The 72,089-nt window shown below is 40.0% G+C and overlaps 1 long non-coding RNA gene across 6 annotated transcripts; it reads left to right on the top strand.

Moving 5' to 3' along the window:
- The first annotated feature begins 5,027 nt into the window (after positions 1-5,027).
- On the top strand, positions 5,028-31,072 carry LOC114293203 (uncharacterized). Of its 6 annotated transcripts, XR_014357419.1 has the most exons (10): positions 5,041-5,184; positions 5,296-5,319; positions 5,416-5,515; positions 5,904-6,019; positions 6,266-6,294; positions 6,401-6,503; positions 6,581-6,683; positions 27,454-27,558; positions 29,054-29,139; positions 30,638-30,834. It is a non-coding gene; the product is annotated as an uncharacterized LOC114293203 (long non-coding RNA). The 6 variants fall into 6 exon arrangements; XR_014357420.1 differs by lacking the exon at positions 29,054-29,139 and having other exon boundaries at positions 5,028-5,184; positions 30,575-31,072; XR_014357418.1 differs by lacking the exon at positions 29,054-29,139 and having other exon boundaries at positions 30,638-31,072.
- Positions 31,073-72,089: the final 41,017 nt, after the last annotated feature.

Below are 72,089 nucleotides of genomic sequence, written 5' to 3' on the forward strand. Positions count from 1 at the left end.
TCCTTGCGGATCCAAGTAATATTGCATGGCTTTGTTTTGCAGCTTGTGCGCTTCTTTCTTGTCCTCTGGGAGTTGTTCGGAAGATAGGAATGCAACAATGGGTTCCATCCAACTTGGTGCAGATTCTATAACGTTGACCTGGACTTCCTCCGAAGGGCCAATGCTTGGCTCCGGGATTAAACCTACTTCGATGGTTCATTTAATCTCTGAGTTGATTGCGGAGGCTGGGCAAGCCAAGGCATCTACATGGGTGTTCTGATCACGTGTTATTTGGTTCAACTCATGATGGTCAAATTTTGCCAACAAGAATTGGTCATTTTCATGTAGGCCGCCATACGGTCGTTTCTTGCTGCGTACTCCCCCTTTAGCTGATTGATCACCAGTTTTGAGTCGCAAAACACAAGCAAATGCCGAGCACACAGGATATGCGCATTCCACAAACCGGCCAAAAGGGCTTCGTATTCGGCTTCGTTATTTGATGCTTTGAAGCTAAGCTTGACGGCCTGCTCAATTATTGCGCCGTCGGGGGCCATGATTACAACTCTGGCTCCACTACCTTGCTGGTTGGACGATCCATCATAATACAACTGCCAAATGTTCCCAACATAAATCCTCCAGTTCAGCTTTGGTCGAATTTCATCAGACTTGAAGTCAGCAAGGCCCCTAGTGAATTCAACGACAAAGTCGGAAAACACTTGTCCCTTGATTGAGGTTCTGGGTAGAAACTGAATATCATACTGGCTGAGTTTCAGAGCCCACTTTGAAACATGTCTAGATGCTTCCGCACTGCGTAGTATTGATCGGAGGGAATAATCTGTTAGCACCCCAATGCTATGCCCCTAGAAGTAATGCATCAGTTTTCTTGCCGCAATGACTAGGGCTAAGATGAGCTTTTCCAGTGGAAGGTAGCGTGTTTCGGCGTCAACCATTGTCTTGCTCACATAATACACTGGCCGCTGCTCCCCCAGCTCTTCCTTTATCAGTACGGCGCTGACGGCTCGGTCAGAAACTGCCAGATACAAAATGAGCGGGTCGCCAACGGAGGGTGTTGTCAGGAGTGGTACGGAGCGGAGGTAGGTCTTCAGGCCGTTGAAAGCGGCTTCGCATTCGGCGGACCATTCAAAAGCCTTGCCTTGCCGTAGTGTATGAAAGAATTACCAACAGCGATCTGTGGACCGGCTGATGAACCTGTTGAGTGCAGCGGCCATCCCCATCAACTTTTGAACCTCTTTTACTGAACGAGGGGAGCCGAGCTCCAGGATTGCTGTGATTTGCCTTGGGTTGGCTTCGATTCCTCTGTGGTTGACAATGTAACCCAAGAATTTGCCAGAGCCGATACCAAACGCACATTTGGAAGCGTTTAACTTCATTCCATATTTACGTAGGATGCCGAATGTCTCTTCCAGATCGGCTATAAGATTCTGCTCTTCCTTGGACTTGACCACCATATCGTCAATGTACACTTCCATAGTCTTGCCGAGTTGCTCCTTGAACATGGTGGTGACTGGTCTCTGGTAGGTTGCCCCTGCATTCTTCAGCCCAAAAGGCACAACCTTATAGCAATAGGTACCTTTTGGGGTGAGGAATGCAGTTTTCTCTTGATCCTCCGGATGCATAGTGATTTGATGATAACCTCTGTAGGCATCAAGGAAGCTCATACGCTGATGACGCGTCGTAGTATCTATAAGTTGGTCTATCCTGGGAAGAGGAAAACAGTCTTTGGGCAGGCTTTGTTTAGATCTGTAAAATCGACGCAGACTCGCCAACTCCTATTTTTCTTCTTCACAACCACAGTATTAGAGAGCCATGTGGGGTAAGTCACTTCCCTGATTGCTCCGGCATCAAGCAGCCGGTCTACCTCTTCAACGACGGCGGTAGTGTGCTCTGCGGCTGATCGTCGGCTTTTTCTGAATGATCGGCTTGCACTTAGGGTCAACATTTAAAAGGTGCTCCGAAACAAATGGGTCTACGCCCGACATTTCATATGGAGTCCACGCGAATACATCAAGATTGCCGAGCATGAAGGATACTAGCTGCTGTCAGTCGGCTTGACTCAGGGAGGTGCGGACCATGAAGAACCTCTCTGGATTGCCGTCAATCTCAACTCGGTCTAGGTCTTCCGTGGCTATCTCATTTGGGAGTCGCTTGACATCGTCGAGGCTGTCTCGATCCGGTACCTCAATGGAATTAACTTGCAACTCCTTTGGCGTTTTTCCGGAAAGGAGATAACATGCCTGTGCCAATTGCTAGGAACCACGGATTTGCTCAATGCCATATTCGGTCGGGAAGCGCAGCAGCTGATAATAGGTGCTTGGAACGGCGCGCATTGTATGCAACCAAGTTCGCCCTATGATGAGATTATACGGCGAAGGAAGCTTGACGACTAAGAATTCCACATCCACTGTTCGGGAGCCTGCTCGAACGGGTAGTGTGATTTTCCCCAACGGATACTCTGGATTTGCGTTGAAGCCGAATAGTGGATAAGAAGCCGAAAACAGGTCTGATTCGTTTAAGCCGAGTTTGATGAAGGTCTTGTAATACATAACCTCCGAAGTACTCCCTTGGTCTATGAGAACGCGCTCAACGGTAAAATGGTTTACGCGTAGTTCAATGACCAGTGGATCAATGCGGGGGACTATTATGTCAATAAGATCAGAATCATCGAAGGTAATACTCGGAGCTTCTCGTGGCCTTTTTGCTGGCGTTAGTTGCTTTTGGGGTACTCGGTGTGACTGAATTGCATGCACGGTTGGAGGCGTCGACAAGCTGTATATCACATGAATGACGCCAGGCGGGGGTGAATCCTGCTGTAATGCAACTGTTTTGGTTGCGCTCTTTCGGACACGTTGCTGGAGCCGACCATCTTGCACCAACTCCTCAAGGTGGTCTTTCAAAGCATAGCAGCTGTCAATGTCTTGTTTCCGAGCTTGAGGTCGTCGACCGCCTGCTTTCAGAGGTCGTTCCGGATCTTGGGGCACGACTTGTTTGGACTTTGCCACCTCCAAGGCCAAATCCTGACGGAGACGCTCGTTCTCAGCGATCGTGTTCTCCAACCTTTGCTCGTTTTGCTTTGCCTGTTCCATGATCGCTTGCATTGCCTCATGCTCTAGAGTCGAAGGTGAGGCGAAGTTCAAAGCGCGTCTTGCTGGGATAATCTCCAGTCCATGCATGTTTGTTGGAGTGAAATTGTCTATCTGCGTGGTTTCATCGGTGACTATTGGAGGGTCCTCCACACGCCCAACATGGATATGCTTGAATATTCCCACAGACGGCGCCAATTGTGGAGAAGTGGTTTGGAAATACTCTTCTGATCTTGGGGGATGCTCGTGATCTGCTGATAGTCACCTAAAAAGAAATAAACACTCCGGTCGGGGGTGCCGGAATTAGCACTTCGATGGACAAGTCAGTCTCAACTCTCAAGATTACTTATATTCTAAGTTAAGCACAATAATTCTCACATACATTTCTTAGTGTGTTGTTCCTCTATTTATACTCATTTCCTGGGCCTCGGGGCCAGGTCCACTTTTCACTCATTATTCTTTTATTTACTCGGCTCTATAGTTCGATATCTACTCGGCTCATCTGTTTTATTCGGCTTTCCTGATCGTGTAGAAAAGAGCCGAGTAATATCTGTCTTCTAGAGTACGTAGACCTATCCATAGTTTAAATACACACACAAACAACACCTACATAAAAATTATCATACATAAATCTACACGTTTTATGTTATTCATACTAGTCATTCACATGCACAATTTGTGTAATTTAAATAAAAATATATATTTATTATTTATATTGTGTAACAATATTAATTTCATTTGTAAAATGTTTTATTTAAACATTACCTAAAAGTATATAAATATATCAACGATAAAAATATTTAAATATTTAAACATTTTAACTGGTTAGACTTTTAGACATAAATATTAAGAGGGTTGTTTGGGGTATCCTAAATAAGTGCACTTTTTATTTTTTTGGACTAAAAAGTTGAGGAAAAAATATGGATGTTTGAGTTAACTTTTTGACTTTTTATAGAAAAATGTGTATTAAAAAATTGTAGAAAGAAGTGTGTAAGAGAAGATTAGAGAGGTGTGTTGTACAGCCATACAATCTGCGCAGCCGAATTGATGGTAAGAATTCTTGGCTACTTTTCGGGCATTGAACTGGACGGTTATGTTTGGCCCATGGGGGCCATCACGAGTCCCATTTTGATAATATGAACCGTTCAAAGTGTAAAACTCGTTGAGCACTATATGGTTATAAAAAATTACGTTGATCGGATATCGATAGCTATCTGATCAGATTTGTTTTTTTTCAATCGTTAATTATAACACCATCCATTTTTTTTATACAAAATTGATTTGATCATGTAGTTATCGATATCCGATCAATATGTTTTTTTACATATATATAGTATTCGACGAGTTCTACACATTGACGATTTAGATTATCAAAACGGGACCCGTGATGGGCCCCCACGGGCCGAACAACACTGTGTGAAAATTACACCAAAACTGTGCAATTTTTCTTAACAAACGCTGCACAACGCTAAACATACATGATTGCTGAGTTGTATGGATGTGTGAAAAATTAATTTTTTAATATTTTTTTTATGAATAGTGGTAACTTTTTAATTTTTTGAGTAATTTTTTGACTTTTTGAAGAGATGCCAAACTTAACCTAAATATTAAAAAAAAAAATCAAATAATTATAACAAAAAAAAAACTATTACAAAACCTAAAATTCAAAAATTATATATATACAAAAAGTACATATTTTTATAAAATCATAAACAATAATTTGATCTTGATTTCATTCCAAAACGATCTAAATCAGACCGTGCTCAGCCTATCGCTTCGTCAATCGAACGGTACAGATAATGTTCTCCTCGTCACCGCATCTGGAAATCATCGAATCGGACGCCGGACATGGAGGTAGCACGATACGTTACCATGCACCTGCATTCGTAATAGTCGACCCATCATTTACCTACGCACCAACCGTTCCTTCCGGTCTCCCACTCCTCCACTACAGCTTTTGTTTGTCTGTATACTAAACCCTACAAGTTTCATACTAAACCCTACAAGTTTCATTTTCTCCGCTCCGCAGCTCTCTCTCTCTCCCTTCATCGCTCACTCTCTCTCTGCAGTCTGTTCCCTCTCCTCTCCTCCCTTCAGATCATGGGTGAGCACTTCTTTCTTCAATTTTATTGTGGCAATCATTTTAATCAGTTTTTGACTGTCGTATTCTAATTGTCTCTCTTTTTTAATTATTTTTTGGGGGATTTGTGGACAGGCAAGATCAAGATCGGAATCAATGGTACTAGATCTAAACTTGGATCCTTTTGTTTATGTTCCTATTATTATTATTATTATTATAGGAGTTTTGTCGTAATCATGAAATGGTGAAAATTAGGCTTTGGAAGGATTGGCCGGTGGTGGCCAGAGGGGCTCTGAAAAGAGACGATGTTGAGCTCGTCGCTGTCAACGATCCCTTCATCGCCACTGACTACATGGTTCTACTTAAAACTCCTTCTTTAATCTCATAATCATGGGTTTCATATCTATGTATTATTTTTAGTACTACTTTGTATTGTAATTAGTCTGTATGTGCTCTGGGTTTAATTTGTACTCAAGTTAATAAGTGGATCTGAAGTTTAAACTGTCCGATCGGAATACAAAACATGATCCTGTTAGGTTATGTTTCCGATCTGTTGAATTTTGGAGTTATTTGCATTTGGGTTAATGCTTTTTGATGCTTTTAATGCTTTTTGATGCTTTCTGTCTCTGTTAAGCTACTAGTAGTAGTAGTAAGGTGTTTGTTTATATTTATTTGTTTTGTTGTTGCAGACTTACATGTTCAAGTAGGGTGTTTGTTTATATTTATTGGTTTTGTTGTTGCAGACTTACATGTTCAAGTATGATAGTGTTCACGGTCAATGGAAGCATCATGAACTCAAGGTGAAGGATTCCAAGACCCTTCTCTTTGGTGAGAAAGCAGTAGCTGTTTTTGGCCTCAGGTATAAATTCCCAACTCTCTTTCCATTCAGATGATAGATCCATTCCCAGGTATGAGACTCACACAAATTGCATGTGTATAAATCCCACATGGATTTGATAAAATATTTAATAATTCATTTAGGTCGTATAGTATTTTCCTTATTATTATTCTCGCAGTCACATTCTTTTATTCTCTCCACTTTCTCTATGTTGTCTCTCCTAATTCTCACTCTCTTGTTCATCGCGTCTCTCTGTATCGCCATTAGAGCATCACTGCCATCACCATCTCGCACAGGTATTGTTTATTTTCCCCGAACTGTTCATCCTCTCTCTCTCTCTCTCTCTCCTTTGCCCCCAATTTATTAGGGTTTATTTTCGTACGTAACTTCTCAATTGTTCAGTGGAAGAATAATCGATTGGGCAAAGTCACCGTTTCTCTCTGTCTCGCCGTTGAAGCAACTTTGTCTTCCTCTGTGTCTGCATCGCCATCACCATCTCTTTCAAGTATTTCCTCTCTCTCTCTCTCATTTGCCCCCAATTTATTAGGGTTTATTTTCGTACGTAACTTCTCAATTGTTCAGTGGAAGAATAATAGATTGGGCAAAGTCACCGCCTCTCTTTGTCTTGCTGTTGAAGCAACATTGTCTTCCTTTGTGTCTGCATTGCCATCACCATCTCTTTCAAGTATTTCCCCTCTCTCTCTCTCACCCTCTTCCTTTAATTCACCATTGAAATGATTGTAGCACCATTTGAATTATCTAATTTTGATTCTAGATTTGTAATTTGAACCAATTTGAAAATGGACTCTATGTTGAAGGTAGCAAGCATCGATTTGGATCATATAGATTGATTTTGTTTGTCTCATATGTTGGAATTCCTTTTTTGTTCGAAAGTTTTTATGTGTTTCGATTCATTTAACTTATCTAGTTTTCATCTATTTGTTCATTTTAAAAGTAGTTTTTAGCTCCTTGGATCCAATTTGTGTGTTTTGCACACCAGATGTTTGTTATTATATCAATTTGAATTAGAGTTGGAACTTGTCTATTGATTACTATTGATGATTGAACTTGTCTATTCATGACTGCTTGGGTGTTTTTTCATTTGTTTCCTTATCTTGTATCCATGATTGGGGGCTGTTAGGCTTTTGTGTCTATGAGTTTTAAGTAAAAAGTTCTATATATAATTCTACAAAAATTGTAATATTTTGCATGAAATATATATATATATATATATATATTCTCTCTCTCTCTCTCTCTCGGTTTTTTCTTTTGAAAATGGAAAAATTCAGGCGTCTGGAAGAGTATAATGGAGTTAGAATGCAAGGAATTCAATGTCAAAGATATTGGAAGGAATAATAATTTGTTTTAATAGTGGGAAATGGGCATATATTGCTTGGGAACGGTCACTAAACTTCATATATCCAAGGCTATATACGATCTCAAACGTGAAGGATGAGTTCAGGTTTTAAGGTTTAGGGTTTAGGATTTTAAGGTTGGGAGTTGGGGGTTTAGGAGTTTAGGGGTTTAGAGGTTGGGATTTAGGGTTATTTAGGGTTTGGGGTTATGGGTTTTGGTGTTTAGGGGTTTGGGGTTGTTTAGGGTTTAGGGGTAGGTGTTTTAGGGTTCGAGCGTTTTGGGTTTTTGGGTTTTGGGTTTGTTGTTTGGGTTGAGGTTTGGGGATTTGGGATTTGGGATTAAGGTTTAGGGTTTAGGATTTGGGATTCGGGGTTTGGGGGTTTAGTGGGTGTTTGGGAAATGTGTTTTTATATAATTTTTTTTAGTTGAAGGATATTATTGGATAAATTTTTTTTGGTGTTTGGGAAGATAGTTGGGTTTTTTTGTGGTTGGATGTGATGTTTGTGAGAGAAAAAGTGAAATGATTATGGGGTTAGATGCGATATTTTGTTTGGATTTGTTTTTTTTAGTTTTGCAAAAGTTGATCTTTTAGTGTAAAAAATCAAAAAAAAACCCAACATACAAAGGTCCCGTTTGTTATCCTCTATCACAGTCCACTCCGGACTGTGATAGATGAATAGTGAACAAAGCTTCCGTTTGTTTTGATTTTGGAACTCTAGATTAGTAGTTCGAAGGGACTATGAGGGGCCTTGCTAAAGGGTATTAGTAATCTGGAGTGAGAGATGGTATTAGCAACTAGTCCGTTCGGATTGGGTGTTACGGGACGTCTGCCCGGAAGTCCGGCCGGTCAACCAGTCAACGCAATTTATTTTTTATTTTTTATTTTTTATTTTTTACTTCATAGGCATTTTTTTTAAAAACATTAATGTTTAATGTTTTTGTATTTTTTGTTAAGTAAAAATCATAATTTTATTTGTTTTATTATTTTATATAAAAAATAATTTAACAATCCCCTCACTAACAAAACAAACACAATTTTGCTAATCCCCTCACTATGAAAACACACAATTTTACTAATCCATTCACTATCAATTCTCTCACTAACAATCCCTTCAATAGTAATCCCCTCACTATCAATCCATTCCATTTTATATCTGAAAACAAACGGGGCCAAACTTTCCAAACACCACCTTAGGATTAGGGTTTGAGGATTGGGGTTTATAGTTTATGGTTTGGGGTTTTGGATTTTGGGTTTAAGGGTTTTGAAACCCTAAACACCAAACTCCAAACCATAACCCCTAAACCATAACCGCTAACCCCTAAAGCCCTAAACCCTAAAACCCTAATCCCTAATCCCTAATCCCCAACTTTTAGCTCCTAATCCCTAACCCTAAATCTTAATCCCCAACCTCTAGCTCCTAATCCCTAACCTTAAATCCTAACTCCTAAACCTTAAACCCCCGACCCAAAACCCCTGAACCTCGACCCTAGACCCCCGACCCTAGACCCTAGACTTTAGACCTTAAACCCTAATAGACCTTAAATTCTAATAGACCCTAGACTCTAAACCCTAATAGACCATTAACCCTATCCTAGACCCCAGACCCAAAACCCCAAACCCCAACCTTGAGCCCCAAACCCTAATAGACCTTAGACCCTAAGCCCTAATAGTTCCTAGACCCTAAACTCTAACAGACCCTAGCATACCCTAGGCCCGAGACCCCAACCCCCAAAACCCAACCCTAACCCCAACCCCAACACCAAAATAGTGATCCCTCTAAAAACCTTTTAAACCCCCTAAAAACTTCTAAACCCAAAACCCAAAACCCCAAAACCCAAAACCCTAAATTCTAAGCCCAAATACCCTAAAACCTTTAAAACCCCAAAATCTAAGCCTCAAAACCTCAAACCTCAAACCCCAAACCTCAAACCCTAAATCCAAACCCAAACCCAAACCCGACACTCGAAACCAAATCCAATAAAACCCTAAAACCCCAACTCCTAAACGCCTAAACCCTAACCTCTAAACTCTAATCCCTGAATCTTGAACCCTAAACCCTAACCTCTAAAATCCTAACCCCTAACCGCCAACCCCTAACCCCTAACCTTAACCCATAACCCTAACCCGTAACCCTAACCGCTAAACCATAAACCCTAAAAAACTCTAAACCCTCAACCCAAAAACCAAAAACCCCAAATCCCAAACCCTAAAACCCCGAACCCCGAAATCCCGAAACCCTTAAACCCTAAACCCCAAATCCCAAAACCCTAAGCCTTAAACCCCAAACACCAAACCCCAAACCCAAAACCCTCACCAAGGATCCTCTAGAGTGAAATTTTCTTAAAGTTTCCTAAAGTGCTACAGTGTATGGTTGAGATTTATTGGCAAGTCACATCAGAAAAATTGATGTGACTTGCCAGTAAATCTCAACCATACACTGTAGCACTTTAGGAAACTTTAGGGAAAAATCACTCTAGAGGATCCTTGCTCCAAAACCCTACCCTAACCCCCAACCCCCAACCTCTAACCCCTACCCCCAACCCCTAACCCTATATCCTACACCTTAACCTCTAACTCCAAATTCTAAACCCTAAATCCTAAATCCTAACAAACCTTAAACCCAAAACCCAAAAACCCCAATACCCCAAAGCCCAAAGCCCGAACCCTAAATCTCAAACCCTAAACCCTAAAAGCTAAACCCCGAACCACGAACCCCGAAATCCCGAAAGTCAAAAACCCCAAATCCTAAATCTTAAACCCCTAACTCCAAAACCTAACCCCAAATCCTAAACCCTACCCTAACGCCCTAAACCCTACCCTAAATCCTAAACCCTAACCCCCAAACCCCAAACCTTCAAACTCCCAACCCCAACCTCCAAACCCTAAACCCCAACCCTCGACCTTAGACCCTAAACCCTAGACCCTAAACCCTAAACCCAAAACCTAAAACCCCAAAACCCAACCCCTCAACCCCTAACCTCCATCCCTAAACCGAACACCTGAATCCCAAAACCCCAAAACCCCAAACCCCTAAAACCCTAAACTAAACCCCTAATACCCTAAACTAAACCCATAAACCCCCTAGCCCCAACCCCAAACCCTAAACCCTAAACCTTTAGGGTTTAGGGTTTGATGATAATGATGATGTGCGGATGCTCCTGAGTAAGATGCTAAGTACGGCAACTGCGTCAAGAGTGAACACGATATTCATATCATTGGGTTGCAAAAGTCGGAAGAAATTATTGGGATTAGCATCGGCTCGCAGCAATGCAGCAAAGAGGTCTTCCTAGCCACGTACTAGTACCAACATCTAATCAGCGGGTGGCGAAGAACTGCTGCTGCCGAATATGACAGCGAGAAGGTCAGGGATATGAGTGAATGTAATCGATTCGCAGATCATTTGAATCACGATGATCAGTGACCTTATGCGATCTGTGTAGGAGATCGTGGAGGTAGCCAGATCATTTACGACATTAGTGAGTGTGGTCCGACCAAGGGCTATTTTATTCATACCTTGTCTGGAAACACGTTCTAGGGCATTTTAGCCGCCATCGTAATCCAAGAAAGTGGATCTGGGAATTAGATGTGGAGAAGTAGGAGAAGTACGCCCAAACTCCAACCATTGCTTAGAATTCTCCAATTGGTAGGCGTCCAAGTAGAGGTTGTCCCATCGAATCCTAAGCCTGATCCAGTGATTGTTGGTTCGCACTATGATGTTGAACCATCGAGTGGGTGGATTTTGCTGAGCAGGAAGTACAGAAATATTGTGTGAAAAGGTCTCTGCCAATTTAACGCACAAGTCCTTAATGAAGTCCCTGTAAGCTCCACTACCTCTTTCAACGTTGAACTCCTTGGTGCATTCCGCCATTAACAATAATAATAAATCAATAACTAAAATAACAATAATAATTAAAAACTAAATTAATAATAATTAAATAATATTAATAAATAATTTTCATTTTTCTCATCTCAGGTATTATTGTCAAATCTTGAATCGAATCGTGAATCGTTTTGCTAAAATAATGAATTGTGAATCGTATGATTCACTTTATTTACGCTCGACAGCTAGTGTTAAATAAAGTGAATCATATTATTCACTATACATTATTTTAGCAAAACGATTCACGATTCAATTCAAGATTTGACAATAATACCTGAGATGAGAAAAATGAAAATTATTTATTAATAGTATTTAATTATTATTATTTTAGGTTTTAATTATTATTATTTTGCTATTGATTTATTATTATTGTCAATGGCAGAATTCAATTGAGTTAATGGTAGAATTCAACGTTGAAAATAATAACTACAAGCACTCCATTGAGTTATTATTTTTATGTTTTTCTACTGATTGATTATTAATGTCAATAGCATAATTGAATTCAGTTGTTGGCGGAATTCACAAAGGAGTTCAACGTTGAAAGGGGTAGTGGAGCGTATAGGGATTTCATTGAGGGCTAGCGTATTGAATTGGGAGAGACCTTTTCACACACTATTCTTGTACTTTCCATTCAGGAGAATCCACCTACTCAATGGTTCAACATCATACTGCAAACCAACAATCATTGGATCAGGCTGAGAATTCGATGTGACAACTTTTACTTGGACGCCTACCAAATGGAGTTCTTGAGGAGTGGTTGGAGTTTTGGCGTACGTCTCCTACTTCTCCACATCTAATTTTCGGATCAACTTTCTTGGGTTACGATGGCGGCTACAATGCCCTAGAACGTGTTTCTGGATAAGAAATGAATAATATAGCCCTTGGCCCGGCCACACTCGCTAATGTCGTAAATGATCTGGCTACCTCCACGATCTCCTTTGCAGATCGCGCGAGGTCACTAATCATCGTGATTCAAACGATCGGCGAATCGATTAGATTCACTCGTATCTCCGATCTTCTCGCTACCATATTCAGCAGTAGTAGTTCTTCGCCACCCCCTGATTGGATGCTGGCATTAGTGCGTGGCTGGGGAGACCTCTCTGCGACATTTTTGCAAGCTGATGCTAATCCTAATAATTTCTTCTGACTTTCGCAACCCAATGATATGAATATCGTGTCCGCTCTGGACGCGATTGCCGTACTTGACATCTTGCTTAAGAGCGTTCGCGCATCATAATTCTCAAACCTTAAACCCCAAACCCTAAACCCTAAGGATTTAGAGTTTAGGAGTTGGGGTTTGAGGTTTAGGTTAGGAGTTTGGGTATTGGGGTTTGGCTTTAGGGTTGGGGGTCGGGGGTCGGGGTTTAGGATTTGGGGGTTGTGGGATCGGGGTTCGGGGTTCGGGGTTTGGGGTTTGGGTTTAGGGGTTTGGGTTTAGGGTTTAGGGTTGGGTTTAGAGGGTTAAAGTATGGTGTAGGGTTTGGGGTTTAGGATTTAGGGTTTCGGGTTTATGATTTAGGGTTGGGGTTTTAGGAGTTTAGGGTTTGGGATTTTCGGGTTTAGGGTTTAGGGTTTGGGGGTTGGGGTTTGAATTTTGGGGTTGGGGGTTCGGGTTTAGGGCTAGGATTTAGGTTCGAGGTTGGGGATTTCGGGTACGGGTTTCAGGGTCGGGGTTTCAAGTTTGGTGTTTAGGGTGTAGGGGTTAGGGTTTTAGGGGTTGAGGGTTAGGGTTGAGGGTTTTGGTTTTTGGGTTTTGGGTTTTTAGGGGGTTAGGGTTCTTAGGGGTTTAGGGTTTTTAGGGGGTTTGGGTTGAGGGTTGAAGGTTTAGGGTTTTATGTTTTTATAAGGTTTAGGGTTCTTAACGGGTTAGGATTTAGGGTTTAGAGATTTTAGGAGGTTTAGGAGATTTTGGGATAAGAATTTAGGGTTTGGTGTTCGGTGTTGGGGTTTGGAGTTTAGGGTTATGGCTTGGGGTTTTGGGGATTGGGTTTTGGGGTTTTGGCTTTCGGGTTTAAGGGTTCTGTCCCAAACCCTAACCCCTAAAACCCTAACCCGTAAACCCCTAACCCCAACTCTAACTCCAACCCCTAACTCCTAATCCTTAAGACTAACTCCTAACCCCTAAACCCTACACCTTAAACCCTCGACCCAAAACCCTTGACCCCTGACCCTAGACCCCAAACCCTAATAGACTTTAAATCCTAATAGACCCTAAACCCTAATAGTTCCTAGACCCTAAACTCTGAAAGACTCGAGACCCTAATAGGCCCTAGACCCCAAGCCCCAGACCCTAGAACCCAGACCGCAACCCCCAAATCCCAACCCCAACCCCAACCCCAACCCCAACCCCAACTCCAAATCCCAAACCCTAAACAGTGAACCCCCTAAAAACCCTCTAAACCCCCCTAAAAACCATCTAAACCCCAAATGCAAAACCCAAAACCCAAAGCCCAAAACCCCAAAACCATAAACCCCTAAAACCCCTCAAACCTCAAGACCTAAACCTCAAACCCCAAACCCCTATCCCAAACCCAAACCCAAACCAGAAACTCGAAACCCAAACCCCTAAAACCCTAATCCTTAGCCCTTAAAGCCCTAAATCCCAGACCCCAAACCCTAACAACTAAACTCTAATCCCTAAATTCTAAACCCTAAACCTTAACCCCTAACCATAAATCCTAAACACTAAGCCCTAAAAAACGCAAAACCCAAAAATTGAAAAACCCGAAAACCCTAAACCCCAAAATGAAATTCCAAACCCTAAACCCTATACCCCTAATCCCTAAAAGCTAAACTCTGAACACCGAAACCCCGAAATCCCAAACCCAAAACCCCCAACCCCAAAACCCAAACCCCAAACCCCTAACCCCTAAACCGCAAACCCCAAACCCCAACACTTAACCCCATTCCCCAAACCCCAAACCCTAAACCATAAACCCTACCTTAACCCCTATCCCTTAAACCCCTAACCCTTAACCCTAAACCCTACACCCTAACTCGTAACCCCTAACCCCAAATCCTAAACCTTAAAATCCTAAAAAATCCTAAGCACTAAACCCAAAACCTAAAAACCGAAAGCCCCAAATCCTAAACTCTAAACCCCCAAACCCTTAAAGCTAAACCATGAACCCCGAAACCCAAAAACCCCTTACCCTAACCGCTAAATCCTAAACCCTAAATCTTGAATCCTAAACCCCAAACTCCAAAACCTAACCCCAAATCCCAAACCCAAACCCGAAACCTTAAACCATAAACCATAAACCCTACCCTAACCCCTTAAACCCTACCGTAAACTCTAAATCCTAAACCTTAACCCGCTAACCCTCTAATCCCAAACCTTCAAACCGCTAATCCCAAACTATAAACCCTAAACCCCAACCCCCGACCCTAGACCCTCAACCCTCAATCTTAAATCCTAAACCCCAAACCCTAACCCGCAACACTCAAACCCCTAACCCCCAACCCTAAACCGAATACCTGAACCCCAAACCCCAACACCCAAACCCCTAACCTTCAAACCCCAAACCCTAACCCCTAAACCCCTAACCCCCAACCCCCCAACCCTAAACCCTAAGATGATGATGTTGTGCGGACGCTCCTGAGCAAGATGTCAAGTACGACAACTGCGTCCAAAGTGGACAAGACATTCATATCATTGGGTTGCGGAAGTCGGAAGAAATTGTTGAGATCAGCATCGGCTCGTAGCAATGTGATAAAGAGGTCTCGCCAGCCACGCACTAGTGTCAGTATCCAATCAGGGGGTGGCGAAGAATTGCTGCGGTTGAATGTGGCAGCGAGAAGGTCGGAGATACGAGTGAATGTAATCGATTCGTAGATCATTTGAATCATGATGATCAGTGACCTATGCGATCTGCGTAGGAGATCGTGGAGGTAGCCAGATCATTTACGTCATTAGTGAATGCGGTCGGGCCAAGGACTATGTTATTCATACCTTTTTCGGAAACACGTTCCAAGACATTGTAGCTGCCATCGTAACCCAAGAAAGTGGATTCGAAAATTAGATGTGGAGAAGTAGGAGAAGTACGCCCGAACTCCAACCACTCCTTAGAATTATCCAATTGGTAGGTGTTCAAGTAGAGGTTGTCCCGTTAAATCCTCAGCCTGATCCAATGATTGGTGGTTCGTAGTATGATGTTGAACCATCGAGTGGGTGGATTCTGCTAAGCGGGAAGTACGGGAATATTGTGTGAAAAGCTCTCTCCCAATTCAACGCGCAAGACTTCAATAAGGTCTGTGTAAGCTCCACTACCCCTTTCAACGTCGAACTCCTTTGTGAATTTTGCTATTGTCTAAATTCAATTTTGTTATTGACAATAATAATCAATCAATATAAAACATAAAAATAATAACTCAATGAAGTGCTTGTAATTATTTTTTTCAACGTTGAATTTTGCTGTTAACTCAATTGAATTCTGTCATTGACAATAATAATAAATTAATAGCTAAAATAATTATAATTAAAAACTAAAATAATAATAAATTAATAGCTAAAATAATTATAATTAAAAACTAAAATAATAATAATTAAATAGTATTAAAAAATAAAGTGAATAATACGATTCACTATTCATTATTTTAACAAAACGATTCACGATTTGATTCAAGATTTGACAATAATGTCTGAGATGAGAAAAAAAAAATTATTTATTAATAGTGTTTAATTATTAATAATTTAGCTTTTAATTATTGTTATTTTAACTATTGATTTATTATTATTTTTGTTATTGATTTATTATTATTGTCAATGACAGAATTCAACGTTGAAAACAATATTTATAAGCACTCCATTGAGTTAATATTTTTATGTTTTTCTATTGATTGATTATTAATGTCAATGGCAAAATTGAATTTAGTTTATGGCGGAATTCACAAAAATGTTTAACGTCGAAAGGGGTAGTGGAGCATACAGGGAATTCATTGAGGACTTGCGCGTTGAATTGGGAGAGGCATTTTCACACAATATTCTTATATTTCATGTTCAGCAGAATCTACCCACTCAATGGTTCAACATCATACTGCGAACCAGGAATCATTGGATCAGGCTGAGGATTTGATGGGATAACCTCTACTTGGACGCCTACCAAATGGAGTTTTTGAGGAGTGGTTGAAGTTCGTGCATACTTCTCCTAGTTCTTGACATCTAATTTCTGAATTCATTTTTTTGGGTGACGATGGTGTGAGAATGCCCTGGAACGTGTTTCCAGACATTGTATGAATAACATAGCCCTTGACTCGACCGCACTTATTAATATCGTAAATGATCTGGCTATCTTCACAATCTTCTTCGCAGATTGCGCGAGGTTAATGATCATCGTGATTTAAATGATTTGCGAATCGATTAGATTTACTTGTGTCTCCGATCTTCTCGCTAGCACATTCAGCAGCAGCAGCAGTTTCTTTGCCACCTCCTAATTGGATGTTGGCACTAGTGCTTTGTTGGGGAGACCTCTTTGCCGCCCTCCTGTGAGTCGATGCTGATTCCAATAATTTCTTCCGACTTTCAAAATCCAATGATATGAATATTGTGTTCGCTCTGGATGTGGTTGTCATACTTGACATCTTGATCAGGAGCGTCCGCGCATCATAATCATCAAATCCTAAACCTTTTGAGATTTAGGGTTTTAGGGTTGAGGGTTAGAGGTTTAGGGGTTGGGATTGGGGTAGGGGTTTGGGGTTTAGGGGTTTAGTTAAGGGTTTTAGCAACACCCGACCCCCTAACCCCCAACCCACAACCCTAAATCGAACACCCAAACCCCAAACCCAAACCCAAACCCCTAACCCTCAAACCTTAACCCCTAACCCCCAACCCCTGAAGGGTTAAGGGTTCGGGGTTTAGGGTTTGATGATGATGTTGCGCGGACGCTCCTGAGCAAAATGCCAAGTATGACAATTGCGTCCAGAGTGGACACGACATTCATATTATTGGGTTGCGAAAGTCAGAAGAAATTATTGGGATCAGTATCAGCTCGCAGCTATGTGGTAAAGAGGTTTCCCCAGCCACGCACTAGTGCCAACATCTAATCAGGGGGTGGCGAAGAATTGCTGCGGTTGAATGTGGCAGCGAGAAGGTCGGAGATACGAGTGAATGTAATTGATTCGTAGATCATTTGAATCATGATGATCAGTGACCTTATGCGATCTGCGTAGGAGATTGTGGAGGTAGTAAGATTGTTTACGTCATTAGTGAGTGCGGTTGGGCTAAGGGCTATGTTATTCATACTTTGTCTGGAAACACGTTCTAGGGCATTGTAGCTGCCATCGTAATCCAAGAAAGTGGATCCAGAAATTAGATGTGGAGAAGTAGGAGAAGTACGCCCGAACTCCAACCACTCCTTAGAATTATCTAATTGGTAGGTGTTCAAGTAGAGGTTGTTCCGTTAAATCCTCAGCCTGATCCAATCATTGGTGGTTTGTAGTATAATGTTGAGCAATCGAGTGGGTGGGTTCTGCTAAGCGAGAAGTACGAGAATATTGTGTGAAAAGTTCTCTCCCAATTCAACGCGCAAGTCTTCAATGAAGTTCGTGTAAGCTCCACTATCCCTTTCAACGTCGAACTTCTTTGTGAATTTCGCTATTGTCTGAATTCAATTCTGTCATCGACAATAATAATCAATCAATAGAAAAACATAAAATAACTCAATGAAGTGATTATAATTATCTTTTTCAACGTTGAATTTCGCCATTAACTCAATTGAATTCTATCATTGACAATAATAATAAATCAATAGCTAAAATAATAATAATTAAAAACTAAAATAATAATAATTAAATAGTATTAAAAAATAATTCTCATTTTTCTCATATCTAGCATTATTGTCAAATCTTGAATCGAATCGTGAATTGTTTTGCTAAAATAATGAATCGTGAATCGTATGATTCACTTTATTTGCGCCCGACCACTAGTGTTAAATAAAGTGAATAATACGATTCACGATTCATTATTTTAGCAAAACGATTTACGATTCGATTCAATATTTGACAATAATGTCTGAGATGAGAAAAATGAAAATTATTTATTAATAGTATTTAATTATTAATAATTTAGCTTTTAATTATTATTATTTTAACTATTGATTTATTATTATTGTCAATGGCAAAATTCAACGTTGAAAACGATATTTACAAGTACTCCATTGAGTTAATATTTTTATATTTTTCTATTAATTGATTATTAATGTCAATGGCAGAATTGAATTTAGTTAATGGCAGAATTCACAAAGGAGTTCAACATTGAAAGGGGTAGTGGAGCATACAGGGAATTCATTGAGGACTTGCGCGTTGAATTGAGAGAGGCCTTTTCACACAATATTCCCATACTTCCTACTCAGCAGAATCTACCCACTCGATGGTTCAATATCATACTGCGAACCAGCAATCATTGGATCAGGCTGAGTATTTGACGGGATAACCTCTACTTGGACGCCTATCAAATGGAGTTTTTGAGGAGTGGTTGGAGTTCGTGCATCATTTTGCTACTTCTCGATATCTAATTGTCGAATCCACTTTCTTGGGTTACAATGGTGGTGAGAATGCCCTGGAACGTGTTTCCAGGCATGGCATGAATAACATAACCCTTGGCTCGACCGTACTCATTAATATCGTAAATGATTTGGCTACCACCACGATTTTCTTCGTAGATCGCGCGAGGTTAATGATCATCGTGATTCAAATGATCTACGAATCGATTAGATTTACTCGTATCTCCGATCTTCTCGCTAGCACATTCAGTAGTAGCAGCAGTTTCTTTGCCACCTCCTAATTAGATGTTAGCACTAGTGCTTTGTTGGGGAGACCTCTTTGCCGCCCTCTTGCGAGTCGATGCTGTTTCCAATAATTTCTTCCGACTTACAAAACCCAATGATATGAATATTGTGTTCGTTCTGGATGCAGTTGTTGTACTTGGCATGTTGATCAGGAACGTCCGCGCCTCATAATCATCAAACCCTAAACCTCAAAGGGTTTAGGGTTTAGGGGTTGGGATTGGGGTAGGGGTTAGTGGTTTGGGGTTTAGGGTTATAGTTAAGGGTTTTAGGGGTTTGAGGTTTAGGTGTTGGGGTTTGGGGTTTAAGGTTGGAGGGTTGGGTGGTTTGAGGTTGGGGTTTAGGTTTGAGGGTCTAGGGATGAGGGTTGGGTGCTGGGGTTTGGGGGTTGTTGGATTGGGCTTGGGGGTTTGGGGTTAGGGTTTAGGGTTTAGGGTTTAGGGTAGGGTTTAGAGGGTTAGGGTAGGGTTTATGGTTTAGGGTTTGGTGTCCGGGGTTAGGGTTTGGGGTTTTAGGGTGCGGGTTTAGGGTTTATGGTTTAGGGTTGGGGTTTTAGGAGTTTACAGGTTGGGGTTTTCGGATTTAGGGTTTCGGAGTTTAGGGATTAGGATTTGGGGTTTGGGTTTAGTGGTTAGGGCTTTGGGCTTTGGGGTTAGGGTTTAGGGTTAGGGTTTATTGTTTAGGGGTTTAGGTTGGGGGTTAGGGTTCGGGTTGGGGGTTTCGAGTTCGGGTTCGGGTTCGGGTTTCGGGGTCGGATTTTGGGTTTTCGGTTAGGGGTTGAGGGTTAGGGCTTAGGGTTCAGGGTTTTGCATTTTGGGTTTTGGATTTTGGGTTTTTAGGGGGTTTAGGGTTCTTAAAGGGTTAGAATTTAGGGTTTAGGGTTTGGGGTTTGATTTTGGGATTTAGGGTTTATGGTTTTGGGTTTTGAGGTTTTATGTTTCGAGTTTAAGGGTTTTGAAACACTATATCTCAAATCCTAAACCCTTAACCCCTAAACCCTTAACCTCAACCCCAACATCAACACCTAACCCTTAACTCCTAACTCTTAAACCTTAAACCCTAACTCTTAAACCTTAAACTCTAAACCCCCGATCCAAAACCCCTGACCCCTGACCCTAGAACCCTTAACTCCTAACCCCTAAGCCTAAACCCTAACTCCTAAACCTTAAACCTTAAATCCTAAACCCCTGACCCCTGACCCTAGACCCTGGACCTTAGTCCCCTGACCTTAGTCCCTAGACCTTAGACCCTAAATCCTAATAGAGCCTTAAATCCTAAACCGTAAATCCTAATAGACCCTAGACATTAGACCCTAGATCGTAAACCCTAATAGACCCTAGACCCTAAACCCTTGACCCCAAACCCCAAACTCGAAAACCCCAAACCCCAAACACCAAACCTCAAACCCCAATCCCAAACACCAAACCCTAATAGACCCTAGACCCAAATAGACCCCAGATCCCAACCCCCAAACCCTAACCCTAACTCCAACACCGAACCCAAACCCAAAACAGTGAACCTCCTAAAAACCCTCTAAACCCCAGACACTAAACCCCAAATCCAAAATCCAAAGCCCCAAAACCTTAATCCCTTAAAACCTTAAAACCCTAAAACTCCTAAAACCACCAAACCTAAACATCAAACCCCAAACCCCAAACCTTAAACCCAAATCCAAATCCAAACCCAAACCCAAACCCAAACTCAAAACGCAAAACCCCTACAACCCTAACCCCTAAATCCCTAGACCCAAACCCCAAACCCTAACCCATAAACTCTAAACCCTAACCACTAAGCCCCTAACCCTAATCCTAACCCTAACCCTTAATCCCTAACACCTAAAGCCTAACTCCTAAAAGCTAAACGCCGAACCTCGAAACCGCAAAACCCTAAAGCCTAAAACCCTAAACCCAAACCCCTAAACTCCAAACCCCAAGACCTAATCCCAAACCCCAAACCCTAAACCATAAACCCTACCCTAACCCCTAAACCCTTAACCCCTAACCCTAAACCCAAACCCTACACCCTAACCACTAACCCCAAATCCTAAATCCAAAACCCGAAACCCGAAACGCAAAACCTAAAAATCCCAAAACCCCAAATCACAAACCCTAAACACTAAACACTAAACCCTAAACCCCCAAACCCTACAAGCCAAACCCCGAATCCTGAACCCGAAACCCCAAAACCCAAAAACCCCTAACCCTAAGCCCTGAACCCTAAACCCTAAATCCCAAACTCCAAAACCTAACCCCATACCCCAAACCCTAAACCCTAAACCCTAACCCTATAACCCCCAAACTTCAAACCCCCAATCCCTAAACCCCAACCCTCGACCCTAGACCCTCAACCTTACACACTAGACCCTCAACCCTAAATCCTAGGGACCCAACAACCAACCCCCAACCCCCAACCCTAAAACGAACACCCAAACCCCAAACCCCAACACCCAAACCGCTAAACCCCTAACCCTCAAACCCCAAACCCTAAATCTTAAACCCTCAAACCCTAAACTAAACCCCTAAACTAATCTAAACCTCAAGCCCCTAACCTCAACCCCTAATCCCTAACCCCTAAACCCCTAACCTCCCAAACCCTAAACCCTAAACCCTAATGTTTAGGGTTTAGGTTTTGATGATGATGATGCGCGGATGGTCTTGAGCAACATGCCAAGTACGACAATCGCGCCTAGAGCAGAGATGATATTCATATCATTGGCTTGCAGAAGTCCGAAGAAATTATTGGGATCAACATCGACTCCCAGCAATGCGGTAAAAAGGTCTCCTCAGCCACGCACTAGTGCTAGTATCCAGTCAGGGGGTGGCGAAAAAGCTGTTGTTGCTGCTAAATGTGGTAGTGAAAAGGTCAGAGATGCGAGTGAATGTAATTGATTCGCAGATCATTTGAATCACGATGATTAGTGACCTCATGCGGTCTACGTAGGAGATCGTGGAGGTAGCCAGATCATTTACGGCATTAGTGAGTGCGGTCGGGCCAATGGCTATGTTATTTATACATTGTCCGGAAACGTGTTCCAGAACATTATAATCGCCATCGTAACCCAAGAAAGTGGATCCGGGAATTAGATGTGGAGCAGTAAGAGAAGTACGCTCGAACTCCAATCACTCCTCAGAATTCTCCAATTGGTAGGCGTCCAAGTGGGGGTTGTCCCGTTGAATACTCAACCTGATCTAATGGTTGTTGGTTCACAGTATGATGTTGAACCATCGAGTGGGTGGATTTTGCTAAGCAGGAAGTATGAGAATATTGTGTGAAAAGGTTTCTCCCAATTTAATGCACAAGTCCTCAATGAAGTCCATGTAAGCTCCACTACCACTTTCAATGCTGAACTCCTTTGTGAATTTTGTCATTAACTGAATTCAAATTTACCATTGACAATAGTAATCAATTAATAGAAAAATATAAGAATAATAACTCAATGAAGTGCTTTTAATTATCATTTTCAACGTTGAATTCCACCATTGATAATAATAATAAATCAATAACTAAAATAATAATAATTTAATAATATTAATAAATAATTTTCAATTTTCTCATCTCAGACATTATTGTTAAATCTTGAATTGAATCGTGAATCGTTTTGCTAAAATAATGAATTGTGAATCGTGTGATTCACTTTATTTGTGCCCGATTGCTAGTGTTAAATAAAATGAATCATGCGATTCATGATTCATTATTTTAGCAAAACGATTCACGATTCGATTCAAGATTTGACAATAATGTCTGAGGTGAGAAAAATAAAAATTATTTATTAATAGTATTTAATTATTACTATTTTAGCTTTTAATTATTATTATTTTAGCTACTGATTTATTATTATTGTTAATGGCAGAATTTAATTGAGTTAATGGCAGAATTCAAGGTTGAAAATGATAATTACAAGTACTCTATTGAGTTATTATTTTTATGTTTTTCTATCGATTGATTATTAATGTCAGTGACAGAATTGAATTCAGTTACTGGCAGAATTCACAAAGGAGTTCAACGTTGAAAAGGGGTAGTGGAGTGTACAAGGACTTCATTGTGGATTTGTACGTTGAATTGGGAGAGACTTTTTCACACAATATTCCTGTACTTCCGGCTCGACAGAATCCATCCACTTGATGGTTCAACATCATACTACGAACCAATAATCATTAGATTAGGCTGAGGATTCGACGGGACGACCTCTACTTGGACGCCTACCAAATGGAGTTTTTGAGGAGTGGTTGGAGTTCGGTCGTACTTCTCCTACTTCTCCATTTCCAATTCCCAGATCCACTTTCTTGGGTTACGATAGTGGCTATAATGCCTTGGAATGTGTTTCCGGACAAAGTATAAATAACATAGCCGTTGCCCGACCGCACTCACTACTACTGTAAATGATCTGGCTACCTTCACGATCTCCTTTGCAGATTGCGTGAGGTTACTAATCATTGCGATTCAAATGATCTGCGAATCGAATAGATTCACTTGTATCGCTGATCATCTCGCTGCCACTTTCAGCAACAGCACTAGTTCTTCGATACCCTTGATTGGATGCTGGCACTAGTGCGTGGTTAGGGAGACCTCATTGTCTCATTCCTACAAGCCAATGCTGATCTCAATAATTTCTTCCGAATTTTGCAATCCAATGATATAAATATTGTGTCGGGAAACAAAGAAGTTAATGATAGGTGCTTGGCACGGCCTGCATCGCATGCAACCAAGTTCGCCCCATGATGAGATTATACGGCGAAGGCAGCTTAACGACCAAGAATTTCACATCCACTGTTCGGGAGCCCACTCGAACTGGTAGTGTGATTTTGCCCAACGGGTATTCTGGATTAGCGTTGAAGTTGAATAATGGATAAGGAGCCGGAGACAGGTCTGACTTGGCGAACCCGAGTTTGATGAAGGCCTTGTAATAGATAAGCTCCGAAGTACTCCCCTGGTCTATGGAAACGCGTTCAACGGTGAATCGATTTACGCGTAGTTCAATGACCAATGGATCAATGTGGGGGTGTTATGCCAATCAAATCAGAATCGTCGAAGGTAATATTCAGAGCTTCATGGGGCCGTTGGCTGGTGTGATTTGTTTTTGGGGGCCTGAATGCGACTGAATTGCATGCATAGTTGGGGCTGTTGGCAGGTTGTATATCATATGGATGACGCTGAGCGAAGTTGAATCCTGCCGTAGGGCAACTGTTTTGGTTGAGTTGTTCTTTCGAACGTGTTGCTGGAGCCGACCGTCTTGTACCAACTCCTCAAGGTGGTCTTTCAAAGCATAGCAACTGTCGGTATCATGATCGTGATCTTTGTGATATTTGTACCGCCTATCCCGTCTCCTCATGTCGGGAGGTCCCACCATTTTTGATGGCCATTTAAAGAACGGAAGGTGTTGAACCTTAGCCATAACCACACTGATCGGCTTCGATAACTCCGTGTATTTCTTGTCGGTGCGCCTCGCACGCCTGATATCCACTGGAAGCTGCTCGTTAGCTTGGTGCAGACATTGGTCGTTTGATCGGCGTGAATTCCATCTTCTATCTCGCTTTGCCCGATTCTGTGATTCAGGGCTCCGTGGTGGTACGGCGTTTATCAGCTGCACGACTTCAAGCGGGGCCGACTTAGTGGCTTTATGCCCGTCTTTGACCTAGAGGGCATCGTCTTCTACTTTGTAGTATTCCTCAACTTTTTTCATTAACGACTAGACCGTTTTTGGGGGCCGTTTGGTCAAAGAGCTGCGGAGGGCACTGTTTGGATGTAACCCCATCTTGAAGGCGGTAAAGGCCATAGAGTCATTGCAGGCATCATCTACTAGATTAAAACATTTCCAATACCGCGCTGAATACGCACGACGGGTTTCCCTCGATTGAATTTACATTGCCCACAGAGAATCAACTTGCTTCGGCTGGACGTCATTAGTGATGAATCTTGCCTTGAAGGATTTTTGGAGTTGGTGGAAGTTCTTGATCAAAGCCGGCTTCAGTTTATAATACCACCTGACAGCCAATGGTCCCAAACTGCTCGGAAATATTCGACACATGAGGGCCTCGTTGTCTGCATGGAGTGTCATGGCTTGCTTGTAATGGCGAATGTGATCGGTGGGGTCTAATTTACCATTATACAAGGTGAATGACGGTGTTTTGAACTTTTTGGGTAGCACTGCCCTTGCAATCAGTTGTACAAAGGGGTCATGCTGATCCTCTTCATCTGAATCGTTTCTTCTTCGCTTCTGCCGTGCACGCGGACTTCCCTCAGAAGAACTGGAGATGTCGACTTGTCTCCTCTTTGTAGATTCTGGGGAAGATGAGTCAGAGCCACTGCTGCTATCATGTCTCCCGAATTTGAGATTGTTACCCATCCCTTCTCAGAGGTCGTTTCGGGTCTTGGTGCGAGGCTTGTTGGGATTTTGCCACTTCCAAGGCCAAATCTTGTCGAAGGCGCTCGTTCTCAGCCATCATGTTTTCCAACCTCTGTTCATTTTGCTTCGCTTGCTCCATAATCGCTTGCATTGTCTCATGTGCTGATATCGAGGGTGAGTCGAAGTTCAAGACCCTTCTTGTGGTAATATTCTCTGGCCCAAGCATGTTGCTTGGAGTGGTTTCGTCTTGCGGTGTACGGTCGCCAGCGACTACCGGAGGATGTTCCGTCCCGCTTGCCATGGATGTGCTTGAGTATTCCCACAGACGGTGCCAATTATGGGGGAGTGGTTCTGGAAATACTCTTTGGATCCAATGGGGGCACTCGAGATCCTCAGCTAGTAACCTGAAAAAGAATGAACACTCCGGTCGGGGGTGTCGGAATTAGCACTCCGATGGATAAGTCAGTATATAATCTCTCGATTGCTTATATCTTAAGTTGAGCGTACTAGTTCTCACATACCTCTTTTTAGGCTGTTCTTCCTGTATTTGTACTTGCCCCCTCGGCCTTAGGGTCTGGCCCACTTTTAATCCACCCTGTGAATGCTCACTCGGTTTTTTCCGTTATAAATCAGTTCTTGTTCGGCTCCCCGCTTAACTGGTTCAGGAGTCGATTAGGGCATTCGTCTTCCGAAAGATGCAAGGTTGGGCTGAGTAGTGATGTTCATACAATAAGCTTCCAAGAATGTACTCGGCCACCTCTGCAGTCGTCGAAACTCGACTCCCACAGTATTCTTTTGTATCTGCTATGTGGATGCAAACCTTTAAGAATTGTTTGTGAATTTGATTTTCAATCCCCAAGGCATGAATAGGTCCAACTCCCAAATCATCTTGGACACAGATCGGTCATTTGTGCACATAGTTGTGATCGATGGCAACTAGAAGAATGGGATGACTTATGCATTCATTGGGATGCCTTTATTGTTTAACGGATGATAGACCAATTTCCTTGACTACCACAAATCAACGAACGTAATGACACCAAAAAACCTAGAGAACAATCATCAGGATACATTTATAGTGAGTACGTAGACTACCCCATCAGAAATTGGCAATAGGGGTTTTCACGATGAAGCAACGACATCATTACCTATACAACGAGTAGTTTAGAATTTTAGGAAAAAAAAAATTCATTCTCTCACGTCATTAATTGGGAAGAAATTTGATTTACAACGTTACTAGTAAAATGAGAATAAAGGTGGCTCTGGATAGAAGGGAGAATGACGTAAAAAGAGAGGGGGGGGGGGGAGGGGGATAACAATCTAGATGATCAAAATACATTGATGGAATCTACCTGGAAGCACAATGATGAATTCGAGCAAATTATCTATAACCTTTTGACAGCTTAAAATTTCGAGGACACAATTTGTTTAAGGGAGATAGGTTGTAGAGACCATAATTTTTGTAATTACTATTAAATTAAATCCCTAACCTTGAGCTTATTTCAATAAAACCCTTGAATTTTTGCTTAATTACATTTTAAACCCTAGAATCGGGAAGCATCGCAGATTAATTCGAGTAAACCCTAATTGATCTCGGTAGATTAATAATCACCTATAAAACCCAGGCATTAATTATTAGACCCTATAATTATAGATCAATTACTATAACATCTTAATTCCAGATAATGCTGTTTTCATTCAGTTTCTCGCATTTCTTTGCGCTTTAATTTAATTGGACTCAAATTTATTATTTTAACTATTTTCTAATGTTAGTATATTAATAATAAATATCAAGGTTTCATAAATTTAGACTTGGTTCCTATGTACTTCTATTTTATTTCATTCCAAACCTTAATTGTAACATTTTATTAATTAATGTACTTGTGCCTATTATTTTATGTTTATAAATACAAGTATCTTATATATATATATATATATATTTCTTGGAGCCCATGTAGTTGGCCATGTGACGGATGAAAGGGCCTTGATGGACAACATTTACAAATTGCACTTATGGAACTAGTCGCTAAGAAACCTCCCAATCCTTTCTATACATATATGCACACTTCTCCCCCTCATTTTATACATTTTTAGCCATGCACTAGAGGAGTAAGAGAGGGTGATCTTGGGAAAGAGAGAGAGAGAAAGAGAGAAGAGATGAAGAAAAAGAAGAATTGTGTTGAGTCTTGTACAACAAAGGTAAACATACATCACCTCTTCTCTCAAGTTTTTTTATGCCACATGTTTTTCCCCTCCCAATACATGCTATTTTTATATATATGTCGTAGTCTAGGCCTACAATCTTGTATAAATGTGTGTTAATCAAGAAATGGTGTGCTTGTGTTTCTTTTTTTTTTTATTTCCAACAGTAATTCTTTTCCCGCTCTTGAATTTATTTTCCCATCAAAACTCCATAAACTCAAAATCTGTTTTTGTGGGGTAATATTTAGTATGTCTAGAGTATGTGATAATTGTGGTAGGACCTAAGGATGTATTTTTACAACTTAAACAATTTTTCTAAGTTTGTTACTCACAGAACCAGAAAAATAGTGAAATTTCTCTATTTTTAGAAAATTCCACAAAAATAATCTTGAGCCTAATTTTATGTCAAAATCTTAATCTTGGTGTTATATTCCAATTAAAATTTGTTTGAACTCAAGAGAGTGAGAGGTTTGAGAGATAAATCGATTTGTGTAACAGTCAACAAATCTTGATAGATCTTTTTAATTCTACATTATCCTAAAATCTAACATACCTATCCTACTAAAAAAATTGAGTTTCAAAACAAACTTATTTATCCACAAAGTCACATGAGGCCATGTGAGACCCCTAACTTTTGTAAACCTTATTAGGTCCCTAAATTTTGAGTTATTATAATAAAGCCCTTAATTTGTTGATTGTTCGCAAATTAAACCTTAGAACCAAAAAAGCATCACGGACGAACCCGTACAAACCCTAATCGACCTAGGAAACTTAGAAATCATTTCTAACACTCTAATATTAATTATTTAACTCTCAAATTTTAGATTAATCAGTCCAAACCTTAGCTTCCGATTTTCATAATTTTCGTTCGTTTATTTACCTTTAAATTCAAAGCAAGATAATACAAGTCAAATTATTTTTCCTAACACTAATTTATTAACTCTACACTTGAAATAGATACTTTAATTGAGCCCAAGCCCTCACATTTTTATTAAATCAAAAATTGACCCCAAACAAGTACCATTATATATTTATAGATACACTTGTATCCTAAAATCTTTTTTTAAAACATCTTATTTTACAAATTCCAACAATTGTACAAATATATATATATATATATATATATAACAAGTCCATCAATTCACCATCACATGGCTAGCCATCACCATTGTAGGTGTAATGAATGTACTATGAGACAATTTTCCATGATTTATGGAAGAAAAATCTTTGACTTGATACAAACTTTTATATACATGTATATAAACAACTAGGTTGGTTTGATTAGGAGGAAAACCCTAACTAGATCATATTTACGAACCTAATTAAGACCTTTAATCCTCCACTATTCCATTGAATTCAAACTAAATCCAAATTATCCAATCCAATTCCAACCAAGGGGCATTTAGGACCTTTTGCACCAAATTCATTACATAAACGACCCCTCCCCTAGCATTTTACATACAAGAATAACACTTGTACACACTATACTCAGCTGAGAGAGAAGAAAGGAAGGAGGGTGAACTTGGTAGAAGAGAAGAGAGGAAGAAAAAACTTGCTAGCAATTCCAACAACCTTCAAGTAAGCCATAACACAACTTTCTTCCATTTTCCTTTTTTAAATACATGTTATTAGAAGTTTAAAATGGTATTTTCAGATGTGTTATAATGATATTGTTGTGTCAAAAATGAAAGGAGTTGAGCCTTGATTCTACTCTTCTTCTATTTCTCTTAATCGGTATACGACTACATATTTCCCTATCAATCTCTCAAAATTTTCAAAGGCACACCTTCACCTTAAATTTTTTATTTTAATTCATATTATTTAGCATGTTTTCATCACAAGATAAGTGGAAAATTTCCCCTAGCTGACCTCTTTTCTCACCAACTTTCTATTTTCAAGAACTGTGCTAGAAAAATCTGTTTTACAGCCACCTTGCGAAACTTGTAGAAAAATGTATAAAAATATTCTGGACCTCCATTTTATGTTTAAATATTTCTTAAGGAGTTATCTTTCAAGGAAAATTGGTTCGTTGAAAACGAGTGAGCGGTTTGTGACAAAATCTGATTTTTGTAACGGTTGATGAATCTGGACAGAGCTGGAGTATTTCTGAAAAATGTTATGAAAACTAGATAAAATTCCCTACGAACCATAGGAAGGCTGGGCTTTGGAAAAATCTGAAATAGCCCTTTTGAGTATAATCTTTAGGTAGTACTGAATCTGGAAATTCTGTTTTCATTAGTGTTTTATGCTCTTGTGTTCATGAATATGCTTATTAATTTATGATCATGTCTTGATATGATATTTCACATGTCATAGGTTTATGTATTTTTTTTCCTTCGATGGTGCTCACACTTATGCAAATCTGGAAATTATATTCATGTGCGAATTTATTCCCTTAACTACTTGAATATGCCTAGAGCTACTTGTGCCTATTTTCATATGTGAATCTCATGTGTTGTAATCTTATTTCCTTCTATTTGTACTATCTAGTTGTTGAAACTTGTGCAATAAATGTTGTTTCAAGAACATGTCCTAACTCTGACTTGAATTATCTAACTCAAACGGGAAACTTAATGGGTGGTAATTGGTTGTGAATTTTTAGATATGATTACTAAGATATTGATTGGTTAACGGGATGCGTTCTTTATTTGGAAATTAAAGTCTTGTGCAAGTGGTTTTCGGAACCCTTGAAGGGAGTGGTTGTATTCGGATCCTAGGTATTTGGTGTAAGGATGGATTTGGGCAAGACCCATTATTACCATCTCTTTTGAGGTCCTGCGGCTGGCGCTACACAGTGTATAACCGTTGGTAGGCTTCCAAGGTTAGTTCTGCAGCAAAGCAGCAAAAGAGGGGGCATACCGAATAATCCGTGTCTGATTCTTGTGGTTGGGAGGACGAAGTCTCTTTGGGGGATTTCTAGATTTCTAACATTTAACCTTGTAATCCTTTATTATTGAATGATTATCATGCTTCATTACGTGCTTGTTATTATTGTGATGGTGTATTGGATTAGGAAAAAGAGATGGGGTGTGTGTGCGTTTACTGGACATTCAAAGCTCATGGCGTTTCATGCCAGGTATCGAAGAAACGTACGAAGCCAACGAAGAGTCAAAGACATTTGAAGACTTAAGTTTTCCTTAGAGAAAGTTTGGAACCATTTCGCTCATTAGTCTAATTGTGCTTTTATTTATTCTTTTTGGATTGTAATAGTAATGGAACTCGTTTTGTAAATTTAAAATTTGAGACACTGTAATTATTATTTACTTTGTAATCCTATGCCTATCTTTGCGTTGCTTATGAGACCTTGCGTCAATGCCTTTGAAGATCTGTCAAAAGGGTGGTGCACTGCCTAAGAAAGCTGGACTTAGAAGAGAGGCTAACTTGACTCCTCTGGCGATCTGGGATCTTACTCGGTTATTGGCCATAGGACTCATTAGTGTCGTTTCCTAGACTCCTAACATTAGATAAACCCTGTATTTAATTGATAATATATTCTCTGAAGTTCGCGATTTTTGGGGGCGTCACAGGCCAGGTACTTAGGGGCAATGAAAGTATTTTTCCATAATTATTTCCCAACTAGTTCAAATCTGAAAATCTTGAAATTTGTGTTAATGCGCTCTTAAATGGCCTGCAAATCTTATATGCTATGTTTCTTGAATGTTTAAGTCTTGATATGTAAACTCTGATAAATTGTGATTTTTTTTTACCATGCATAATTTACTTTTTGTTTATTTTGGCTTCGTAATTATCTTGACCATGTTTCGCTATAACTGAAAACATAATGCACTTAATAAAGGAGAAATCAAATGGGGTGATAATGGGTTGTGATCATTGTACAAAATTTTATGGGATAATGAATAGTGGATTCAAAAGTACTGTGATAATCCTGGTCCGTGTTATGCTAATTAATCTTGATTATGATTGTGATTATGTGTTTGATATGATTTTGTGTCATTTATATGAATATATGTGGTTTTGAATTTCTATCTGTTCACCGTAGGAAAATCTATTTGATTATCTGCTTTCGAATTTAAATTGAAGGCCTTATCGGTCACAGAAACCAAAATTGCCTACGCCATTGTGATCGGCGTAATTTTTAAAGCCTACGGTGAAATTTAAGTAGAAATTGATTTGGATCAAAATAATTAGATTTAGAACGATTAAATTAAGCACCATTGCTTAGCCTTAATTAAATTTGACTAGGCCATTCTATATAAAGGCCTATATAGCTTCATGTTATGTTTTGAGCTCATTTTTTGGCCGAGATTGCACTCTAGAGAGAGAGTGTGCCGGTTAGAGAGAGAGAGGGAGCTCAAGTTAGAGAATAGCTTGAGAAGCTTGAAGATCTTGGAGTTTAACTCAAGGATTAATTAGAATTTGGAAGATTGAAGCTCCTAGGTGAGTATTTGGGCATAGATTCATGAATTTAAGTTTGTAATTTTGTGAATCCAAGTTAGATGGTGATCAAGAACATAATTTGAGTTGAAATTGATGAATTTAAAGCTTATATGTACATGCATGTAAGAATTTTCCATGAAGTTGTATAATTGAGCATGAAAAATATGATCCATGTAGAATTGTGGTTAAAGGTCATGCTTTTGATCATCATTTGTATCATCTAAGTTGAAAATGGAAGTTGTAGTTCACATGCAAGTGCAATTCATAGAAGCATGAGTGTATGTAAGTAATTCAAGGAAATTATACTTTATAATGTTGTAATCTAGCATTTGTATCATGTTAGAAGAAGTGCATGTGAGATATGAGTCACAAAATGCAAGATCCATGGGTTTGAATGCAAGTTTGAGCTTTTAAGCAGCTTGCTGGAATTTCCAGATTCCGCTCGAGCGGGGTAATGGCCGCTCGAGTGTGAAATGTTGGCTCCCAGCAGTTTTGCAGACATTGTCGTCTGCTCGAGCAGGGAGAACCACGCTCGAGCGTCCAAGGCATATGTTGGACCCTCAGCTCGAGCGTCCGAATTAGTGCTCGAGCGTGAATATGAAGTAACCAACACTTTTGCAGACCTAAAGGGTCCGCTCGGGCGGCCAAAGCCACGCTCGAGCGGGGAGCCCTGTTTCAGAAAGTTTGTAAAGATGTTTTGTGTTTCGTTTTCCGTTCTCTTCCATTTCTGAGCAATCCTAGGCATGTATTGAACATTGTAAATGAATCATGAAGATAAGAAAGAGGTCTAAGAAGAATGTATGAATTAAGAATTGATTGAATCGTTTGTGACCCGATATATGTTATGTATTATGTAGGGTCGAGCATAAGGACGAACCCACCAACAGAACACTGTGAGTAATATCTAGTAAAGATATTTTCAAGTACGTTACTTTCCGAATGCTACTTCTGTATAAGCTTCATGGATTTGTTGATTTGAAATATGAATGAGTATTCTATATGCCTAATTTTGTATAAGGCCGTTTGCCGTTTGTGTGTTTGATATAATTGAATGGGGCCGAAGGCCGTCGAACATGTATGATTGGGTCAAAGGCTGTCGGACATGAATGATTGGGCCAAAGGCCGTCGGATATGAATGATTGGGCCAAAGGTCATCGGATATAAGTGATTGGGCCAAAGGCTGTCGGACATGAATGATTGGGCCAAAGGCCGTCGGACATGAGCCAAAGGCTGTCGGATATGAGTGATTGGGCCAAAGGCCGTCGGACGTGAATGATTGGGCCAAAGGCCGTCGGACATGAATGATTGGGCCAAAGGCCGTCGGATATGAGCGATTGGGCCAAAGGCCATTAGACATGAATGCAAAGATGGGCCAAAGACCATTTGAATATGTCATTTGATATGTTGAAATACCGTGATGGGCCAAAGGCCGTTTGAATGAAAGGGATCATGATCATGAATATGAAATACACATGGATATGAATATAAAGAGAATGGGCCCGAGGCCATTTGATACGCCTGATATGTTTGAATTGGGCTCGAGGCCGTTTGATGTGTTAAAATTGGACTAAAGGTCGTTTTGAATAAAGAGTTGGCTGGACTAAAGGTCGTTTCGTATAGATGGACCCGAGGTCGTATTGTCTTGTATAAGAATTGGACCTGAGGTCATTTGGACGTGGATATGATGTGTTGGACCCGATGTCGTTTTGCTTTGTTGAGATTTGTAAGTCTGATGTGAATGAGAATAGTGGTTCAAATGTGTACATTATAAATATGATTCATTTATGAACGAATCTCATTCATTAACCTCTTTATTTTGATATTATTCACTGGGCATTAGCTCACTCTCATTTATATGTATGTAGGTGAGCAAAGGGATGTCCAACCCCAGCCTTAGTGGAATTTAAGAAAGGAACCCGAGTTTTCTGAAGTCAGCCCAGGTGCCTCACGTGAGCGGCTTTGTTTATGATCTTTTGTGTTTCTTTTGCTACTTCTATTGGTCATGATAGACCGTTTATGTGTATAAGTTTTTGGGTTAGCTGACTATGTGTCTGAATGATCCTGGGTATATAAGGTCTTAACTACTGATATGTGGTGTGAGTTATTATTAAGTATATGTGAAATGTTTTGACATGCCATGTAAGCATAGCTTATTGGACAAAATTTTTAAGCTTGCTCCCATTTGGCCCCTTAACTCTGATGGAATATCTTTTGTTTTGGTTTGAGGCCGTAGGTAATCCCTTGATTACTGGCCAGTTTTGACCTTAATCCTTAGGGGCGGGTTCGGGTCACGCCAGAGTGGTATCAGTGCACGAGTTAATAACTCACACACTTGTCCAAATGAGCCATAAGGTTTCTAGAAAAGACTTAAGATGCATCCATTTGATAAGTACATGATGTAATCATTGAGAACATGTGATTATATGAGATATGAATTGTTGCACTAATGTGTACAACAAGTTTTGTTTGGTTATAATACACATACATGAACATACGAATCATGAAAAATTGCTTATGTGCATTCAAATCTGCAAATGGTTGTCTATGTGGAATATGAATATGGTCAAATGTGTAATTATCTAATAAGTATGTTATCGTCTGTTTTTCATGTGATTAATTGTGTCTTGACGATACGTGAAATGAGAATATAACAATGTGCCTATGTGCCTATGTACCTATGTGTATCTGTGTTTATTTCAGTATTAGGCATTCCTGTATTTGGCGTGGCTTAATAAGAGTTTGTGTAGATCATGGATAAAGTAAGGGCATACGAGTTGGCAGACTCTTCCACAGCCTCACTTGATAGACTGGAAAGAATAGTACAAGAAATGGCGGAGATCTTAGGACAACAACATCAGTTGCCGCTATGGCAAGAACCTCTGCCACCACCAGTGCAAGAGCACCGAGTGAATGAGTTGTAAGTCTCAAAATACGTTGATGTGCTAGACCGAACATTGATGATTGAAGCTAACATGAACCGATCTTCTGAATGAAAAAGCAAGAGACAAGGCTTTTTCTTAAAGAAGAGGTCATTTAAAAAGCAAAATGCAGGATCATCGCGCACTTCAAACTCTACAAGGAATACAACACCGACATGTAATGAATGTGGTAAGAAACACCAAGGAGTTTGTTATCAAATTTCTGGGGCTTGTTATGGGTGTGGTGGAATGGACCATCTGGTAAGGAACTGTCCTTGAAATGAACATAATGTGAATAGATCCTCTGCCTCAGTTGGATTCGTACCAATGGTAGGAATTGCTAATCAAGATAGAGTAATTGAACTCGTCCCCGAAAGCACTCAGAATACTATGACCGCTATCCCAAGTATTTATACTATTTATGAACGAACGCCTATATGTTGATTGATTCTGGACTGGTACATGTGTACATCTTTGCTTGGGATATTGTTTGATTCGATTTAGCGCATTCTTTCTTATCTGCTATATGTTTATCTAGATTGGTCAGACCCACAGGATCGATACCTTATTTCCTGTATGTGACTGCCCCATTTGGGAAATTTGTGAAATACGTGTTGGGATATTGATTGACTCTGTACATACACATATACATCTGAACTTATGCTTTTGTGACTGATTTGGAACCTTTGCGTGAGAAATCCTATATTATGTGTAACTGAGGGACTTTGTTTAATGTGATACTGTGCACCATGTGCTTGCATATGAGACCTATTTGGGAACTGCTATATTGATTGTGGTACATACCTCCTGATATGAACAACTGCATGCATATGCAACTACACCTGAACTTATGTGGACAATGCCATATTGTACATGACCTGAAATACTTTGATATGAACAGTTGTGATAAATGACTCTGATATGACTTTGATAACTGATGAACTTAGGACAGTTGTGAAACTATCGACTATGTACCTAGGCAAACGAAGTATGCCTTACAGAACCAAATGTACCCTATTTGAGAACACTTTTATCTGATGCGGTCTGATAGAACTTTTGTTTGATTTGGCCTGATAGAACCCTCATTTGATATAATTGGATGCGACCTTTGTTTGATTTAATTTGACAAGACCTTTGCCTGTATTGATTTGGTAAGAACCTCTATCTGATTTGATTCGATTAAGGGGGATTGTTCATGAATAAAGAACCAGATTATTCTTGATGAGAAAACTGATAGACCTGAAACTTGAATTCGTTTGGAATGCTTGACTTATTTAAAAGATCTTATGTGGGCTATCAACAGACCGATCTAATCATGAGCACCATTAAGAACCAACCTTCAATTGTTAGAGACACACGTGCTATAAATGAACGGAATTAAACAAATCCAGTGATTGGGTGTTTTAAGGAACAATGCATGTATATTATTATATTCTTATTTATTTGACGCTATGGAAACCGATGACGGCAGATTGATTTGATTATAAACAGTACTGAACATTTATCTTTGACTGATCAGAATATGTTTTGTATGGGAGAATAGTTGCTTTAGTGTTATCAAATTTTGGGAAATCATGTTATGGTAATTGCCGACCGTGAACTGTTTTGATTATGAACACTATGGAATTAGAAAACCTTGATTATCTGAAAGCATGTGAATTCAGTACACCTTGGAAATAACTGCTCAGTGCCATTGCATTCTGTAATTGGGGCTTTGAGGATGTGTAAATTGTGTTTAACATGTGATTGACTACTCTGATATTATCTTTGACGACATGGGGATTAATATATGAATTGCCTTGTGCTTTTGACGACTCTCAGATAATGTGGAAAGACTCGATAGAACAGGGAATTGAATATTGGACTGAATTGTAAACTGTTGAATGATTGAGAACACGTGTACTATGTTAGAAATTGACTGCTTCGATATTATTGCACTTTACAATCGACACCATGGGGATGTACGAGTTATGTACATCGTGTGGTTGATTGCTTTGTTGTTACTTTTGTTGACTTGGGAATCAGTGTCTGGATCCACTTTATATTCCTAAAGACTTTTGATTGACCTTGGATAACTGTGATGAGTCACTAAACCAAATACCGAATTGAATTGTGAATTGTGGAATTATTGGAGAATGAATTGAACTTCTGTGACGAGGAAATTGTTGAAATTGTGTCTAAATATTTTCCGTGTCAACAAGTCGAAGTTGGACATCAGATATAGACGGGACTACTTCGATCTCTCTCTATCTCGGAATGGAAATAGAAATATGTGACTACGAATTTCATTGTGGGGCTGCCTTGGACACCCAGGGTATAAGTCCCGTTTGGGTTATTTGTATATACAATTGCTAAGTCTGCTCGTTTCCTCCCTATAAAATCTTCGTATGATGCTTATAGACTAGCCACTGTTTACATCGATAAGATTGCTCGTTTGCATGGGGTCCCAGTATCTATTGTTTCAGACAGGAATCTTGAAATGTGTCTGAATTCTGACAAGCCTTCAAGAGACAATGGGAACTGAATTGTAATTCAATGCCGCTTCCCATCCGCAAATCAATGTATAATCAGAAAGAACTTTTTAGATTCTGGGAGAAATGCTTCAAACATATGCATTAGATTTTCAGGGAAGTTGGAAAAAAATCTATCCATCATTGGCAGACTTTGCTTACGACAACAACTTACACTCTAGTTTCGGTATGGCACCATACAAGCCTTGTATAGGGGAAAAGGTAAGTCTCTGACTGATTGAGAACAGAGTGTTGCTTGATTTTGAGACCAAGCAAATGACTATCAAAAAGATTGGAACCGTTGAATAAAAAGTATTCTGAATTGTTTCGACTAAAGGTAAAATAAGTTTGGAGGACTAAACTTCTTAAAGGGGGGAAGACTGTGATAACCTTGGTCCGTGTTATGCTAATTAATCTTGATTATGATTGTGATTATGTGTTTGATATGATTTTGAGTGCCATTTATATGAATATATGTGGTTTTGAATTTCTATCTGTTCACCGTAGAAAAATCTGTTTGATTATTTGCTTTCGATTTAAATTGAAGGCCTTGTCGGCCACATAAACCAAAATTGCCTACGCCATTGTGATCGGCGTAATTTTTAGAGCCTATGGTAAAATTTAATTAGAAATTGATTTGGATCAAAATAATTAGATTTAGAACGATTAAATTAAGCACCATTGCTTAGCCTTAATTAAATTTGATTAGGCCATCCTATATAAAGGCCTATATAGCTTCATGTTATGTTTTGAGCTCATTTTTGGCTGAGATTACACTCTAGAGAGAGAGAGTGTGTGTCGGTTAGAGAGAGAGAGGGAGCTCAAGTTAGAGAATTGCTTGAGAAGCTTGAAGATCTTGGAGTTTAACTCAAGGATTAATTAGAACTTGGGAGATTGAAGCTCCTATGTGAGTATTTGGGCATAGATTCATGAATTTAAGTTTGTAATTTTGTGAATCCAAGTTTGATGGTGATCGAGAATATAATTTGAGTTGAAATTGATGAATTTAAAGCTTATATGTACATGCATGTAAGAATTTTCCATGAATAATTGAGCATGAAAAATATAATCCATGTAGAATTGTGGTTAAAGTTCATGCTTTTGATCATCATTTGTATCATCTAAGTTGAAAATGGAAGTTGTAGTTCACATGCAAGTGCAATTCATAGAAGCATGAGTGTTGGATGCATGACATTGAAGTATTGATGATGGGTTTGATATGAATCATGTGTCTATGTAAGTAATTCATGGAAATTATACTTTATAATGTTGTAATCTAGCACTTGTATCATGTTAGAAGAAGTGCATGTGAGGTATGAGTCACAAAATGCAAGATCCATGGGTTTGAATGCAAGTTTGAGCTTCAAGCAGCTTGCTGGAATTTCCAGATTTCGGTACGTCCGCTCGAGCGGGGTAATGGCCGCTCGAGCATAAAATGCTTTCTCCCAGCAGTTTTGCAGACATTGTCGTCCGCTCGAGCGGGGAGAACCACGCTCGAGCGTGCAAGGCATATGTTGGACCCTCAGCTCAAGCATCCGAATTAGCGCTCAAGCGTGAATATGAAGTAACTAGCACTTTTGCCGACCTAAAGGGTCCGCTTGAGCTGCCAAAGCCACGCTTGAGCGGGGAGCCCTGTTTCAGAAAGTTTGTAAAGATATTTTGTGTTTTGTTTTCCGTTCTCTTCCATTTCTAAGCACTCTTAGGCATGCATTGAACATTGTAAATGAATCAAGAAGATAAGAAAGAGGCCTAAGAGGAATGCATGAATTAAGAATGGATTTAATCGTTTGTGACCCGATATATGTTATGTATTATGTAGGGTCAAGCATAAGGACGAACCCACCGGCAGAACACTGTGAGTAATATCTAGTAAAGATATTTTCAAGTATGTTACTTTCCGAATGCTACTTTTGTATAAGCTTCATGGATTTGTTGATTTGAAATATGAATGAGTATTCTATATGCCTAATTTTGTATAAGGCCGTTTGCCGTTTGTGTGTTTGATATAACTGAATGGGGCCAAAGGCCGTCGGACATGAATGATTGGGCCAAAGGCCGTCGAACATGAATGATTGGGCCAAAGGCCGTCGGATATGAGTGATTGGGCCAAAGGCCGTCGGATATGAGTGATTGGGCCAAAGGCCCTCGGACATGAATGATTGGGCCAAAGGTCGTCGGACGTGAATGATTGGGCCAAAGGCCGTCGGATGTGATTGATTGGGCCAAAGGCCATCGGACATGAATGATTTGGCCAAAGGCCATCAGACATAAGCGATTGGGCCAAAGGCTGTCGGATATGAACGATTGGGCCAAAGGCCATTAGACGTGAGTGCAAAGATGGGCCAAAGGCCGTTTGAATATGTCATTTGATATGTTGAAATACCGTGATAGGCCAAAGGCCGTTTGAATGAAAGGGATCATGATCATAAATATGAAATACGCATGGATATGAATATAAAGAGAATGGGCCCGAGGCCGTTTGATGTGTTCGAAATGGACCAAAGGTCGTTTTGAATAAAGAGTTGGCTGGACCAAAGGTCGTTTCGTATAGATGGACCCGAGGTCGTATTGTCATATATAAGAATTGGATCCGAGGTCGTTTGCATATGGATATGATGTGTTGGACCCGAGGTCGTTTTGCTTTGTTGAGATTTGTAAGTCTGATATGAATGAGAATAGTGGTTCAAATGTGTACATTATAAGTATGATTCATTTATGAATGTATCCCATTCATTAACCTCTTTATTTTGATATTATTCGCTACGCTCACTCTCATTTATATGTATGTAGGTGAGCAAAGGGACGTCCAACCCCATCCTTAGTGGAATTTAAGAAAGGAACCCGAGTTTTCTGAAGTCAGCCCAGGTGTCTCAGGCAAGAGGCTTTGTTTATGATCTTTTGTATTTCTTTTGCTACTTCTATTGGTCATGATAGACCGTTTATGTGTATAAGTTTTTGGGTTAGCTGACTATGTGTCTGAATGATCCTGGGTATACAAGATGTTAACTACTGATATGTAGTGTGAGTTATTATTAAGTATATGTGAAATGTTTTGACATGCCATGTAAGCATAGCTCATTGGACAAAATTTTTAAGCTTGCTCCCGTTTGGCCCCTTAACTCTGATGGAATATCTTTTGTTTTGGTTTGAGGCCGTAGGTAATCCCTTGATTACTGACCGGTTTTGACCTTAATCCATAGGGGCGGGTTCGGGTCATGACAAGTACAATATAGTAGAATGTATTTCATTTTGGTGAAGCCTTGCGCAAGCGTGTTTTTGAACCCTAACATGGCACTCGGAGGTATTCTGGTTGCTTAAAGGAATTGAGAGGTATAAGGGTGGTAGTGAGGGTCTCTTACAGGGAGAGTATCCCTTGAAGCCCGTTCCCTTGGGGTAGATCATGATGTCACCACTCGGGTATGTCACCTAGGTGTGTGGGCATCATTGGTAAGTATACGGTAACTGATGCACTGATGATTATGTGGTAAGCAACGCATTGGTATTTTATTAACCAAGGGAGAGTCAAAATTGCTCGTGGCCAGTGTTAGTGGTTGGGTAGGAACGACATTCTGCGAGGTGTTGCCTAAAACTAACTTAATTGACTGTTATTCATGAGAACTGAAATTTATTATAAGTTTTGCTTAATTATTGTTTTTGCTGTATGTTATGATCATGCCGTTATTTTACTTGTGTATATGGGAAAATGGATGGGGTGTGTGTGTTACTTGGCATTCCAAGCTCATGGCATTTTATGCCAGGTGAAGGCGTGTTTTACACCGAAAACGAAATCCCTAAAAGCTTTGAGGAACCATGGCTGCATTTTATATTTCCTGTATTTTGGATTATCTTTTGGTATCAAGAAACTGATTTGTATTTAAAGACATGAAGAATTTTATCTGTAACTGTTATCAATATTTTATTTTAGTGTAATTGTTTGTATTTTGTGCTTAAAATTGTTGGGTATCCGCTAGTTAAACCCTGGTGTATCGTTGCATTATATTATTGATGTTCCCAAAATTTTGGGGCGTCACAACTTGGTATCAGAGCCTAGGTTCAACCCTTATTCACCCGTTTTGACTTGCGATTAGAAACAACCTTGCCAAAAATTAGTCTAGAAACTCGAAGACGTCAAAAATTATGATAACACTACTTAGTCTAGAAACTAGAAGACGTCAAAAATTAAAATTTTCTTGATCAACCCTAGGATGTTTCTTCGAATTTTGGGCACGACAATGTCAATTCATGAAAATATGTAGTCGGGCGTCGATGATTCTAGTATTGGTACCAGGTGCTGAAGAAAGCCTTTTAGATAAGGGCAGTGGGACTGGAATTTCATAATAAAGAAAGGTTAGGTTTAATCAGTGAACCGAAACATGCAGTTGCCCAGAGCGACTGACAGTGGTGATGGAGTCAATGGTTGAGTAAGACTACCTTAGGTGCTTATTAGGTGTTACTTGGATTGTGTTTCGAGTAGAGCATTTCACCTTACTAATTTTCTTGACTAACCGCATTTGCAAGAGCCTAACTTGCACTTAACTACGTGTTTCGTAAATGTCAACCATATAAGAGAAAACAAATACGTAGGCAACAACAATGCCACCAACCACAATGATGACACCAATATAAATAGGAATGGGGTAGTGGGGGCCAACAATCATGATCACGCCCCTACACCCGCTGCCCACTTACCCGAAAATGTTGGAAATCAAATTTTGGAAGAATTAGGCAGGCTCAGGAAAACACATCAGAATGAGAGGACACTTCTGTTCTCCGATTTTTGCAAACAAAGACCACCGATCTTCACTGGTGAACCCGATCCTAAAATTACTGAAAAATGGATTCGACAAATTGAAAAGATGTTCCATATGATGGGAATAACTGAACACATTGATTGGATTGCTTTAGCAGTTTGCAAACTTAAAGGGAAAGCAGATCATTGGTGGGCCCTGATTCAGGAATCCAAGGACATCACCACAATGACATGGGCGCAGTATAAGGAGTTATTTTTTAGGAAGTACTTCTAGAACACAGTCAAACAAGAAAGAATCTGTGAATTTCATATCGTAGAACAGGGCACGATGATGGTGACCCAATACGTGGCAAAGTTTGAGGAGTTGACGCGTTGTGCGACTCGATACGGAGCAAACAATGAAGACAAAGCTTGAAAATTTGAATGGGGTCTACAACCTACAATTTGAGGAACAATTTTACCCATGCGACTTCCCACCTTTGCAGATGTGGTTGACACAACACTTGATTTAGAACGGGAGGTGGCAGATTCAAAGAGGATTTAGAGTTTGAGGAAAGAAAACAATCAATCCAATGTGGGACTAGAAATGAATAGTCGAAGGCATGCAGCACAAAAATCGTATTCTAGGGAACCCCAACAACCCCAACAATCACAGCAGCAAAATCTGAAGGAGAGTTTTCAAGAAACACCAAGTAGGTTAATCCAGTGCTATCATTGTCAACAGATGGGACACAGGAGGTTCGAATGCCCTCAACTAATAAGAAATCAAGGAGAGAGCTCGGGGGCAAATACGCATGTTATCGGTGGGCAACAACCATTGGTAACTAAGTCAGGAACTACTAGGTAACAAAATTTCAACGTGGAAAGCAATCAGAAATCTAGACCAGTTAACAATCAAAGGGTAACAAGCAGAATATTTGCACTGCAGGGAGAAGAAAATGAATATCTCACTAAGCAGTATCTTAAGGAAGAGCAGTACACCTCATTTGAACCCAAGGGACCGCAATACGAGCCATGGCTAACTTAGGAAAGGAAAAATGTAAGTAGGACATTAGTTATAACTCTTTTGGATGACTTTTTGTAATATGAATATAGACGATGTAAATTTCTTTTTGTTAATCTAGTTTTAGAACTCTTGAGTACATGCTTTATTCATCGCATTCTTTAGTATCTTCTATGTGGATGCAAACCTTTAAGAATTGTTTGTGCATTTGATTGTCAATGCCCAAGGCATGAATAGGTCCAACTCCCAAATCATCTTAGACACAGATCGGTCATCTGTATACCTAGTCGTGATCGATGGAAACTAGAAGAATGAGATGACTTACGCATTCATTGGGACGCTTTTATTGTTTAAGGGGGATAGAATATCTTCCCTGTTACCACAAATCAACGAACGTAATGACACCAAAAACCTAGAGAACAATAATTTGGATACATTCATAGTGCGTACATGGACTACCCCATCAGAAATTGGCAATAGGGATTTTCATGGTGAAGCAACGACATCATTACCTACATATTGAGCAGTTCAGAATTTTAGGAAAAAAAAAAAATTTATTCTCTCACGTCATTAATTGGGAAGAAATTCAATTTACAACATTACTAGTAAAACGAGAATAAAGGTGGCTCTATATAGAAGGGAGAAGGACGTAAATGGGGGAACAAAAAACGATCTAGATGATCAAAATACGTTGACGGAATCTACCTGGAAGCACAATGATGAATGCGAGCAAATTATCCACAACTTTTCGACGGCTTAAAATTTCGAGGACAAAATTTGTTTAAATGGGATAGGCTGCAGAGACCCTAATTTTTTTTGTAATTACCATTAAATCCCTAACCTTGAGCTTATTTCAATAAAGCCCTTGAATTTTCGCTTAATTGCATTTTAAACCCTAGAATTGGGAAATATCGCGGATTAATTCAAGTAAACACTAATTGATCTCAGTCGATGAATAATCATCTTTAAAACCTTGGTATTAATTATTAGACCCTATAATTATAGATTAATTACTTTAAAATCTTAAATCCCGATAATGCCATTTCGCTTGATTATGTCACCTTACTTTGCGCTTTAATTTAACAGGACCCGAATTAATTATTTTAACTATTTTCTAATGTTAGTATATTGATAATAAGTATCAAAGTTTCATAAATTTAGACTTGGTCCGTATATACTTCTATTTTATTTCATTCCAAACCTTAATTGTAACATTTTATTAACTAATCTACTTGTGCCTATTATTTTATGTTTATAAATACAAATATCTTATATATATATATATATATTCTTATTTGAGCCCAAGTAGTTGGCCATGTGATGGCTGAAAAGGCCTTGATGGCATTGATGGACAACTTTGACAAATTACACTTATGGAACATGGTCCTTAAGAAACCTCCCAATCCTTTCTCTATATATATGCACACAACTCCTCATTTTGCAGATTTTCATCCATGCACTAGAGGAGTGAGAGAGAGTGATCTTGGAAGAGAGAGAGAGAGAGAGAGAGGAGAAGAAGAAAAAGAAGAATTGTGTTGAGTCTTGTACAACAAAGGTAAACCTACATCACCTCTTCATTCAAGTTCTTTTATACCACTTATTTTTCCCTCATAATACATGCTATTTGTATATATGTATATATATATATATATATGTTGTAGTCTAGGCCTACACTCTTGTATAAATGTATATTAATAAAGAAATAGTGTGCTTCTATTTCTTTCTTAAATTTCCAGCAGCAATTCTTTTTCCTCTCTTGAATTTATTTCCCATCAAAACTCCATAAACTCAAAATCTGTTTTTATGGGGTAATATTTGGTATGTATAGAGTATGTGATAAGTTTGGTGTGACCTAAGGATGCATTTTTATAACTTAAAAAATTCTTCTAAGTTTGTTACTCACAAACCATAAAAATAGTCAAATTTCTCTATTTTAGAAAATTCTAGAAAAATAATATTGAGTCCACTTTTTTGTCAAAATCTTAATCTTGGTGTTATATTCCAATTAAAATTTGTTCTAACTCAAGAGAGTGAGAGGTTTGAGAGATAAATCGATTTGTGTAACAATCAACGAATCTGGATAGAACTTCTTAATTCTGCATTATCTTAAAATCTAAAATACTTTGTAAATTGAGTTTGAAACTAGACTCAATTATCTACAAACTTACATAAGGCCAGGTACTTAGGGGCAATAAAAGTATTTTTCCATAATTATTTCCCAACTAGTTCAAATATGAAAATCTGAAAATTTGTGTTAATGTGCTCTTAATTGACTTGCAACTCTTATATCCTATGTTTCTTGAATGTTGAAGTCATGATATGTAAACGATGATAAATTGTGAATTTGTTTTACCATGCATAAATTACTTTATGTTTAGTTTGGCTTTGTAATTATCTTGACCATGCTTTGCTATAATCGAGAACATAATACACTTAATAAAGGCAAAATCAAATGGGGTGGTAACGGGTTGCGATCATTGTACTAAATTTTATGGGATAATGAATGATGGATTCAAAAGTACAATACAGTGGAATGTATTCCATTTTGGTAAAGTCTTGCACAAGTGTGTTTTCAAACTCTAACATGGCATGGGACGTATTCTCGCTGCTTAATGGAATTAGGAGGTATAAGGATGGCAGTGAGGGTCTCACACAGGGAGAGTATCCCTAGAAGCCCGTTCCCTTAGGGCAGACCGTGATGTCACAACTCGGGTATGTAACCTAGGTGCGTGGGCATCAGTGGTAATTGTGCGGTAAGCGACGCACTGGTGATTATGCGGTAAGCGAGGCATTGGTATTGTATTAACCAAGGGGGAGTTAGAATTGCCCATGACTAGTGTTAGTGGTTGGGTAGGAACGAAATTCCGCGGGGAGTTGCCTAGAACTAATTTAATTGACTATTATTCATGAGAATTGTTATTCATGAGAACTGAAATTAACTATTATTCATGAGAATTGAAATTTATTATGAGCTTTGCTTAATTGTTTTGTTTGCTATATGTTATGATCATGCCGTTATTTTACTTGTGTATTTGGAATGGGAAAATGGATGGGGTGTATGTGTTCGTTGGGCATTCCAACCTCATGGCATTTTATGCCAGGTGAATGCGAGTTTTACATCGAGAACGAAATCCCTAAAAGTTTTGAGGAACCATGGCTCTCTTAGAGATTAGATTTATATTTTCTATATTTTAGATAATCTTGTTATATCAAGAAACTAATTTGTATTTAAAGACATAAAGAATTTTATTTGTAATTATTATTAATATTTTCTTTTAGTGTAATTATTTGTATTTTGTGCTTAAAACTGTTATGTATCAGCTAGTTAAACCCCATTGTATTGTTGTATTATATTATCGATGTTTCCAAAATTTGGGGCAACACAGTTAGGGCTTGTTTTATTTGTGATGGACAAACAGATGCGCAAAAACATAACACTATGGCATTTAATTATTTTTTTTTGCCACAGTTTAGTATTTGTTACAACTGATGGACCTTTTTGCGACGGATAATTTGTTCATGTTGCTAATGATAATGTCTTTTTGCTCATTTATCAATGACAGCCATTTTCTGTATCAACAAATACTATTAGCGATGAATTATTTTATCAGTCTCAAATGTGTAGCTTTTGTGACAAAAATCAGTCTATCGCAAAAAGTTTCGCAAAGGCTACATATTTTAAACCGTCGCAAAATGTTCCATGTCTAAAGCCCCTTTTTCTAGTAGTGCCAAGTCTTACGGTCGTGGTCTCACGATGGTTCCTACTTAGTAAAATCCTCCAAGGGTATAGTGATGGAATGCACATCGCAGAAGATTGTTTGCCTTAGATTCATTCAAGGTAAGACCTTTCCTAACTAGTCACTCATTAGTATTGCTTCCTTAGAGATGGGCATGAGAACCACTTTTATGGTGTCTCCTAAAATAGATCTTATTGTAATCATTCCACGCAACTCAATTAGAAACCGGCTCTATTACCAAGCCACATCATCACAGCACACACTTTTCCAGGTGCTACTTTGTAAGGAATATCAAGCCTCACGCTTTACCGGTCACAAGTCAAAAGGAACACGAAACCTCCATACGTCTCAACAGACCACACGCTTTACTAGGCGCTACTCCGGAAGGAATGCGAAACCTCTGTTAAGCGATACGCTTTACCGGTCATAAGCCAGAAGGAAAAAGACCGTTAATCCAATACCACAATTCATCAATCATCATGTCATTCATTGTTTCAATCACACATTAATCTAACAACACCCACCATAAACATCAAACTTGTCAACAATCCCAAATTCTTTTGTTCCGCATTTCTCTTTTCTTCTCCACATCATCATTAAAATTTACTACTAAATTATACAATATAGTAGTTATTATATATTATCTAGGATTCATTACTTTAATTACCAACATTAATTTCTCTATATAGTTCAAGCCAACCACACTCAATTCATCAATAACAATTGTAAAAGTTAGTCTTCTGAATGAGTACTAATTATACTCCGCTCATTTTTTATTCTTCAACATTAACATTTCTTATTCAATTATTAGTTGTCACAATTTATTTCGTACTCTACTCATTACTCATTAGTACAATTCCCATTATCAAATTCTCCAACATAGCCTTCTTACGCAATAAGCATTTCTGCCACAATTAATAATCATGATTTTTACTCATCTTCATAATCACAAACTTAATTTCAAGAATATAAGGTCAATTGAACATTTTTCACTTGAAAAATAATTTCCACAACTCAGGTTAGGCATAAATTAGGGCTTTTTGCCTCTAAGCACAAAATCATGTTCTAATAACTTAAAACTTCATTAATCCATTTCTATTTTTCATTTGTTTTCCTTATCTTGAAAACCCTAACCCCCCTTATTCATGCCTTTTAAGAAAATATCCTCTTCAAGAGTTTTTTATGCAATACAAAAAGTGCCACCTATCAACCTACAAGAAAAATATTGGACAAAAGCAAAAAAAATCCCTACCTTTAGCAAGAAGAGAGGAGACCTGAAATTTCAACTTCCATGAAGAGAAGAGACCTGAAATTCCACCACTTCAGTGAAAAGAGAGAAGTCCCAGAAGTTTTGCAGAGATATAGTGAAAATACAGGGAGTTCATTCTACACTCAAGCAACCATTCCTTCGCTCTAGCGGTCTCCCCTGTTTCTTTCTATCATTTTCATTTACTAGCCATATCTGTAAATAAGCATCATGTTTTTATTTTTCATCATATCCATGCTTTGCATTCATGTTTCATGTATCTTGATTCGTTGAAGTTTGGATATGTGGGTTGAATCAATTTCTATGTGATTGTATACACTACCCCATGTTTTGAGATGATTCACATATCATGTATTAGTAGCCAAATTTTTAGTTTCATTTTTGTGTATGTATTGCATTAGAATCTTGTATATAAGATCATGCATGTTTTACTAACTTTGTTTTGGGACTGTTCGAGGGACGTCGGTAAATATGTAAGTGTACCCCATTTTTGACAGATCTCAAGACTTAGATGTCATCGTTTGTGCGCTCGATGATTGTGCTTGTTTGTGCTCGTTTTGAGTGCCCGAAATTCTCAGCGGAACGACTTGTCTTTGAGCCTCTAAATCCTCTTTGTTTTGTGCTTGTTTTTGGACCAAACCTTGGTGCCTCCTGCCTGGTGGGGGGGGGGGGGGGGAAGGGCCTTGTCGGCCACTTTTTCCCCTTGTCAGCCACTTGAAGTGGTCGGTTGGCTAGGGGAGGTGGCCGGACGGCCACCTAAAGTGGCTGACAGCCTTTTTTTCTCATTTTTTAGATATTTTCTCTGCCAGTTGTGCCAGCAGCTGATCACTGAATGCCATCTCCATACACGTGTATGGAGGGATGAGTGCAAGCCTTTGGCTTGGATTTCTATATAATGGGGGGTCTCTCCCTCATTTGAAGAGGTTGGATATTTTGTGAGCAAATTTTTTCTCTCTCTAGAATTCTCTTTCCCTCCCTATTTTGTGCTTGAAATGGGAATTCTCTACACTTTTGGAAAAGGCCCCTTTACCAAACATTCTCATCTTGGAGCTGAGGTTCTTTGAGGCCTAGTTTGAACTCTTAAGGTTGGTTTGAGCTGGAATTTGGACCTGATTTGGTGCTGTGCTTCAAGAGGTAAAGAGTTACCTTGTAAGCTTTGTTTTAGTTGCTTGAATTGCCATCTTTTTACACTATTTTTTTAGTGGTTTTCAACTACAAAAAACTCTGATTTTTGTGTCTTAACATGTTGGTTTGAGATCATTTTGTGCAAAGGGGTTGTCTACCTTTCTTGTTACCTAATTGTGAAGCTTCTTGTATCATCTTTCAAGGCTTTCAAATCAAACTTTTTGGGCCTTTAAACCACCGAAATTCAGAGTTATTTCAGTGGTGGAAAACATGTTTTGATGTCCAAAAATGGAGGGGTTAGCCTCCCCTCATTATGTCTCACTTCCATGCCTAGTTAGCATCACATGGTAGCATGTTTTTGTGGCTTAACCTAGCTTAATTTAGGCATGTTTTAGGCTCTAATTTGGCATGAGTTAGCTCTGTTTTGGGCTGCTTTGATCATATGAACCATGTTTTGTATAGTTATAGTGCAAATGCCTTTACTAGTTTAGTGTTTAGGCCTCTAAACATGTTTTGCTTGAGATGATTGCATGTTGTAATGTCATTTAACATGTAATTTCAATGTTTATAGCTTTGTCACACTCTCACTTATTTCACTCTTTCATTTCTTTTGAGAGTTGTGTCTTGAGTCTTGTTTGCAAGCTAACATATGAGCATGTTTTTCTAGCCTTTTATGCTTCAGTCTCAGCATGTTTCAGCCACTGTTTTGGCATGTTTTAACTCTGTCCAGAGCTGGTTTAGTCAGTTGAGCTTTGTGTTGCATGCTTATAGTGTTGTGATCTTCACTAGTTTGATGCTTTTGGTTCTTAACATGTTGTGCATGTGTTGCTTGCATGTTGTAATATCATTTTTCATGCCATTTCAGCACTGAAATATCTGTAACCTCTCTTATTTCTTCACTTTTCCATTTATTTTGAGGGTTGGTTAACGTTAAGGTTGTGTTTAAGCTTAAGATAGAGCTTGTGCTCAATAGTTTTAATCCTCTTTTGAGGGTTTCTACTAACCAACGACATGATCTCTCTCATGTCTTAAGTCATCATTTGGTTGACCTGCCTCTCATTAGAGGACACTCACCTTTGGACTTAATCGGTTAAAGGACTAATCGGTAATGTAAAATGTGTAAAGAAAACATGACAAGTAAAACTTGAGCAAGTTAAGCATTTTGTGTTGCATTGCATGTGTTTGGATCAGGCGTTAATCCAAACACAAGAAAAGTGGGACGTTTCATACTCAAAGCGATGAAACGTGTCACGTTTCTTGGTCGCCGTCACCCTTTGATCATGCATGATCAGGTGGTGGTTCTTTGAGTCTTATTTGTGCATTCATTAGGCTTGACTCTTTGGCCATCATGCACTGAAAATGCTTGATTGGTGGCTTAAGAGCCAAGTGCTACACTCATTTGGGCTTGAGAAATGATAAGGAGTGTAGCAGTACACACATTCCTTGAAAATGCTTTGCTTTGCATCTGTTGCACCAAAAACAAAAGTCTGGAAAAAAGGGTCGCTGACCGGCCAGTTAAGGTGGCCGACAGCCACTTTTTGTGGCCGACCGGCCACCAGTCAATTTTTGTGCAAAAGTGTTCCTGTGTTGGAGCAGAGGCAATCTAGAAGTTGGTACAATGTTTAGAGATCACAACAAGTGCCAATAGAGGCAACCGATGGCAAGGAAATGGATTTTTGGGAAGAAGCCAACCGAGCAGGCATGTCTCCCTCGCCTGCAAGGTCACTTAATTTGCTTTATTAGCTAGTTGTTGCCAATTAATGCAAGTGTTGTAATTAATTAGTTTAATCTATTTTGTAATATTTTAGCTAGCTTAGAATAGTTAGTTAATTTATTTCAATTGTCATAATTAGTTAACTAGAATAGTTAATTAATTTCGTTTTGTAATAATTAGCTTAGCTTAGTTAATTAATTTCAAACTGCATTGCTATTTCAATACTTATTTGAATACGTGTTTAAAAGCATGTTGTTCGAATCAATTCGTATGCCATATTAGTAGCCGAGCCTATTAATTTCATATTGCATGTGTTGCATTAGGCATCTTGTATAGATAGGATCATGCATTTTTCTAACTAGTTTTTGTTTTGGTTTGGAGTACTCTGTAAGTTTTACACTTTAGCATACTTGCATGAGTGTGAGTGTTGCCATGTTTCGCATGCTTGCCGTGATAACCCTGTCTCGTATTATGCTAATTAATCTTAATTATGATTGTGATTATGTGTTTGATATCATTTTGTGTGCCATTTATATGAATATATGTGGTTTTGAATTTCTATCTGTTGAAAATTGAAGGCCTTGTCGGCCACAGAAACCGAAATTGACTACGCCATTGTGATTAGCGTAATTTTTTAGAGCCTACGGTGAAATTTAATTGAAAATTTATTCGGATCAAAATAATTTGATTCAGAGCGATTAATTAGGTGCTATTAATTAGCTATAATCAAATGTGATTAGGAAAGCCTATAAATAGAACAATATACACTCATCTTTCTCATTTTTGTTGAACTCAAAATTAAAGTCACACTGTAGAGAGAGAGAGAGAGAGGCCAGCTATAGAGAGAGAAGAAGGAGAATTGTGTATTTGGATCAAAGTTTGTGAAATTGGAAGGCTAAGCTCAATATTTAACTACAATTTGTGAGAATTGAAGTTCCTAGGTGAGTAATTAAGCAAAGATTTATGAGCTTAAGTTTGTAGTTTTGTTAATTCAAGATTTGATGGTGATCAAGAACATAAATTGAAATGAAATTGAAGAATTGAAAGTTTTATGTACATGCATGCAAAGAATTGCTATGAATTTGCATATTTGAGCATGAATCATGTTAAACAAGGAGAATTGGGCACAGAATCTCTCATGCATGCATAATCTCCATGAGTTTCATGATTATAAGTGTCATTTGTACTAGAATTGAAGTCAAAATTGACATGCATGTTTGATTAATGGAAATATGAAGATTATATGAAGTTTGAATGCATGGGTTTCAACCATACAAGAGAAATGTTGATTAATTTGAGAGTATGATTATGGATTTTGAATAATTGGCCTCATATTGCTTAAATCCTTATACTATATATTGTCTTTCCACATTTTTGGACCAAAAACATAAATGTTGGACCTTTGAATATCAAGGTTGCACTTGAAGAACAATTCTGGAAAACCCAGAAATTAGTATGTCCGCTCGAGCGGGGAAAGCGCCGCTCGAGCGGGAAATGCTAGTTCCCAGAACTTTTGCAGACATGGATGTCCGCTTGAGCGGGGAGATTCATGCTCGAGTGAGGAGCCATGTAGTGTGACTTTCAGCTTGCGCGCCCGAATTCACCCCCGAGCTTAAAAATGAGGCAACCAGTATTTTTGCAGACAAAAGGGATCCGCTCGAACGGGGTGTCCTGTTTCTAAAATTTTGAAAAGTAGCTATATGTTTAATTTTCTGTTCTCTTTCATTTCTAAGGACTCTTAGGCATGCATTGAGCATTGTGAATGAGTTAAAATGATAAGAAAGGAGTCTAAGAGGATTGTGTGAATTAAGAACGAATTGAATCGCTTGTGACCCATTATGTTCATGAAATGTGTAGGGTCAAGCACGACAGCAAATCCACCGGTAGATCACCGTGAGTAATATCTTAGTAAAGATGATTTGAAGTATGCTATTTGTCCTATTGCTTTTTCCTTATAAGTCCCATAAGCTTGTTAATTTGAATTGTGGACAAATATTTGTTATGCCATATGGTTGGGCCAAAGGTCGTTGGATACAATTGATTGGGCCGAAGGCCGTTTGACATACATGAATGATTGGGCCAAAGGCCGTTGGATACGAATGGTTGGGCCAAAGGCCGTTGGATGCAATTGATTGGGTCAAAGGCCGTTTGATATACATGAATGAATTGGGCTCGAGGCCGTTTGTTAAGGAACGAAGTGGGCCAAAGGCCGTTTGATACGTTTGGGCTTGAATCGCGTAATGCACCAAAATAACGCACTAAATAGAATTCCACATGGGCCCAAGGCCGTTTGATATATGTGAATCTCATATGCGTACCTTCTTTATTTGATATTATTCACTAGGCTTTCGCTCACACTCATTCATGTGTATGTAGGTGAGCAAAGAGATGTCCAAACCCAGCCCCGGTGAAGTCTGTGAGAAATGTCCAGTTTTAGAGAGTCAGCCCAAACGTCTCACGCATGAGACTTACTTTCGCCTCTTTTTATCTTTTGTTATAATCTTGTTATGTAGGCAAAAATGCTGGACTACCTTTGTATATAAGTTTTGGCTAGGCTGACTAAGACTTGAATGATCCTGTTATGTAAAGTTTATATGTTAACTTCCCTTTTGACGTGAGTTATTAACGAATACTTATGTGAAATGTTATGATGCGCATATAAGTACAGCCCTATGAACAAAGTTTTAAATTGCTTCCGTTTGGCCCCTTAACTCTGATGGAATACGTTTTGTCTAGTTTGAGGCCGCAGGTAATCCCTTGATTACTGGCCGGTTATGACCTTTACCATAGGGGTGGGTTCGGGTCATGACAGAGTGGTATCAGAGCCAGGTTAATAACTCACACACTTGTCCAAAAGAGCAATAAGCGTCTAGATAAGATCTAGGATGCATTCATGTGATAAGTATGAATTTGAAAGCATTAAGAATACGCTTAAATGTTTCAAGGTGAAGAATTATGTGCTATAAGTTTGTGATTTGTTTGCATTGCAAATTGTTTGAATATGTGTGCTCTTTAGTAAACGCATACTTGTGAATCTTTTGTATAAAGAATAATGCAAGTCTAATCAGATGGTGAGAACAAGAGGTGATGAAATAGATGAGTCTTCTACTACCAGAATGGATAGAATGGAAAGATTGATTCAGGAAATGACAGAAACATTGAGGCAACAACAGCAGTGGCAACAACAGTGGCAATGGCAGTGGCAACAACCACACCCTCCGTTTCCTCCTCCAGTGCTACCTGTGCCAGATAATCAGAATGATGACCGAATAATAGCTCTCACCAAAGAGTTTAAGAAAATGAAACTGCCATAGTTTCATGGGGGATTGGATCCGTTAAAGGTTGAAGCATGAGTTCTTGGCATTGAAAAGCTATTTGAGGTGTTTCTCTGTTCAGAGACACATAAAGTACTTCTGGGCACCTTTATGCTAGAAGACGAAGCAAGAAGATGGTGGATGTTAATGCGTGAGAATCATAAAGACATTGGCTGGGAGAAATTCTTGGAAGTTTTCTACGATAAGTACTTCCCTCAATGTGTCCGTGATAGGAAAGTATTGGAGTTCATGGAACTTAAACAAGACAGCATGACAGTAGTTGAGTATGAGGCCAAATTCGCTGAGTTGGCCAAGTTTGCACCACATGTGATCGATACCAACTACAAGAAAGCGAGACATTTTGCAGGTGGGCTTCGCAGTGATATTTTAGAAAGGGTAAATGTACTGAACCTGGAAACCTATATTGGGGTGCTAGACCGGGCCATAATTTTAGAAGCTAACATAGCTAGGCAGACCAGATCAATAACTGAGTGGAAGGGTAGCAAAAGACAAGGCTTCTTTTCGAAGAAGAAATTTTCAAAGAAACAGAATACGGGCTCCTCGAGTACTTCGAATTCTTCCTGAGATACATCTCCAATGTGCAATATTTGTAGTAAAAGACACTGTGGAGTTTGTTACTGTGTGTCGGGAGCTTGTTTAAAATGTGGTAAAGTAGGGCACATGGCCAGAGATTGTGATCAAAACAGTGGAAAGCTAGCTGCTAGCTCAACTGCATCAATCCTGAAACTGGGAAATACTATGAGATCTACTACCACCGGAGATACCGTGAGGCGAGGGAGAGTTTTTGCGCTTGTTCCGTGTGAAACACGGAATGATGAAGCCGTTGTCTCAGGTACTATTTCTATATGTAATCAGGATGCTTTTGTGTTAATTGATTCTGGATCAACACACTCTTTCGTAACTTGTGCATTTGCATCTAGACTGAGTAGACCTCTAGAACCGTTGCCATATTTGCTATCGGTGATATTCCTGTTCCGTAATATGTTAATTGGTCCTTAATATGAATGTGATTATGTGTTTAATATGATTTTGTGTGCCATTATGTGAAAATATGTGATTTTAAATTTCTATCTGTTTACCGTAGGAATATCTATTTGATTATCTGCTTTGGAAATTAATTGAAGGCCTTAACGGCCACAGAACCCGAAATCGATTACGCCATTGTGATTAGCATAATTTTTAGAGCCTACGGTGAAATTTAATTGAAAATTGATTCGGATCAGATTAATTGGATTAATTTATTAAATTAGTGCCCAATTATTTATTATTATTAAATTGGTGCTAGTGGGAACTTATGTAAAGAGGCACTATACACTTAATTGGTACACTTGAGCTCAAAAATCTGATTTTGTGCCTTGAGAGAGAGGGGGCCGGCTATAGAGAGAGAAAAGGAGAGAATTGTGTAATCTTGGCTTAAGGCTTGGGAATTTGAAGATTAAACTCAAGAATTGGCTAGAGTTTGGGGGTTTAAAGCTCCTAGGTAAGTGAATTCATGAATTTTAAGTTATCATCTTGTGAATCCAAGTTTGATTAATGGTCAAGAACATGAGTTTAATTGAGTATGATGAAATTGGGTTGATTTTGTTGAATTGAAGGTCAATGTATGCATGCATGTGTGTAATTGCTTTGAATTTGTATAATTAAGCATGAAAGGTATGATCCATGTAAGATTTCGGTTAGAGTTCATGCTTGTGATCACCATTTGCACCATTTGAGTTGGTAATGAGAGTCATATCTCACATGCATCTATAATTTATAAGAATATGAGTTTGAATGTATGAGTTTGTTATGTTGGAAATGAATTTGATGTGAATTGGGACATGCATGTGACTAAATTGTGAAATTGAGCTTCATAATGTTGTAATTTGGTGTTTGTACCATGATTAGTACTTGTATATGTGGAATTTGAGCCAAAAGCATGCATTTAGAGCCTTTAAATGTCGAGTTGAAGCTCAAGAACATGTTCTGGATTTTCCAGAATTTTGATGTCCGCTCGAGCGGGGAAACCGTCGCTCGAGCGTGAAATTCGTGTTCCCAGTATTTTCTGGAGACATGGTTTCCGCTCGAGCGGGGAACCATGTAGAGAGGCCTTCCACTCGAGCGCTAGAGTCAGAGATCGAGCGTAAATTTGATGCATCTAGTACTTTTGCAGGCCTCAAGGGTACGCTCGAGCGGGAAAGTCCACGTTCGAGCGGGGACCCTGCTTTCTGAAATTTTGAGAAGACATCCTGTGTTTCGTTTTCTATTCTCTTTCACTTCTAAGTACTCTTAGGCATGCATTGAGCATTGTAATTGAGTTAAAGAGATAAAAATGAAGCCTAAAGAGAAACATGTGAATTTAGAACGGATCGAATTGTTTGTGACCCTTTTGTGTTCATGGAATGTATAGGGTCGAGCTCCAGGGCAAACCAACCAACCGATCACTGTGAGTAATATCGATACATTGAAGTTGTCATTTGTCCAATTGCTTATTTCCTTCTAAGCGTTATAAGTTTGCTAGTTTGAATTACGGACAAATGTTTGATATGAATAAACGAATGGGCTAGAGGCCAGTTTGACACGAATGAAAGTTGAATGGGCCAAAGGCCAGTTTGACATGAAAATCTGAATGGGCTAAAGGCCAGTTTGACAAATTGAAGATAAATGGGCCAAAGGCCAGTATGTTTGGAACCACAGTCACTTGACTTAAATTGTGTATATATATATGTTAAATGGAAATATGAATTGGGCCCAAGGCCGTTTGAAGCATGTTGTTCTACGTACCGTTTGTATAACTCTTTTATTTGATATTATTCACTAGGTTATCGCTCACGCTCATTCATGTGTTTGTAGGTGAGCCAAGAGAAGTCCAGACCCAGCCCCAGTGATGTCTGTGTGGAACAAAAAAGGTTTTAGGAGAGTCAGCCCTTGTGTCTCACGCACGAGACCCGTCTTCGTCCTTTTGTGATGTATTTATATTCTGTCATGTTGGCGAAGACTTTGCATCTATTGTATATAGTTTTGATGGGTTGACTTAGACTATTATGATCTTGTATGTACAGAACCTGGTGTGGTACATATTTTGTTGTGAGTTATTAATATGCATATGTATGGTTTGTTATGATGTGCCATGTAAGCACAACTCTATGGAAAAAGTTTTAAATTGCTTCTGTTTGGCCCCCATTAATTCTATTAAAATACGATTGGATTGGTTTGAGGCCGTAGGTAATCTCATGATTACTGGCCGGTTATGTCCTTAACCCACGGGGGCAGGTTCGGGTCATGACAGCACCGATGTTATTTGTGAAAAAGAAAGACGGAACCTTGCGCTTGTGTATTGACTATCGAGAATTGAACAAGGTGACAATAAAAAATAAATATCACTCACCTCGCATTGATGATTTGTTTGACCAGTTGCAAGGATCACAAGTGTTTTGCAAAATTGATTTGAGATCCGGATACCACCAATTGAAGGTGAAAGCAGAGGATGTCGAGAAAACTGCGTTTCGAACAAGGTATGGCCATTATGAATTTCTTGTTATGCCATTTGGGGTGACTAATGCTCCTGCAGCGTTTATGGACCTAATGAACCGAATTTTTAAGACCTACCTTGATGAATTTGTTGTGGTTTTTATTGATGATATTTTGATATACTCGAAGAATAGACTTGAACATGAACAACATCTGAGGACTGTTTTGCAGACACTTAGAGAAAAGAAATTATTTGCTAAACTAAAGAAATGTGAATTTTGGTTGGATGAAGTTATTTTCTTAGGGCATGTTATCAACAAGGAGGGAATTTCAGTAGACCCATAGAAGATAGAGGCGATTGTAAATTGGCCTACGCCGACTAATGTGACAGAAGTCCGCAGTTTCATGGGCTTAGCTGGGTACTACAGGAGATTTGTGAAGGATTTTTCCAAAATAGCTGTGCCTCTTACCCAACTGACACGCAAAGGGTAATTGTTTGAATGGGATGACGAAAGGGAAACTGTCTTTCATGAACTATAAACGAGATTGACTACTGTACCAGTATTGACATTGCCCACAGGTACGAAAAATTTTGTAATTTTCAGTGATGCATCTTATAAAGGTTTGGGTTGTGTATTAATGCAGAACGAAACGGTTATTGCTTATGCCTTACGACAATTGAGGCCACATGAGAAAAACTACCTAACACATGATTTATAATTGGCCGCAGTTGTGTTTGCTTTGAAAATCTGGCGGCATTACTTGTATGGGGCGAAATGTGAAGTCTACATGGATCAAAAAAGTCTGAAGTACTTCTTTACACAAAAGGAGCTAAATATGCAACAGAGGAGGTGGCTTGAATTGATAAAAGGTTATGATCTTGAAATCCAGTATCACCTTGGGAAAGCCAATACAATTGCTGATGCCTTGAGTAGAAAATCGATGGGAAATTTGGCTTGTTTGCTTACTGAATAGAAGACATCTTGCAGGATTTTGAAAAGTCCGAGATTGAAGTGATAATGTGTGAACAGGGTAGATTGATAGCCACTGTTTCAGCCGAACCAGCAATCATTGATGAGATTAAACAGAAATAGAAGGAGGATGAATTCCTTAAAAAGATAATTGATGAATTTGAAATGAATCCGAGACCAGAATATAGTGTGGTAAATGAGGTGCTGAAATTTCAAGACAGATTGTGTGTTCCGAACATTCCCGAGTTAAAGAAGAGAATTATAGATGAAGCCCATAAGTCAGTATTTTTTATGTATCCAGGTAATAAAAAAATGTACCGGGATTTGAAACAAAGTTATTGGTGGCCTAAGATAAAGAAAGAGATTGCAGAATATGTGTTCAAGTGCCTTCAGTGTCAGCAAGTAAAAGCTGAACATCAGAAACCAAGCGATCTACTTCAACCTCTCTTTATTCTTGAATGGAAGTGGGAACATGTGACTATGGATTTTGTTGTTGGTCTACCTCGGACTCCTCAAGGTATGGATTCTATTTGGGTTTTAGTTGATAGACTGATTAAATCTACACATTTTCTACCTGGTAGAACTACATTTGATGCTTATAGACTGGCTACTATATATGTTGATGAGATTGTTCGTTTACACGGAGTTTCGTTATCTATTGTCTCGGATAGAGATCCGAAATTTGTGTCTAGATTGTGGAAATGTTTGCAAAGGGCTATGGGGACAGAATTGAGGTTTAGTACCACATTCCATACACAGACAGACGGACAATACAGACTTTGGAAGATATGCTAAGGATGTGTGCCTTGGATTTTCAAGGGAGTTGAGAAGATTATTTGCCACTTGCAGAGTTTGTATACAATAACAACTTTGACTCTAGCATCGATATGGCACCATACGAGGCTTTGTATATTAGAAGGTGTAGATCACCAATTTGTTGGACATAAGTCAGGGATAGAGCTTTTCTTGGGCCTGAAATTGTGCAAGACACTTCTGAGAGGATCAGAACTATTTAGCAAAGGCTCAAAATAGCTCAGGACCGACAAAAGAATTATGCAGAGTATGAGATTGGTGACCATGTGTTTATCCGTGTGACTCCGATGAAAGGCCAAGTCAGGTTTGGAAAAAGGGTAAGTTGCTGCCCCGTTACATTGGGCCGTTTCAAATTCTGGAAAGGCTTGGGCCAGTTGCTTATCGAGTCGCTTTGCCACCAGGATTCGAACAAATCTATAATGTGTTTCATGTATCAATGTTGAGGGGTTATCTTCGAGATCCGTTTCATGTGATTGATTATCACCGGGTAGCTGTTGATGAAAATATGGAGTACGCCGAATGCCCGGAACGAATCATTGACCGGCAAGTGAAATAATTGAGAAGCAAGTCCATCCCAATGGTGAAAGTGGAATGGAAAGAACACTATGGGGTGGATGCCACATGGGAAAAAGAGGATGAAATGCGACTACGCTATCTACATTTGTTTCCCGACGAAGGTAAAATAAGTTTGGAGGACCAAACTTCCTAAAGGGGGAAAGACTGTGATAACCCTTTCCCGTATTATGCTAATTAATCTTAATTATGATTGTGATTATGTGTTTGATATGATTTTGTGTGCCATTTATATGAATATATGTGGTTTTGAATTTCTATCTGTTCACCGTAGGAATATCTGTTCAACTTACTGTTATAAACTGAAAATTGAAGGCCTTGTGGGCCACAGAAACCGAAATTAACTACGCCATTGTGGTTAGCGTAATTTTTAGAGCCTACGGTGAAATTTAATTGGAAATTTATTCGGATCAAAATAATTAGATTCAGAGCGATTAATTAGGTGCTATTAATTAGCTATAATCAAATGTGATTAGGAAAGCCTATAAATAGAACAATATACACTCATCTTTCTCATTTTTATTGAACTCAAAATTGAAGTCACACTCTAGAGAGAGAGAGAGAGGCCGGCTATAGAGAGAGAAGAAGGAGAATTGTGTATTTGGCTCAAAGTTTGTAAAATTGGAAGGGTTGGCTCAAGATTTAACTACAATTTGTGACAATTTAAGCTCCTAGGTGAGTAATGAAGCAAAGATTTGTGAGCTTAAGTTTGTAGTTTTGTTAATTCAAGGTTTGATGGTGATCAAGAACATAAATTGAAATGAAATTGAAGAATTGAAAGCTTTTATGTACACGTATGTAAAGAATTGCTATGAATTTGCATATTGGAGCATGAATCAAGTTAAACAAGGAGAATTGGGCACGGAATCTCTCATGCATGCATAATCTCTGTGAGTTTCATGATTATAAGTGTCATTTGTACTAGAATTGAAGTCAAAATTAACATGCATGTTTGATTAATGAAAATATGAAGATTATATGAAGTTTGAATGCATGGATTTCAACCATACAAGAGAAATGTTAATTAATTTGAGAGTATGATTATGGATTTTGAATAATTGGCCTCATATTGCTTACATCCTTATACTATATATTGTCTTTCCACATTTTTGGACCAAAAACATGAATGTTGGACCATTGAATGTCAAGGTTGCACTTGAAGAACAATTCTGGAAAACCCAAAATTTGGCATGTCCACTCGAGCGGGGCCCCTCGAGCGTGAAATGCTAGTTCCCAGAACTTTTCCAGACATGGATGTTCGCTCGAGCGCGGAGCCATGTAGTGTGACTTTCAGTTCTAGTGCCCAAATTCACGCTCGAGCATCAAAATGAGGCAACCAGTATTTTTGCAGACAAAAGGGGTCCGCTCGAGTGGCTAAAGCCACGTTCGAGCGGGGAGCCCTGTTTCTGAAATTTTGAAAAGTAGCTATATGTTTCATTGTGAATGAGTTAAAATGATAAGAAAGGAGTCTAAGAGGAATGTGTGAATTTAGAACGGATTGAATCGTTTGTGACCCATTATGTTCCTGAAATGTGTAGGGTCAAGCACGAGAGCAAATCCACCGGCAGATCACTGTGAGTAATATCTTAGTAAAGATGATCTGAAGTATGCTATTTGTCCTATTGCTTATTCCTTATAAGTCTCATAAGCTTGTTAATTTGAATTGTGGGCAAATATTTGTTATGCCATATGGTTGGGCCAAAGGCCGTTGGATACAATTGACTGGGCCGAAGGCCGTTTGACATGAATGAATGAATGAGTGGGCCAAAGGTCGTTTGACATACATGATTCATAAAGGCCTTTGGCACGAGTCAGGGTTTCCTAAATTTCCCAAAAATAAAATATTTAGGTAGCGACTCAGTAATCTAGCAAAGCAGTCCAGTTTTGGCATTATTTGATTTCAAATCGATTTTCCAAAATGATTTGTCGAATTGGTCGCTTTGGTGTTTATCAGTTTCACATTGCACTTTGTGAAATTAGATTCAGAACTGTGATAGAAGTTCGAACTGTAGGACCAATTCGAGCCTCTCCGAAAGGGGACGTGCGAAGAAAGTCGAGTCTACAGTTTTTTGCGACTCTATTGGAATTTAGAGAACTTGACTCGAACTCATGATATGTTGTTTTATTTACACTTATGTGTTTCTTTGCATTTGCATCGATGTGCCTAAGTCACCGTGTTTGCCATCTGCTATTCCTGAGCGATTTGCCGGAGGCTTGCTAGGAAAAGTGTGCCATAAGGCTGGCCAGTTGCGGGCTATGCCACGATGGGAACACAAACCTTGGATCTGGACTACCACTGTACCGTTTGATCCTCCTTACACTTCTTGGTGTTAGGAGCGAGAGGTATATTAGGTGGTCTTGCTGAGGCACCCTTTTTGACCAATTGACCTAGTTGCATATTGGAAGCCTTAGCGACTATTCCAAACTAGGACAAGTTTCTCACCTGAATGCAAGATTGTTTGAAACTGCATGCGTGCGTAGCAAACTCCTAGCTCCTGACGAAACTTGGACATGGAAATCCTACCCCACCATAGGGGTGTTTTGGCTCTTACTTGTTTGATGCACCAACTTCAACAGACCATCGAGGCCATGCAGCGGGACGCTGCTCGCCAAACGAAAGTTACTACTCGCCAAACAAAGGTTACAGCCCAACAGGCTGAACTGATTGCTAGGCTTTAACAGCAACAGCAACAACTTCCACATCCCACCCACCTCCTGTAGATATTCCAGTACCCAGAGCTCCTGCTCCCACAGCCAATGTCCAGGAAAAAGCGGACATCCCAGTGGATCCGATTCCACCCCAGACTTCCAAAGCACCGGCCTACCCAACGGAAGCCCCCTTTGAGTTCGAGGTTGACCCTACCGCTCTAAAGGTGAGCAAGCTTGAGAAGCTTTTTAAGAGGACTCAGGGCGTCAACTCAATCCTGGACATAGAGGACGGTTACACAGATTCGGTGGTGACATTGCCAGATAGATTTAAATTGCCACACATAGATCGCTTTGACGGTTCGGGTGATCCCATGGTCCACTTGCGGCTATTTTCAGATATTCTGCGGCCGATGGGCCTGACTAGACTGCAGAAGCTATCCCTCTTTGGCTGGATCTTGTCGGGTATTGCGGCTATCTGGTATGCTAAATTGGAGGATTCTGTGAAAAGGAGCTGGGAAGAGATGGCCGAGGCCTTTCTCGCCCAATATTCTTATAACACTCAAATCGAGGTCACAACTCGTGATCTCGAGGCTACTCGACAAGAGCCGAAAGAGGGCTTCTTTGACTTCGTCACTCGGTGGAGGGCCAGGGCCTCCATGATGACCACCAGGCCAGTTGAGAAGGGCTGGATAAGGATGGTCATTTGTAATCTGCAACCGCAGCTGTTCCAAAAGATGATAGTCCTACCCCTCCCTACATTTTCCGACCTCATAAGATAGGGGTACAAATAGAGGACGCAATGAAACAGGGTCTGATTGACCATGAATAGGAGCAGCCCAAGAGGGCTTTTACATGCAGTTCAAATGCGGCTACGAGTAGCAATGCAGTTGTGAGGACCTCTGATGTTGGTATGGTCACCACCACACCAAAAACAGCCACCCCATTTACTGGCACATCCGGAACTACCCTACAACCTGCAAAGTACCCGCCCTGGGGCCAGAGGGTTTTTATCCCACTCTACATGTCTCTATCCAAAGCCTTGGGGATCCTAATCAGAAAAGGGCATCTGAAGCCCCTAGAGCCGCACCCATTGCCTGATCTCCTCCCTCCTACACACAACTCCGCCAAGTATTGCACCTTCCACCAACAGCATGGTCATGACACCGACCTATGCTTTAGACTCCGTCATGAGATTCAGGATCTCATTGACAACAAAGTGATAGCACCTCCTGAGAAGCCTAACGTCACTACAAATCCTCTCCCACACATAACCAACCCCCTCCTCCACCCAGGCAAGTAAACCTTATCCAAACAATGGCCGTCCCATACGACCCCAGCATATACATCACCCCCTCCCACCTGCCTAAGCCGACGCTGTTCATCCCAGAAAGCATAGAGTTGTGCATGATGAGCGCGTCCATATCCCAATCTGAACCCGTAGTGGTGGCTGTGGTAGAAGAATATATGCCTGAGGGCTCCATGAGCTTAACTGAAGAAGAGTACAACCCTTGCTGTTACATTGTGCCAACTAGCCATGCCAGACCAATAGTGGAATTGCCGATGGAGATGGAGGTTAATGTAGTCCGGGAGGACGGGCCAAGCCAGGGACTAGATAACTTAGCTGAGCTTGAGGAGGACATCAGTAATCTGCAGTTCTTTGATGAACAGGATCTGGGGAATGTACAGTTTGGCTGGTTTGATATGAACGGATCAACAGATAATACAGGGTGGATCAGTGATGAACCAGATGTCGATGAGGGGTCTCAACCGAAGCAGGAACAGTTGGAAATGGGGATTGCTGCAACGGCCGGAACGGTCGACAACAAAAGGAAGTTGTCGGAGAGCACCGGTACTAAGAATTTTGCTCAAGAATTGGGTAGCTTGTGTACAACTGATATGGAAAAGGAGGCCGCGCTGAAGCGGTTCGAACAGGAAAGAACTGAGACTAATCAGAGGGCTAGAAAAGCCAAAGGTCCTGTGGGGACTGATTGTGTTGTGAACACAGGAATGATTACAGCGGAACTGGATGTGTGTCTGTCGCTTGTCGAAGGAATGTGGTGGGAAGATGAAGACTTGCATCTTGCCCACACAGATGAGGATTGGGGACAGAATCTGCCAGATGATACATGGTATGCCGAGGAAGTTGATCACATGACTCGGAGTGGGCGGTACTTTAAGCCCCCACACCAAGACCAACCAGAAGCATCAGGGAAAGATAAGGAAGTTGAGAAACAGAAAGATAAATTGTTGGAATAAGAAGTTGTACTGAAGCAGCTAGAAAAGATTCAGGCAGATATATCCATTTGGGGTTTGCTCATGGCTTTACGGGTGCATAGACAAGCCGCCCTATCGACAATGGATAAGGCTAAGCTCTCTATTGACACAACCCCTGAGCAGTTAGTGGGACTGGTGTTCCTGGGAGGTGCCTCACTAACTTTGATGTTCACAGATAAAGAATTGCCGCCTGAGGGCTCTGAGCACAACAAACCACTATACATCTCTGTGGAATGTAAAGAGAAGTGGATACCGGTTGTCTTGGTTGATACCGGGTTTACAATTAACGTGTGTCCGTCGCGCACGGCCTATGCTATCGGTTTAAAACGCGCAGACTTCACACTAATAGACTAGATGATTCGGGCTTATGAAAATACAAGTCGGGAAGTGATGGGGACAGTTCAAATCAGAACTCAGGTTGGCCCGGTACGACAGGATATTGAATTCCACCTAGATGTCCCAACCACCTTTAATTTACTCTTTGGACGGCCGTGGCTTCACCAAGTAAGAACTGTCTCTTCCACTATGCATCAGATGTTGAAGTACCCCTATGGAAGGGGGTAGCTATTGTTTTTGGGAACTCTTCCATACATCTACCGCCGAAGGTTACTACACTCGTCTTGGAAATTGTACACGGTGATGAGGATGACTTTTTGTCTGGGTTCACCTTGGCCGAGGCCCGGGAAGTGCAAGATATTCTGGCTGTTGATGAGGGGTTATATGCTAGTGCTCAATCCGTCTACCTCATGAATAAGCTGCAACATGTACCCGGAATGGGATTAGAAAGGAGCAGCCAGAAGGGCATCGTTGTGTTAGCCGAAGTGCCACACAACCCTTATACCTTTGGTCTAGGTTACACACCTACCAAAGAGGATTGGGTAAGAAAGGAAAAGGAAATGGCAGGAAGGGCCAAGGCTAAACAAGCTCGAAAGCACTATGAGTTGGTGCATAGACTAATTCAAGGAACCCTGAACGGCCTCTTTGTCCGGGTGGAGGAAGATTTTCCATTCTACAGCTTTCCTGAGCCGTGGCTGAATTCTAAAAATCAGCGTTTGCCCGGCTTTGAGATCTTTTTCAACCTACAGTTGCAAGGGGATGAAGTTGCAGAAGAGCAGACTGACCTACCAGTTGAGGCTGAGCAGTGTATAGAGGATGAGTTCGATGGCACAGAACTTCAGATGGGAGCAGCGCTGGCTTGTCTTCTCTCGGATCCTCAAATGACACTGGAGAGCTCGGGGGATGACTTCTCTGTTTCCATGATTGGAGATCAATCGGTTGTGGGCCCTTCTTTCGGCATTCAGGATGTATCTATCGCACCCCCGTCGTTTGATAGTTCGAGGAGGGCTTTTTGTCCAGCAGTTCTGAATTAGGTAGTGAACCGAAATCTAATTCCACAGAGTCTGTGGAGTCAGAATCAGATTCTAGTTCTTCTCAGTCAGAGTCCGATATTGTGGGGTTGATAACCCGGATGCCGTTGTTTTGTCTAGGTCGTCTTTTTCCTTTTCTTTTGAGTCGGTTGTAATCGAGGAATTGGACGAACTGGAAGTTGTGAATGAGAATGGTACCACTGCTGTTTCTGAGCACTTTTCTATGCCACTTGTTTACTGCATTAATCAGGACTTTCAAAACTTTGATAAAAACGGCGAGGAAGAAATTCCTCTGGTTTTAAAACATTTGATTGATTGAGAGGAGGAGAGGTTTGTAAAACCCTTGGTTGATGAAATCGCTTCAATTAATGTTGGTACTGAGAAGTATCCGCGTTTGGTCCAGATCGGGTCCACGTTGTCTTCGGAGGAACTCGAGTGCTTAGTCGCTTTATTAAAAGATTTCAAAGATGTGGTCCTACAAAGACATGCCTGGAATCGATCTTGAGATTGTACAGCACCGGATCCCTCTTGACCCTGAGGCCCGATCCGTCAAGCAGAAGCTTCGTAGAATACACCCGGATTGGGATCTGAAAATCAAGGAATAGGTCACCAAGCAGATAGATGCAGGGTTCTTGCTAGTATCTAAGTATCCTACTTGGTTGGCCAACATTGTTCCAGTGCCAAAGAAAGATGGCAGAATTCAGGTGTGTGTGGATTTCAGAGATTTGAATAAAGCTAGTCTGAAGGATGACTTTCCTCTACCGCACATCGATGAATTGGTGGACTTCACTGCAGGGCATGCATTGCTCTCCTTTATGGATGGGTTTTCTGAGTACAACCATATCTTGATGGCACCCGAGGATAGGGAGAAGACTGCCTTCACCACGCCGTGGGGAACCTACTGCTATAGGGTGATGTCGTTTGGTTTGAAGAATGCTGGGGCTATTTATGAACGGGCTGCAACCACTATCTTGCACAATATGATCCACAAAGAGGTTGAGGTGTTTGTGGACGACATGATTGTCAAGTCCAAAGAAAGAAAAGGCCACTACACCGCCTTAAAGAAATTTTTTCAACGGATCAGGGAATATCGGTTGCTACTGAATCCTTAGAAATGCACTTTTGGTGTCACAGTAAGGAAAATTCTAAGGTTCTTGATTACAGAAAGGGGCATCGAAGTCGATCCTTCCAAGATTAAGGCCATCCTAGAAATGCCACCACCAATGACTGAAAATGAGGTGCGAGGCTTTCTGGGAAACGTTCAATTCATAAGGCGGTTTATTGCAAAATTAACCTTAACTTGTGAACCACTATTTGGTCTCTTGAAGAAAGGAAAGAAATTCCAATGGGATGATCGATGCCAAGTTGCTTTCGAGCAGATCAAGTAGTATCTACAGAACCCACCCGTGTTGTCACCGCCAGAGCCTGGGAAACTGTTGATTTTGTACTTGTCAGTAACCGACATGACAATGGGTTGCATGCTTGCGCAGGAATCTGAAGATAGAGTGTAGAAGGCCATCTATTACCTAAGCAAGAAGATGCTGGAATATGAGACCCGTTACACTCCGCTGGAGAAGGCTTGCTTGGCCTTGGTATGGGCTACCAGGAAGTTGAGGCACTACCTGTTAGCTCACTTTGTAATTCTAGTTTCGAGATTAGATCCCATCAAATATCTCTTCGAGAAACCAACACTTACGGGTAGGCTAGCCTGTTGGTTGCTTCTTCTCTCCGAATTCGATTTGAAGTACATGACTCGCAAGTCTGTGAAGGGGAAAACGATAGCGAAGTTCCTAGTCGATCACCCAATGGAGGGACATGAAGTAGTAGAGTATCTGTTCCTAGATGAGGCCATTCGGTAGCTTGAAGAAGAAATTTGGACTATGAACTTTGACGGAGCATCTAACCAATACGGGGTATGGGATAGGGGTGTTGTTGATAGCGCCCGACAATTCCCACATACCTTTAGCTTTCAAATTCCGGTTCAAGGTATCTAACAATGAAGCAGAGTACGAGGCATGTATCGCTGGTTGGTAAGCCGCCCTGGAACTAGGGGCAAAACGGTTGGACGTCATTGGGGACTCGAACCTGGTTGTGTCTCAAGTGTAAGGAGACTGGAAGGTTAAAGAAGAAAGAATGAAAATCTATCACCAAACCCTGGATGTTCTAATTCCCAGGTTTGAGAAGCAAACCTTCATGCATCTATTAAGAGAGAGCAACAGGTTCGCTGACGCTTTATCAACTCTATCTTCCATGATAGACATCCCTTTGGGAGTTCGGATGCGTCCAATCATTATTGAACAGAGGCATGTACCGGCCTACGAGCTGATTGCCGCAATAGATGAAGTACAAGATCAGAACCCCTGGTATCGTGACATCTAGAACTTTTTGGAAAAGGAGGCTTATCTACTAGGGGCAAATGCCAAAGATAAAAGGGCGATAGGACGAATGGCTGCTCAGTTTATTATCTACGAGATAAATTATACAAATGAGGCCATTTGGGAATGCACAAGCTGTGTGTTGATGAAGAAGAGTCAGAGCGCCTAATGGAGGCCATCCACGGAGGAGAGTGCGGAGTGCACATGAGCGGAGTGATGCTAACTCAGAAAATTCTCAAACAGGGTTACTACTGGTCAACCATGGAGGAGGATTGTATTGGTTTTGTTCGACGATGCCACAAATGCCAAATCCATGCAAATCGCACGAACATCCTGCCGTCGAAGCTGTACAACATGACTTCACCGTGGCTGTTTTCAGTCTGGGGAATTGATGTTATTGGGGCAGTTACTCCGAAGAGGTCAAACGGGCATAAGTACATCCTGGTGGTGATAGACTACTTTACAAAGTGGGTCGAGGCCCAATCCTACGCAGTGCTGAAAGTGTCGCATGTAACCAAGTTCATCAGGAATAACATCATTTGTTGTTATGGGGTCCCGAATGAGATCATTTCGGATAATGGTTCCCACTTTAAGAAAGAAGTGATCGGCTTGTTGAAGAAATATAACGTGGCTTTTCGTAAGTCATCCACATATTGAGAACATCAAGCACATTCTATAGAAGATGGTGGAAACCTACAGGGATTGGCCAGATAAGCTGCCATTTGCTCTTTGGGGCTACAGAACATCAATTAAGACTTTTACTGGGGTAACTCGGTATTCTCTGGTTCATGGGATGGTTCATGGGATAGAAGTTATTCTGCCGATTGAAGTTGAAGTTCCATCATTGCAAGTTATGGCTGAGTGCCAAATAGCAGAAGTGGATTGGCAATAGACCAGGTTTGAGGAACTAATGTTGTTTGACGAGAGAAGGCTGAAAGCACTGTACCATGTCCAAGGTTATCAACGCAGGATTGCCAGGGCTTTCAACAAGAAAGTGAAGTCCAGGAATCTGAAAGAAGGGGATTTGGTACTCAAAGACAACCGAGCTCCCATCCATGACCCTAGGGGCAAGTTCAAACCCAATTGGACTAGTCCTTACATCGTCAACTCTATTTGGTCGGGTGGAGCTGTCATTCTTATGGACCTAGATGGCCTCGAGTTCTCCCAACCAATCAACATGGAGAAGTTGAAGAAATATTACCCTTGAGAGGCTCGCTAGGCCGAAAACCCGAAAGGGCGACCTAGGCAAAAGTTAGAGCACAAAAAATTTGAAAAAAGAAAAACTAAGCTCACAAGGTTGAAAACCTAGAAAGGGCGGCCTTGGCAAGTGTTGGAGGGCAAAAGGAGAGTGTTAATACCCGAGTTAACCCGCACCGAACTACGTAAGGCTTGATTCCCATCTTCGGGATACGTAGGCAACTTCATTATGAAGTCCATCCGTAAACACTTCCAAATGAACTATGCCCATGTGATTGTTTTGGTTATCTTTGTCTTTTCTGCATCCAAGAGTTCGGTTGTGATCTTTGTTATCAGAGCTGGTTACAGTACAGTGCAGTGCTCTTCAGACAAGGGGCAACTTTCCAGTTATTGGATTCGGGGTTGTACATCTCAAAGATAGATTCCGGGTGTGTCCAGTTGTGGTCCTCATCGAAAATGATTTTGAAAAGTTTTAATAAAAGTTGATTTTGTTCAAATTAATCTCTTTACAACTTAGACCATTTTTGGACCAAAAGGAAAATTTTCAGTACCCACAACCTTCAATTTCATTGATTTCAATACAGAGTTCTTCGACTCTTGATACAAATCGAAGTTGCCTTTTATTACATTCAAAAGGAAAACTTGAAAGTGCAGATTAAAGTAATAAACTTGGGCATAGTTGAGTCAGGTGTTCTTGCGTCCCCTCCTAGAGCTTGTGGAAGCTTCAGATGCCAAAGTAGGCCCGGTTTGTGCCTCATCTTCAAGCCAAACTATGCATTCGCCAGAAAAGGGCACAATTGAAATTGGGAGCGGGGGTTAGAAGTTCTCTTGTCCTCCATGCAGTGGAATACCGAGCTAGCTGTGAGCCTCGGATCGGAAATAAAGCTGGGTACTCTATGCCCTCTTTTGGGCAAGTCTGGTCATGTCCGAATTGACACCTGAACCGGAATGGAAAATAGAAGACACAATGCGTCAAGCCAATCAACTGAATGCCAAGTTGTCGAGACATGCTGTAGCTCATCTCAGGCAGATCAAGCCAGGGGCAACGCCAAGCAATGTCAACAGCAGACCTGTTGCACATCCAATGGCACTACCACCCCTCGTTCGGGAAATCAACTAGCCGTTGGCAAAAGAAATAGCCGCGTGCCGAATATGCAGGGCAAGAGTCCAATTGTTAGAGCTCAATTTCATGAATTAACCACATGCATGTCCCAAATTGGCACTAAACTCAACTCCAACATAACAATTTCATACATTCAAGCTCATATCTTCATAAATTGTACATGCATGTGATGAATTAGCCACATTCTCAACTTAGACAACACAAAAGGTGTTCAAAACATAAGTTTCAACCAAAACTCTACATGAATCATGTATTCCAAGCTTATACATGCTATTTCAAAACAATTTCTTACATGCATGCATATATCAAGCTTTAATTCCAACAAAACCAACTTAACTTATGCTCTTGGTCACAAACAACCCTTGAACACACAAGATCACAAATTAATTTCATGAATTCAAGAATCAATACTTACCTATAAGCCCAATCTATGGCTAATTCTTGAACTAGACTCCAAATCTCCAAGCTTGAGTTACAAATTACACAATTCTCTCCCTTTCTCTCTTTAATAGCCGGCTCTCTCTCCCTTTCTCAAAGTTTGATCAGCCAAAATGAATACATAGGAGAGAATGGGAAGTGTAGTGCCCTTACCCAACAATTTCCACTAATTCATAATAATAATAATAAATAATTGGGCACCAATTTACCAATTTAATCAACTTAATCTGGTCCGAATCAATTTTTCAATTAAATTTCACCGCAGGCTCTAAAAATTACGCCAATCACAATGGCATAATCGATTCCGGGTTCTATGGCCGATAAGGCTCTCAATTTAATTTTCAAAGTAGATTATTCAAACAGATATTCCCACGGCGAACAGATAGAACTTCAAAATCACATAATGGCACACAAAATCATATCAAAACATTTAATCACATTCGTGTTAAGGACCAATTAGCATAGTACAGAACAGGGGTGTCACAGTCTTCCCCCTTTTAGGAAGTTTGGTCCTCCAAACTTAATTTACCTTCGTCGGGAA

The sequence above is a fragment of the Camellia sinensis genome, chromosome 15, assembly GCF_055761805.1.
Source record: "Camellia sinensis isolate YWXY chromosome 15, ASM5576180v1, whole genome shotgun sequence".
Taxonomy (NCBI): domain Eukaryota; kingdom Viridiplantae; phylum Streptophyta; class Magnoliopsida; order Ericales; family Theaceae; genus Camellia; species Camellia sinensis.